This window comes from Amphiprion ocellaris, chromosome 8 (genome assembly GCF_022539595.1).
Source record: "Amphiprion ocellaris isolate individual 3 ecotype Okinawa chromosome 8, ASM2253959v1, whole genome shotgun sequence".
Classification (NCBI taxonomy): Eukaryota; Metazoa; Chordata; class Actinopteri; family Pomacentridae; genus Amphiprion; species Amphiprion ocellaris.
In genome coordinates this window covers 7,380,225-7,439,369 of record NC_072773.1, presented here as the reverse complement: position 1 = coordinate 7,439,369, position 59,145 = coordinate 7,380,225, and the positions used below count along the sequence as shown (strand labels likewise).

General features: G+C 39.4%; 2 protein-coding genes across 5 annotated transcripts; one reads left to right on the top strand and one right to left on the bottom strand.

The window, feature by feature from the left end:
* Positions 1–31,492: 31,492 nt before the first annotated feature.
* dalrd3 (DALR anticodon binding domain containing 3) lies at positions 31,493–48,560 on the bottom strand. Its single transcript, XM_023263336.3, has 13 exons — positions 48,136–48,560; positions 43,740–44,047; positions 42,711–43,021; positions 41,232–41,290; positions 40,423–40,524; positions 40,257–40,321; positions 39,897–39,955; positions 38,155–38,237; positions 37,824–37,950; positions 36,554–36,612; positions 36,281–36,397; positions 36,101–36,169; positions 31,493–34,684 (listed from the first exon to the last, which is right to left on the bottom strand). The coding sequence occupies exons 1-13, from the start codon at positions 48,355–48,357 to the stop codon at positions 34,565–34,567; spliced, it is 1,701 nt and encodes a 566-aa protein (XP_023119104.2). The 5' UTR covers positions 48,358–48,560; the 3' UTR covers positions 31,493–34,564.
* Positions 48,561–48,666: 106 nt separating this feature from the next.
* Positions 48,667–58,625, top strand: LOC111564014 (formin-1-like). 4 transcript variants are annotated; one of them, XM_035944986.2, is made up of 4 exons: positions 48,667–51,086; positions 54,503–55,189; positions 57,588–57,632; positions 57,749–58,625. In XM_035944986.2, exons 2-4 carry the CDS (start codon positions 54,592–54,594, stop codon positions 58,123–58,125), a joined length of 1,020 nt encoding a protein of 339 aa, XP_035800879.2. In that variant the 5' UTR covers positions 48,667–51,086; positions 54,503–54,591; the 3' UTR covers positions 58,126–58,625. The 4 variants fall into 4 exon arrangements, with proteins under 4 accessions (XP_035800879.2, XP_054869033.1, XP_023119105.2 ...); XM_055013058.1 differs by having other exon boundaries at positions 51,174–55,189; XM_023263337.3 differs by having other exon boundaries at positions 48,667–55,189; positions 57,822–58,625.
* The last annotated feature ends 520 nt before the right edge of the window (positions 58,626–59,145 follow it).

Below are 59,145 nucleotides of genomic sequence, written 5' to 3'. Positions count from 1 at the left end.
ATGTTGAGGAGAGAAGAGTAGAGGAGAGGAAAGAAGAGGAGAGGAGAGGAGAGGAGAGGAGAGGAGAGGAGAGGAGAGAAAATAAGAGAAAAAGGGAGTGATTATTATTATTAATAGTAGTAGTAGTTGTAGTAATAGTAGTAGTAGTAGTTTTGTTATTATTATTACTATTATTATTATTATTAAGTTCATTATGAGCTTCCAAAGAGGCAACAGTGACACACACACACACGCGCACGCGCACACACACACACACACACACACACACACACACACACACACATACAAACATGCACACATGCGCACGCACACACACACACACACACACACACACACACACACACACACACACACACACACTCAAAGGTTTGGACACACTTTCTCATTTAATGGTTTTTCTTTATTTTCATGACTGTTTACATTGTAGATTCTCACTGAAGGCATCAAAACTATGAATGAACACATATGGAATTATGTACTAAACAACAAAGCATGTTTTATATTTTGGATTCTTCCAAACAGCCACCCATTGCTTTGATTACTGCTTTGCACACTCTTGTCATTCTCTCAATGAATGAACCTGAAATGGTTCTCCAACAGTCTTGAAGGAGTTTCCAGAGATCTATTATTTTATTTTTTCAGTGGTTTGTTTCATTTTTTGGTTATGTTATTTTTCCAGTTGTTTATTTTTTTCCTGGTTATTTATTTTATTTTTCCAATTATTTGTTTTCCTTGCTGGTTGTTTGTTTCATATTCTAATTGTTTAATTTTGGCAGTTTTGGCAGTTTTCCAATTTGTAGGAGCCAAATTGCGATTTGTGTTGATTTTCACACATTCTTTCTTTTTATTAGTTTAGTGTCCTGGTATTCTGTTACTGTCATTTATTTTGTTGACGTGTATCAAATGCTGTCTGTTTACTGTTTCGCATAATCTCTGAAATTCCAATGTTCTGTGTTGACCCTGAACGCCACAAGTTGTTTTCTGTCATGATTGGGTTAGACAGGTGTCAATCTGACATAGTTTGCCAATGATTGTTATGTTGTGATGGACATGGGGGGTCAATTGAATCGCTGCAGAGGCGGGATGGAGAGTGAAGCGCGCGAAGCGGACGGCGATGCTGAAGGAGAATGGAGGAAAAGTTAGCAGTGGAAAACGAACGAGCTAGCGACCAAGCAACCGACAGCTGCCACTCGCCGAGTGAAGAGGGACAAAGTTAAGGATCGTGGTGAGGTACCGAGGCGGTGAAGACTGTTGAACAGCCTTTGTTTTTTTGGACATTGAAGTTGAACTTTGGGGTTTTTGGAAGCTGAATCCTGACTTTCTATTTTTGGAAGCTGAAGCCAGACTTTCTATTTTTTGTGGACGCTGAAGCGGGACTTTCTATCCCTGTGTGTTTCTTCATGAGCTCCAACTGTGGCCAAAGGCCTGGTACCAGAAGACAGACTAAATCCCGGGTGATTTTGGGTTTGTAATTTCCTGTTGAACTGTTTATCATCATTTGGAGGTGAATAAATGTTACTATGTTTTATGCTAACAGACTAGTCATTGATGTTATCATGTGTTGGTAATGTGTTTAGTGCTAGAGGTAAGTTTAACTCTTTAAATGATATGAAAGTTATGCATGAGAGCTATGCCTACACTCACAGTGTGTATTTAAGAATCCGAAGGTAATTCAGTAGCTCACACTGATTGATCTCCGATGCCAAAGTTTTCTTTATAAAACCAAAGTATATATCAGTAGGAGGGCTACATTAGTATGTTTATGTGAATGGGAGGAATGGAGAGAGAGTGTGTGTGCAGGTGTGCCCTTGAGGAAGCTGTAGGTGGAGCCTAAGGTAAAGGCTTCAAGACCAGCTGCCACAGCATCTGTCTGGGTGTGGCTGAGGAAGGAAAAAGTTTTTTGACCATGCAGCTGCAAGAAGGAACAAGGCCTTCTAAAGACTCTTTCCTTCAAATCTTTGTTAATTGATTTTTCAATTTATCTGTAAATTCATTCAAGCAATAAATGGTCATTGGGAAGAACTGGAGCCACTACTCATCTTTATCTGCACGTGTCAAGACACAAATCCAACTCAGCCATCAGTAAAAGTCAAACAGCAAACCAGAGGGGTTGGCTGAAATTGCTATTACACAATTGTTTATGTCATTTTTCCAGTTGATTATTTTATTTTCTGGTTGTTTATTTTATTTTTCCAGTTGATTATTTTATTTTCTGGTTGTTTATTTTATTTTTTCAGTTGTTTATTTTATTTTCTGGTTGTTTATTTTATTTTCCTGAGTCTTTGTTTCCCCCAGGTGTTTATTTTATTGTTCCGGTTGTTTATTTTATTTTTCCAGTTGTTTATTTTATTTTTCCAGTTGATTATTTTATTTTCTGGTTGTTTATTTCATTTTTTCCAGTTTATTTTATGGTTGTTTATTTTATTTTTGTGAGTCTTTATTTCCCCCAGGTGTTTATTTTATTGTTCCGGTTGTTTATTTTATTTTTCCAGTTGTTATAAGAAAATGTTCCACCCAACAAGCTTAATGTCATCTCCTCTTCCTTCACTGTTCACCAAACTTTCTTGTGCGCTGTCATTACTCAATACATCCTGTGTATCTTCTTCGAGGCTGGCAAGACCCTGATGTGTTTCTATTAACGTCTCCGTGCTTTTATATTGATAGTCTGGCATCCTACAAAGTATTATGGTAACTTCCTCTGACTACCTACGTTTTTTTTTCTTCTTGAAATCTGGCAAACCCCTCCTGTCCCAAGATCCATGTCAAGATGCCACGCGATGGCAGACATCACCTGAAATGTAAATAAAATCATAAATTGCTTTTAAAAGCCAGGATATTACACAAACCCTGGTAATTTCCTTTTTCGTCTGTTTATTTATTTATTTATTTTTTGAGCATACTTCAACGAGCCTTGGTAGCTCCCTCTCACTGCCGGGATTTTTCGTTGGTCATGAAAAAAAATAACTAAGAAAAAATAATAGTCAAGGTTAAAGTAGAGCCTCTTACTAAGCTTCATTACTAGGTGTAGGCTCTTATTTTGAAGGTGAACCCAAACAAACAGATGGTTTGTACATCAATACATGATCGTTCAGAGTCTGATCTTGTTGGAAAAACTTAATTTACTGCTTGTTCAAGATAAATTTGGGCTCCGTATATTTTTTTAATACAGGAGCATATAGATGGAAAATATCATTTAGAAACAAATAATCCGACGGTATAGATCATACATTTAACTTCATATCAACGTCTGTCACGCGCATGCGCGCGTCATCTTAACGCCATGGAAACAACGATGACGCGCAGCCGAACTCCTATAAAAGACCTGCTGCTCTTTCGACTGTCATTCTGCACTTGGATTTGGAGCTGAGCTGTTAGAGAAACTGGGAGCTGGACTCTGGACATTTGAAACGCTGGAAAGCATCTGAAGAATGGACCTTGTTGAAGAACCAACTCAGTGGATTAGTGACAGAAGAAGAAGAAAACCGACCCGCTGGACAAACGGATCAGACAGAAGAGCAGCTGCTGTTTGGAGGCCTGACAGACCTGGAGAGTCAGCACACAGGTAAGAAAATGAAAGTGGTGTTTCTGCTGAGCATGACTCCTAAACTGACCTTCAGAAACACCTTGGACGCCATTTCAGGAGAAATTTTAGAATAAATTGTTGAATTTTAAGTTTATTAAGTAACAGAATGTTTGAGGACCTGTTTGAAAAACTGTTTTGGTGATACAGACGGTTTCTTGGTGTAATTTCCGTATTTATTTTATGTGAAAAGTTGAGGGAAATGTATGGAATGTGCTTTTAATGCTGTAGTCATTTGGGAAAACTGATATTTTGGTTTGAGGACATGGATTTTTCTCGAATTTGGTGTTGAAACTTTTGGAAACAAAATGGCGTCGAGGCCATTTTTCAACAAATGCTCCAAGTGTTTATTTGTGGAATCCATGGAAGGTCAGCAGAAGTGTTCGGAGAGGCTTTATGACCTCACAGCGTCCAGGCTCAGAGATCGTAGCTGAGTTTAGCTGCTTGTTGAAAATGTTGTTGGACGTCGGGTCTTTTTCAGTTCAGAGCTGATCCTGTCTGTGAACGGATGTTACGATGTTGTTTAAAACGCACAGTCAGGTTTGTGTTGTTCTGAACTCAGAGCTGAACTGAACCAGTGTCGGTCTGATGCTCCACCTGTTATTTCATCTCTCCGAGTCAAACCGAGCTGTTCTGCTGTTTTCTTCCATAACCGTGTGAGTAACTGCGTGTTTCCTGCCTCCTGTCCAATGTTTGATTTCCAGTTTCTAAGCTGGAGAATAAGAGGCTGTCACAGTCGCTCCCACTTTTGTGTGCTTATTTCGGATGGGGCCTGTTGCTGACTGCTCATAATGTCAACAAGGTTCAGCGTTATTCTGAGTGGTTTTGTTCACTGCAGCTGATTGACTGTATCAGTGTTTCATAGCTGATGGAGAATGTGGCCTCATAAGCTGATCCTCTCTTCAAACTCTCGGATTCCTAGTTGATTTGTTAAACAGTAATATTCAGATTTCCTAGAATTTAATTGTGGATTTTTCTGAAACATCATTATACCTACAGATAACCTATTTACTGCCTAAAGCTGACTGTGGGTGATATTCTTTCTTTTGACTATTAAATACCTGCAGCTTTATTCAGCATCAGAAACTGTAAGTGCTTCTTCAAACTGATAGTGATGATTGTATTTACACACTTTAACACTGGTCCTGATGGTAAATAATGTTCTTGTTCTGGATGAATCCTGAACTCCATCAGAGATTCCAGGACAGTTTTTATTCAGATAAAGCGTCATTACACTCTAAAGGACTTTTCAGTGTTTTAAATGTCTGACTGCAGCTTTGCTCAGCATCAGAAACGATAAGTGCTTCTTCAAACTGAAAATGACTGCATTGAATGGTCTGGAAAGCCGTGTTTTTCCCGAGACCTTTTCTGGTGGGTTCTTTATTTAACTTTTTGTCCCTGTAGCTGCTCACAGCCATCCAGACTGAAGAATGTTGGCATAATACAAATATGAAAGCACATGGCATCATTTTGGTGAATCAAAACACAGACCTCAAATTCATCAGCTTTGGCTTTGAGTCCTCCAAGCTGCTGAAGCAGAGCTATCATGTAGATATTAGATAAGGGTGGGTTTGAAACATTACAACTCTTTAATGCTATGTCACCAACAACTGTTAACATGTGAAACTGTCCAGGAAGTCATTGTGTTTGACTTTTGTTTTCCACCCTCAGGTCTCCTGATGTGATTGTGGACCTTCCCACCTCTGAGACGACAGATAAGTGGCCTTTGAATGCTGTTCTGTACACATGTTTTATGAAATGCACTATTTTTTTGTTCTTATTCTTTGCCTTGTCTTCTCTTTTATTGTCTTCCTTTTTTCATCATGTTTTCCACCTTCTTCCTCTTCTACTACTCTTCTTCTTGTCTGTTTTCTAATCCTTCTTCTCTTCTTCCTCCCTCTCCTCCTTTTTCTCCCCCTCTTGTCATCTCATCCCTTTCCTTTCATTGTTTTGTCCTCCTCTTTCCCCCTTCCTTCTGCTTCTACTGCCTTCAATTTTTTTTCTCCATTTTCTTCTCCTCTTCTGTCTTTTTCTCCCCTTCCTTTGCCTCCATTCTGCTTTTTTCTTCATGTTCTCTTCCTTTCTCTTAACTACTTTTTCTTCTTCACCTTCTTCTCTCCCTCGTTCCACTCATTATTCTTTCGATTCCTTCTTTACCTCCATCTTCTTTTCCTTCTCCTTCTGTCATCTTCATCATCTCTTCATCCCTCTACTTCTTGTTTTCCTTTATCCTTTTCTCCACCTCCTTCACTTCCTCCTCTCCTTTTTTCTTCTTCTCTTCCCCTTTCTTCTTGAGTTGTCCTCCTCCTTTCTCTCCTAGTACTGCTTCTTTTCCAACTCTTCCCCTCTTTCCTTGTTGTTCTTTCTCCTTCTCTTCCTCATTCTTTCCTTTTGTCTTCTGTTTTTTTCTCCTCCTTTTGGCTTCTTCTTTATTCTCCTTCTGTTTTTCCTTTTTTTTCTCCTCCTACTCCTCTGTCTTCTATTTATTTCTCCTTCTGTCATCTTTTCCTGCTTCCGTCTTCTCATATTTCCTCCCTGTGCTCCCTCATTCTTTTCTTCTTCTCCTTCTTTTGCTTCCTCCCTTTTCTGTCTTCTTTCTCCTTCTTTGTCTTGTTCTTCTTCATGTCCTTCTTTCTACCTCCTTTGTCTTTTTTATCCTTTCTCCTCCTCCTTTCTCTTCTTCTCCTTCTTTCTCATTTTCCTTCTTTGTCTACTCTGCTCTTCCTCATTCCTCTCTCCTTCTCCTTCTGTCTACTTTTAATTATTCTTGTCTTCCTTGAGTTTTCTTTCTCCTTTTTTCTTTTTCTATTCCTGTTTTTCTTAGTCCTCTCGTCTTTGTCCTTCTACATTTTATTTCCTCTGGCCCTTTCTCTCTCCCTCCTGCTTATCCATCTCTTCCTCACTTTACTCCTTCTGATTCTTCCTCCTCATTCTCTTCTCCTTTTCTACCTTCTTTTTTCTGCTCCCCATTCCGTCTTCTCCTTCTTCCTCCTTTTCTCCTCCTGTCCTCTCATTCTTTCTTCTCCTTTTCATTCTTGTTAATGATCTTCCTGTCTTCTTCTCCCTGTTTTTCTCCTTCCTCCTCCCTGTTCCCCCTTTTTCTCTGTTCTCCTTTCTTCTCCTCTTACTCCTTCGTCTACTCCTGTTTTCTACTTTCCTCTTCTACTCATTCTTCTTCATCTCTTCCTCCCTTTACTCATTGTTCCTCTCCTTCCTTCTTCTCCTTCTCTCCCTCATTCTTTTAGTCTTGTCTTCTTCTACTCCTCTCATTCTTTTCTTCTGTCTTGTCATTCTTATCCCATCCTTCTATTTTTTCTCCCTCCTTCTCTTCTTCTGTTTTCTTCCTTTCTATCCCTTTTTTCTTCATCCTCTACTGCTGCTAGTTTTCAAACTCTTAATCCCTTTACTCCTTGTTCATCCTCCTTCTCCTTCACTTTCTGTCCTCTCCATTCTTCTGCTCCTCCTTCTGATTTCTACTTCTTTCTCCTGTCTTCTCCTTCTGCCTACTAGTTTTTCCTCCTTCTGCTCCTTGTTCTGTTCTCTCCCTCATTCTTTTATTCTTCTTCTGCTTCTTCTTTCTTCTCCCTTTCATTCTTTCTCATAGTTCTTCTCTATTCTACTACTCTTACATTTTTCTCCTTCCTTCTCTGTTCTCCTGTTTTCTTCTCTCCCCCCTTTATGTTCTACTCTGTTCTCTCCTACTACATTTCCATCTCTTTTCCCTCTGCTCCTTGTATTTCTTCCTCCTCTTCCTCATTCTTTTCTTCTCCTCCTTCTTTTCTTCATTTTTTCTTTTCCTCTTCCTTCTATCTTCCTCTTCTACTCCATCTCCCAGTTTTTCTTTCCTCTTTCTGTCTTGTACTTTCTCCTCCTCCTTTGTATTTATCTCCTTTGTCCTCCTTCTCTGTGGCCTTTTCCTCGTCTTTTTCATCTCTTGCTTCTCTTCCTCCTTCTTCTTAGTCTTCTCATCTCCCCCTTCTCTTCTTCTTCTCATTCCTGCTCCTCCTTGTCTTTTGTCTTCTTTCTCCTCTTCTTGCTTTCTCCTCTGCTTTTCCTTATTCTTTTCTTCTTCTTCTGTCTTGTCATTTTTATCATCCTCCTTCTGTCTTCTTCTATTCCTCCCCTCCTATTTTTCTTTTCCTTTTCTTTTCCTCTCCCTCCTTTTACCTTCGTGTCCTTCTCTTCTTCGTTCTGCTCATTCTTCTTCCTTTTCTATTCCTATTCTGTCTTTTTCTTTTCCTTCTTTTTCTCGTGTTTTTTCTATGTCTCCTTGCACTACTCCCTCTTCTTGTCTCTTTTTCCATTTTCTCCTTCCATCTTAATTTTCTCCTCTTCCTTCTCCATTTTTGTTCTCCTTCTTCTTCTTCTATAACTAATTTTTCTTCATCTGTTCCTCCCTTGACTCCTTGCTTCTCTTCATCTTCTCCTGCTCTCCGTCATTCTCTCCTTATGCTTTTCATCTTGCCTTTCTCTTCTCCTAATCCTTGTATTCATTCTTTTTTTCTCTTACTCATTCTCACCTTCTGGTTTTCTACCTCATTCTTTTCTATACCCTCCTCCTTTCTCCTACCTTGTCATCTTCTCTTCCTAATCGTCTTTGTCTCCTTACAGTACTCCCTTTTCTCATCCCTTCTTCCCTTTACTCCTTTTTCTTCCGTATTGTTTTTCATTCTTCATCTATCCTTGTCCTTTGTCCTCCTCCTTTTTGTCTACTTCTTTCTCCTTCGTTGTCTTGTCCTTTCTCCATATCCTTCCTTCTACCCTTTCTGTCTCCTTTCTCCTCCTCCTTCTCTGTTGCCTTCTTCCTCTTCTTTTCATCCCTTCCTCCCTGTGCTTCTTGCTCATCTTGCTTCTCTTTTTGCTCTTCCTCTTCCTTCTCCTTTCCTTCAGTCTTGCCATTCTTTTCTCATCCTTTTTCTACTTGTCCCCTCCTATTTTCCTCCTTCCTCTCCTCTTTGTTCTTCTTTATTTCTCCTCTGCGCCTTTTTTCTTTTCCTCTCCTACTATTTCTATTATTTTTCCATCTCTTCCTCCTTTTACTCCTTGTTCATCTTCTTCCTACTCCTCCTCCTCTTCTCCTTTTCCTCTTCCTCATTCTTGTCTTGTCCTTTTCTACCTCATTCTTTTCTCCTCTTCCTTTTTCATGTCCTTCTCCTACTTTGTCCTCCTCTTTTTGCTGTTTCCTTCTCTTCCTCCTTTTTTTGTCTCCTTTTTTCTCCTTCTGTTGTCTTCTTCATCTCTGCATCTCTCTACTCCTTGCTCTTCTTCCTCCTTCCTCATTTTTCTAATTGTCTTTCTTGTAAGAAAAAGGAAAAGATTCTTCTCCGGTCTTCTCCTTCATTCTCCTTTGTCAACTCCTTCCTCTTTCCTTCTCCTCCTTCTCATCTGATTGCTTCTCCTTTATTGTCCTTTTGTCTTTTCTTCCTTCTGTCTCCTCTTTTTTCTTCTTTATTTGATTCTCCTCCTCCTGCATCTTCTCCTTTCTCCTCCTCTGTCTCAAACTCTTTGTTTTTCTTTCTCCTCCTCTTTGTCTCATTTCTCCTCACCCTCCTATCTTCTCCTCCCTCCTCTTCCCTTTTCACCTGTTACTTCATCTTTTCCTTGTTCTTCTTCCTCTCTCCAGCATGCTTTTCTACTCCATCTCTGTCTTTCTGTCCTGTATCTTCTTTTTCCATCTTCTTTCTCCTCCTCCTTGTCTGTGTTCTCCTTTCTCCTCCTATCTTCATTTCATTCTTTCTCTTCTTCTGTATTTGTCTCCTTCTCTGTCGTTGTCTCCACTTTGCCGTTCTTCTCTTCTTCCTTTTTCTCCATCTCCTTTTCTTCTCCATTTACTTCTCCCTTTTCTCATCCCGTCCTCCCTTTCCTCTTTCTTCAACGGATGCCATCTTCTCCTTCTTTTTTCTTAGTTTTTCCTTCTTCTACTCTTCCTGCTTCTCTTGTCCTTCTGTCTTGTTCTCTTCCTGCTTTCTTGTCCTCCTTTCTCTTGCTACTACTACTTTTTCCTCCTGTTCTCCTCCTTCTTCTACGACTCATTCTTCTCCATTCCTTCCTCCCTCTGCTCCTTGTTCCTCTTCCTCATTCTATCCCTCATTCATTTCATCTCTTCCCTCTTTTTCTCATTCTTTTTTTCTCCTCCTGGTCCCTCTCTGTCTTCTTCTTCTTCTCTTTCTTTCTCCTCTTCCTTCTTTATCTTCTCTTCCTCATTCTCCTCCTGTCTCCTCCTTCTACTCCAATTCCAATTTTCTCCTCTCTCTTCTCTTCTTCTCTCCTTTGTTCCTTTCCTGTTTACTTCATGTTGTCCTCCTTCTTCTCCTACTACTTCTGCTACTTTTCCTCCCTTTTACTTTTTCTTCTTCCTTCTCCTCTTTCTCCTTTATTCTTCAGCCATTTTGTTTTTTCCTCTTTATTCTCCTCTTCTCCTCCTTCTCTACCTTTTCTAATCTTCTCCTTCTTCTGTCTTCTCCCTTCTTCTCCTGTCTTTATCGCCTTCTTTCTTCCTTCACCTCCATCTGACATCTCCTTCTTTCTTCTCCTTTGACTCTGTCTCCGACTCCTCCTTCCATCTCCCTCTTCTTCTTTCTCCTCTTCCTTCTCTCTGTCTCCTTCTTTCTCCTCCTCAACTGTCTTATTTGTTTCTTTGTCGTTCTTCTCTTCCTACTTTGTTCTCGTTCTTTTATTCTCTTCTTCTCTTCATTGTCTCCTTACACAACTTCCTTCCTTGTTCTTGCATTTTCTTTGTCCATCTTCAGTCTCCTTCATTCTTTTTTCCTCGTCCTTCTTTTTCTTCTGCTCTTTTTTCTTTGTGTTTTCTTTCCTCTTCTACTTGTTCTTGTTCACCTGTTCCTCTGTTACTCCTTGTTCAACCTCTTTCTACTTCTCCTCACTCTCTCTGTTGTTGTCTCTCTTGTCGTCCTTCATCTCCTGCTTTTCTCATCCCATCCTCATATTTTTACTCCTTCCTCTTCTCCTTTTTCTTCTCCTTTTCCCCTTTTTTCTTCAGTTCTCCTCCTCCTTCCTCTCCTCCCACTGCTTCTTTTCCAACTCTTCCTCTCTTTTCTCCTTATTCTTCCTCCTTCTCCTTCTCTTCCTCGTTCGTTCCTTCTCCTCCTTCTGCTTTTTCTTCTTCTTTCTCCTTCTGTTTTCCTTTGTTTCTCCTCCTCCTCTGTCTTCTATTTCTTTCTCCTGTCATCTTTTCCTGGTTCTGTCTTATTTTTTCCTCGCTCTGCTCCCTCATTCTTTTCTTTTTCTCCTTCTGTCTTCCCCTTGTTTCTCTTCCTCCTCCTTCTGTCTTCTGCTTTTTCTTCTCCTTTTGTCTTCTCCTTTCTCTGTCTGTTTTTCCGTTATTTTCCCTCCTCCTTCTCTGTCCTCCTTTTCTTTCTCCTTCTGTCATCTCTTCCTGATTCTGTCTTCTCATTTTTTCCCTCCCTATACTCCTTGTTCTTTTTTCTCCCTCATTCTTTTCTTCTTCTTCTCCTTCTGGCTTCTCCTTCTTGCTACTCCTCCTTTTTCTGTCTTCTCCTTTCTCCTTCTTTGTCTTATTCTTCTTTCCCTATGTTGTTCCTTCTACCTCTTCTATCCTTTTCTCCTTCCTCTTCTCCTTCTTTCTCATCCTCCTACGTCTTTTCTTTATTTCTCTTTCTCCTCCTTCTTTCTCCAACTCCGACTGTTTCCTCCTTTGTTTTCCTCTCGATCTTTACCTTCATATTTTCCTTCTGCTCTTCGTCATTCTACCAGCCTTCTTCTGTCTTCTGCTCTTTCTCTGTCTCTTTCCTCTTCTTTTTTGTCTTTCCCTCCATTTACTTCTTGCTCCTCTTCCTTCTGCTTCCACTCTCTCATTTTGTCTTCATTTTTCTCTCCCTCATCTTTCTCTCCTCCTCCTCATTCCTTCTCCCTCTCTTCTCCTTCTTTCTCATCTTCCTTCTTTGTCTACTCTGCTCTTCCTCATTCCTCTGTCATTCTCCTTCTGTCTACTTTTAATTGTTCTTCTCTTCCTTCAGTTGTCTTTCTCATTCTTTTCTTTTTCTATTCCTATTTTTCTCCAACCCCTCCTCTTTGTTCTTCTACTTTTTATTTCTTCGCTGGCCCTTTCTCTCTCCCTCCTACTTCTCCATCTCTTCCTACCTTTACTCCTTCTGCTTCCTCCTCCTTCTCATCTCCTCTTCTACCTTTTTCTTTTCTCCTTCCCATTCTGTCTTCTCCTTCCTCCTTTTCTCCTCCTGTCCTCTCATTCTTTCTCCTCCTTTTCATTCTTGTTAATGGTCTTCCTGTCTTCTCCTCCTCTCTGTTGTTCTCCTTCCTCCTCTCTGTTCTCCTTTTTTCTTCTTCTCCTCCCCTTTTTCTTTGTTCTCCTTCTTTCTCTCCCACTATGTTTTCATCTCTTCATCCCTTTGACTCATTGCTCTTTTTCCTCATTCTTCTGTTCTTCTTCCTCTTGTTTTTCATCTCTTGCTCTTCCTTCTCAATCTACTCTCCTTCATTCTTATCTCCCCTTCACTTCTTCTCCTCATTCGTGCTCCTTCTCTTCTCCTCCTTATCTTTGTCTAATTTCTCCTCTTCCTGCTGTCTCCTCTACTCTTCCTCATTCTTTTCTTCTCCTGTCTTGTCATTCTTTTATCATCAGCCTTCTGTCTTCTTCCGTTCCTCCCCTCCTGTTTTTCTTTTTTTTTTTGTCTTGGTGCACATCTCTTCTTCCTTCTAGTCATTCTTCTTCCTGTTCCTTTTCTTTTCCTATTCCTTCTGTCTTTTTCTTTTCCTTCTTTGTCTCCTTACACTACTCCCTCTTCTCATCTCTTCCTTGCTTTTCTCCTTCCATCTTCTCCTTTTTGTCCTTTTTCATTCTCACTCATTCTTCCTTTTTGTCATTCTTGTCTTCTCCTCTTCCTCCTTCATTTTCTACCCTTCTCCATTTTTGTTCTCCTTCTTCTACAACTCATGTTTCTTCATCTGTTCCTCCCTTTACTCCTTGCTCCTCTCCCTCGTCTTCTTCCTCTACTCTCTCTCATTCTCTCATTCTTTACTCATTCTTCATCTTCCCTTTCCCTTCTCCTACTCCTTGTATTCATTCTTTCCTTTTCTTTTCTCTTACTAAGTCTTACCTTCTCCTTTACTACCTCATTCTTCTCTATATCCTCTTCCTTTCTATGTCATCTTCTACTACTCCTCTTTATCATCTTCTCCTCCTTCTTACCCTCTTTGTCTCCTTACACCACTGCCTTTTCTCATCTCTTCCTCCCTTTACTCCTTGTTCTTCTGTATTCTTTTTCATTCTTTTCTCCTCCTCCTTGTTGTTCTTGTCTTCTCCTCTTGCTTATTGGTTTTCTTCTCTTCCTCTTTTTTCTTCTACTCCATTTTTCTTCATGTTCTCCTCCTCTTCCTCTTCTACTACTCATTCTTCATCTCTTTTTAATCTTCCTCATTGTTTTCTTCTTCTCCTTCTTTCTCCTCCTTTTTGTCTACTTCTTTCCACCTCTTTGTCTTGTCCTTCTTTCTCCATATCCTTCCTTCTACCCTTTGTCTTCTACTTTCTCCACCTCCTTCCTCTTCTCTTTCTTTCTCATCCTCATTTTGTCTCAGGGTCTTACTTTTCCTCCTCCTAGTTGTCAGTGTCCATCTCCTTTTGTCTTCATCCTTCTCCTTTTTTCTTTGTGTTCTCCTCTCTTCCTCTTCTGTGACTCATTCTTCTTCGTCTCTTCCTCCCTTTCCTCCTTGTTCCTTCCCCTCCTACTCTTTCTCATCCTTTTCTTCCCTTTCTTTCTCCTCCTGTCTTCTCCTGTTCATTTTTCCTCCCTCTGATTTTTGTCCATCTTTCTCACTTATTCTTTTCTTCATCATCTTCTCCCTCCTTCTCCACTTCCCTCTTTCTCCTCCTTTTCTCTATTCTCCTTTCTTCTCCTTCTCAGACTCCTTTGTCTTCTTCTTCCTTCTCATTCTCTATCCTTTCTTTTGTGTCATTCTTTCAACTCCTCAGTCTTCTCCTTGTTCTCCTCCTGTCGCCTTCTTTTTCACCTCTTCCTTCGTCTACTCCTTGTTTTTTTCCGTTTTCCCTTTCCTATCCTCCTATCTTTTTCTTCCCCTTTCTTTCTTCTCCTTCTGTCTTCTCTTACTCTCTTTGTCTCCTTTCTTCTCCTCCTTCTCTGTTGCCTTCTTCCTCTTCTTTTCATCCCTTCCTCTCCTTTTTCTCCTTCTACTCTTCCTCATTCTTACCCTCATTCATTTTGTCTCTTCCCCCTTCTTCCCGTTCTTATTTTCTCCTGTTCCCTCTTTGTCTTCTTTCTTTCTCCTCTTCCTTCTTTCTTCTCTTCTTCATTCTCCTCCTGTCTCCTTCTTCTACTCCATTTTTTTTCTCATCCCTCTTCTCTCCTTATTGTTCCTCTTTCTTCTACTACTTTTCCTCCCTTTACTCCTTGTTTTTCTTCCTTCTTCTCTTCCTCCTTTCCTTCTTCTCCTCTTCTTTATTCTTCAGCCATTGTGTTATTATTTTCCCTCCTTATTCTTCTCTTTTCCTCCTTCTCTACCTTATTCTCATCTTCTCCTTCTGTCTTCTCCTTTCTCCTGTCTTTATCACTGTCTTTCTTCCTTCGCCTCCTTCTGATATCTCCTTTCTTCTCCTCTGTCTCTGTCTGCATCTCCTGCTTCCTCCTGCTCCTTCTGTCACTTTCTTTTTCATCTCTTCGTTCCTCTTTTCCTTGTTTATCTTTGTCCTTATTCTTTTCTTCTCCTCATTTTCCTTCCCTTTTCTCATCTTTTTGAAGATGCTTCCTTATTTTTCTACTCATCCTTCTACATTTATTTGCCTTTTCCCCAGTCTTTGCTTCTCCTCTTGTCATCTCCATCTTTCTTCTTCTATCTTTTTCTCCTTTCTCCTCCTCTATTCTGTCGTCTTCTACTTTGTCATTCTCTATATTCTTTTGCTTCTTTCTTCTTCAAATCTTTCTCTTTTTATTGGCCTTTTCCTGTCCTCATTCTTTTCTACATTTTCTCCTGTTGTTTCCTTCTTTCTCCTCTACCTTCTCTGTCCTCTTCTTCCTCCTACTTTTCATTTTCTCCTTCTTTTCCTTATTCTTTCCTTCTTTTCTTTGTTCTTTTCCATTGCTTCCTTTTTTCCTTCTTGTTCTCCTCTTCCTTCTACTACATTTCTGTCTCTTCCTCCCTTTTGTCTTTCTTGTCTTCATTCGTTTCTCTTTCTGTCTTCTCCTTTCTTCTTCTCCTCTTCCTTTTTTCTCTACTTTATTATATTCTTCTCATCCTTGTCATTTTTCCTTCCCCTACTCTTTGGTCTTCCTCCCTCATTTTCTCCTGCTGTTGCCCTTTTTCATCTTCTTTTTAATCTCTTCTTCCCTCTGCTCTTTGTTTCTTCCTCCTATTCCTCATTCTTTTTACCCCTTCTGTCTCTTCCTCTTGCTGTCTTTTTCCTCTCTCCTTCCTTCTGTCTTTGTCTCCTTTGTCTTCCTCCTTCAGTCTTCTCTCCTTTTTCTTCTCCTTTCTTGTCTCCTCATTCTACTACTCCCATTTTTCATCTCGTCTTCCCTTTACCACTTGTTCTTCGTCCTCCTCCTATGCTTCCTCAGTCTCTTCCTCTTTCTTTTCTTCTCCTTCTGTCTTGTCTTTCACCTTGTCTGACTTTTTCTTCATTCTTCTTCTTTGTTTTTTCTTAACATCATCTGCTTCTCCTCACTCATTCCTTTCTTTCCTTCTTTGTATTCTCATTCTTTCTCCTCCTGCTTTTCATTTTTTTCTTTTATCCTGCTTCTTATTCTTCTTTTCTGTTCTTGTTCTTTTCCATCTCTTCCCTCATTCACTATTCTTTGTCCTCATTCTTCTCTTCTCCTGTCGCTTGGTCATTCTTTACTCCTCCTTTTTTCTTCTCATCAAATAAATATCGGTGGTGGACTTGCCTGTATTTTCACCTTCATGTTTACTGTATTATACTGATATTTACAATAAAAGAGCATGTACAACAACAAAATATCTGCCTATGTTCATTTGAGCACTACAGTTGGATATGAAAATATTGCCATAAAACCACTTTGAAGCTAAGGAGGAAGCAGCACAACTATGGAGGCAGATCTGAGCAGGAAGAATCAGGATGTGGAGGAGAAGAAGGGGAGGAGCCCTGTTAGCTTGTCTCTCTAAAAACATGTTCCTTATGTTCATCTCAACCAGGCATGTCCAAGGTCCAGCCTGTGGTCAGATTTTACACAGCCGCTGTCATATAATGTATAATTTGTGGCCCGTCAGTGCTGTCAAAGAGAATATGCATATCTCTGAGATACAAAATGCAGTTGTGTGTTGTTGAATGATGGCAGCAATGCTCTGTTGCCTCCCTCTGACTATGTAACTTCTCTGGGACCCTTTCCAGACGATTTCTTAAATGGAAACTGCAGATTTTTTTTTTTTTTTTTTTTTTAAAGAAAGGAAAGACACTACCAGTCAAAACATTCTAGTGCATATGACAAGTTACCCAGGAGCAACTGCACTAAGAAGGTGAAGCAACTGGAAGCGGTCTTTGCTTCACAGCAATGCTTTTTCTATCTTAGGGAGAAAAAAGGACAGCTCCTGGCAAACAAGGGACAATGCATGCCACAACTATCAGATCCTGTACGGCTGGCAGATTTGGCGTTTTTAGTTGACTAAATAAAGCATCTGAATGCGCTGAACATGAGACTTCAAGCATAAGATGCAGCAGTGAGCCAGTTGTCTGCACACATCAAAACCTTTGGAACCAAGCTACAACTTTTCCAAAAACACTTGTCACAAACTGAGCCTGACACTGCACATTTCTCAGCTCTACAGGAAGTAATGAACAGTTTTCCACAGGACAATATTAATACATAAACAATCAGTTTACCAACTCTCAGCTATTGAAAATGAGATGTTGCTTTTTTCTTCTCCTTTCTCTGTGGACCCTGATGATGCTCCTCATCAACTGGAGCTCATTGAGCTGTATGTGAACTGGTTATCTGTTTTGAATTTGATAGTTGACAGACAACATTTCAGTGTCCATACCAAGTCATGTTAAAAATGAACCTATTATGATATTTATAAGCTTCCTGGAGGTTTTTTCTTTATGTAACTGGGCCCTCCCGATATGAGAAGTATTGATTTTAGGACCTGTTTATGTCTGGGTAACTTACGTTTATTTGCATTCCCATGTGAATAAATGAAAATTGTCATCCATAAAACTTATATAAAACAGTGCATTTGCATTTAGGTTTAATGGTTGAAAGAATGTGAGACAGGATGGTTGGTCCTCAGGGCATTATCACATTATCAAATGTGATCCAGATTCAGACTGAGATATACAAGAACGACCCTAGTAGAGGGAGCATTTAAAGTCTATGAAGACTTTGTATTGTGCAAGTCTGGCAAGAACACATGCAGCAGTAAGAGATGTAATGCAAACACGCATTACACTGAATATTGAGTACAGGGTGAACCCTAACTGCATATTCTGCTCAGCGATACAGTGTGTACAGTGTTGCTTGGGACCTCGTGGTTCCCACTTGTGTTTCTTGCGTCCTCTTCCTGTCTCCAGGTGTGTATCAACACGTTTCAGGCTCTGCTGTGGGTAGACATGCCATCAAGATCCTGGCTGGGGAGAGGAGGATGGTGTTTCCTACTGGCTCTGTGTCAACTCCTGGAACACTGACTGGGGTGATAATGGTAAGCAGAGACATGTATTTTACTACTTTCAAGTTGCACAAAATAATCACTTTCATTATAAACAGGAGCTCTTCTACACTCAGACAGTGGGATATTAGAATCACTGCAGTATAACACACCACCTGCAACCTTAAGTGACCACACTGCTGAACCAGCATTTTTCTCACGGTGTCTCAGAAACATAACCTTCATAAAGACTTAGATTGTCTTAGACTGTGACAGGGATTCTCAGGTAAAACCTAAGGTAAGACAACAAACCAGCATGTGATAAGGATGTGAAGTATTTTCCATGAACAAGTCTGTGAATATTGTGTACCTTGAAAGCATAACTCTGCTATTGTGTTGCAGTAATTTCTCTTAACCCAGATTGGCTTGCATCGTATTGGAGCACAAGCCTTGCTGGTCTTAATTGACAGTGAATGAATAAATGCCTTTTTCCCACCCCTGTAGATCTGATTTCAAGTTTTGAGGTGCAGTGTCGTTACATCATCACTAGAGGGGGACACACTCCTCTTGTCTGTCATAGAACTGTGACCGCAATTTACTGCTTTTAGTCCCTTTAGAGCCGACTGATGGCTTTGCTGTTAAAAGAAAGCCCCATGTTATGTGTGCAAACGTAAAAAGTCAAGCAGCTCTATATTAAAGTTGCTCTATTTTAACTAAAGTTGCTCTACAATAGTTAAAGTTGCTCTATAATTGTTAATGTTGCTCTATATTAAAGTTGCTCTATATGAACTAAAGTCGCTCTACAATAGTTAATGTTGCTCTATATTAAAGTTGCTCTATATTAAATAAACTCGCTCTACAATAGTTAAAGTTGCTCTATATTAGTTACAGTTGCTCTATATTAGTTAAAGTTGCTCTGTATTAGCTAAAGTTGCTCTATATTAAAGTTGCTCTATATTAGCTAAAGTTGCTCTGTATTAGTTACAGTTGCTCTATATTATTTAAAGTTGCTCTATATTAGCGAAAGTTGCTCTATATTAAAGTTGGTCTACATTAGTTAAAGTTGCTCTATATTAGCTAAAGTTTCTCTATATGAGCTAAAGTTGTATTACAATAGTTAATGTTGCTCTATATTAGCTAAAGTTGCTTTACATTATTTAAAGTTGTTCTGTATTAAATAACTTGCTCTATATTAGCTAATGTTGCTCTATATTAGCTAAAGTTGCTCTACAATAGTTAATGTAGAATTTTGATGGATTCTAGAATGTTGGATTCTGGAATGTTCCCTTAAGCCAAGAATCCCAGAATGTTGATGAATTCTAGAATGTTGATGGATTCTAGAATGTTGATGTATTCTGGAATGTTGATGGATTCTAGAATGTTGATCGATTCCGGAACGTTGTCATCAGCCAAGGATACCAGAATGTTGATGGATTCTAAAATTTTGGCTTCTGGAATGTTGTCTTCAGCCAAGAATTCTAGAATGTTGATGTTTTCTAGAACGTTGATGGATTCCGAAATTTAGATGGATTCTAGAATGTTGACGGATTCTGGAATGTTGATGGAGTCTAGAATGCTGATGGATTCTGGAGTGTTGCCTTCAGCCAAGTATCCCAGAATGTTGATGGATTCTAGACTGTTGATCAATTCTAGACTGTTGATGTATTCTGGAATGTTGATGGATTCTAGAATGTTGATCGATTCCAGAACGTTGTCATCAGCCAAGGATTACAGAATGTTGATGGATACAAGAATGTTGATGGATTCTAGTATGTTGATGGATTCCGGAATGTTGATGGATTCTAGAATGTTGAAGGATTCTGGAATGTTGTTTGATTGTAGAATGTTGATGGAAATGTGAAATGTAGATGGATTCTAGGATGTTCATGGATTCTAGAATTTTGATGGATTCTGGAATGTTGATGGATTCTAGAATGTTGTTGGATTCTGGAATTTTGCCTTCAGCCAAGAATCCCAGAATGTTGATGGATTCTGGAATGTTGATGGATTCTAGACTGTTAATGGATTCTGGAATCTTGATGGATTCTAGAATGTCGATCGATTCAGGAACGTTGTCATCAGCCAAGGATACCAGAATGTTGATGGATTCTAGAATGTTGAAGGATTTTGAAATTTTGATGGATTCTAGAATGTTAAAGGATTCTGAAATGTTGATGGAGTCTAGAATGTTGATGGATTCTGGAATGTTGTTTGATTGTAGAATGTTGATGGATTCTGGAATGTTGATGGATTCTCGGATGTTGATGGATTCTAGGATGTTGATCCATTCTACAATTTTGACGGGGTCTGGAATGTTGATGGATTCTGGAATTTTGATGGCTTGTGCAACCTTGCCTGCAGCCTAGAATCCCAGAATGCTGATGCATTCTAGAATGTTGATTCAATTCAATTCAATTCAATTCAATTCAATTTTATTTATATAGCGCCAATTACAGTCAAATTGTCTCGAGACGCTTTACAGAACCCATATGCCTGACCCCCAGAGCAAGCCAAAAGGCGACAGTGGCAAGGAAAACACCCTTTTAACAGGGAAAAAAACCTCGAGCAGAACCCGGCTCTAATGTGGGGGGAACCATCTGCCTGCTGGCCGGGCGGGTTGAGAGGGACAGAAGAAGTAGAGAGGTAGAGATAGAGGGGTAGAGGTAGAGATAGAGGGATACAGATAGAGGGGGAGAGATAGAGAGGTGGGGGGGTGGGACACAAGGACCATAAAACACAGCCACACATCTGAAGCATCCAGCATCCAGCTCTGGGACCAGGGACACTCGGAGAAAGGACACAGAAAGAAACAGAGTGAATGTAATGCAATAATGGTATATATAGTAAATACATAGGTAGTTAGAGAAGGGCTCAGTGCATCCAGAGAGGTTCCCCAGCAGCCTAGGCCTATAGCAGCATAACTAGGGGCAAACTAAAGGGACGTCAAGAGGGGAAGTCAGTTGTGCAAATGAAAACACCAGCTCACCCCGTCAGGGTCCCCCAGTCAGCCCTAACTATAAGCTTTGTCAAAAAGGAAGGTTTTAAGCCTGGTCTTAAAAATAGAGAGGGTGTCCGCCTCCCGAACCCAAACTGGGAGCTGGTTCCACAGGAGAGGTGCCTGATAACTGAAGGCTCTGCCTCCCATTCTACTTTTAGAGATTCTAGGAACAACAAGTAAGCCTGCAGTCTGAGAGCGAAGAGTTCTGCTAGGGTAATATGGTACTATCAGGTCTTTAAGATATGATGGAGATTGATTGTTAAGAGCTTTATATGTCAGAAGAAGGATTTTGAATTCTATTCTAGATTTAACAGGGAGCCAATGAAGAGAAACCAATATAGGAGAAATATGATCTCTCTTGCTAACTCCCGTCAGTACTCTGGCTGCAGCGTTTTGGATCAGCTGTAGATGTTTCAGAGAGCTATTGGGACAACCTGATAATAAGGAATTACAGTAGTCAAGCCTAGAAGTAACAAATGCATGGACTAGTTTTTCTGCATCACTCTGAGACAGGATGTTCCTGATTTTCACAATATTTCTCAGGTGGAAAAAGGAAGTCCTACAGATTTGTTTTATGTGCGAGTTAAAGGACATGTCCTGGTCAAAGATAACACCGAGGTTCCTCACAGTAGTACTGGAGGCCAATGTAATGCCATCCAGAGTAACTATATGCTTTGAAAGCAATTCTCTAAGATGTTTGGGGCCAAATACAATGACTTCAGTCTTGTCTGAATTTAGTAGTAAGAAATTATAGGTCATCCAGGTCTTTATGTCCTTAAGACAATCTTGCAGTCTAGCTAGCTGATTAGTTTCATTTGGCTTCATAGATAAATACAATTGAGTGTCGTCAGCATAACAATGGAAATTAATACAGTGCTTCCTAATAATGTTGCCTAAGGGAAGCATGTATAATGTGAACAGTATTGGTCCTAAGACAGAACCCTGAGGAACTCCATGATTAACCCTAGTATGCTCAGAAGAGTCATTGTTGACATGCACAAACTGGAACCTGTCTGATAAGTAGGATTTAAACCAGTCCAGTGCTGTCCCTTTAATGCCAATAGAATGTTCTAGTCGCTGTAATAAAAGTTTGTGGTCGATTGTATCGAATGCTGCACTAAGGTCCAATAAAATGAGTATAGAGACCAGTCCATTATCTGACGCTATGAGAAGGTCATTAGTAACTTTCACCAGAGCTGTTTCTGTGCTATGATGCACTCTGAAGCCTGACTGAAACTCTTCAAACAGGCTATTCCTTTGTAAATGTTCATATAATTGATTTGCAACTGTTCTTTCCAGAATTTTAGAGAGAAATGGGAGGTTGGAAATTGGTCTATAGTTGGCTAAAACATCTGGATCTAGAGTGGGCTTTTTAAGTAAAGGTTTGATTACAGCAACCTTAAAAGCCTGTGGTACATAACCTGTTACTAGAGAGAGATTAATCAGATCTAACATTGAGGAATTAATTAAAGGTAAAGCCTCCTTGAACAGTCTAGTTGGGATAGGATCTAAAAGACATGATGGTTTGGATGTAGAAACTATTGAAATGAGTTCACAGAGATGTATGGAGGTGAAAAATTCTAAATATCCATCTGGTCTTACAGCCAATTCTAAAGTATCTGTACTCGATGATACATCTGTGACATTTGCAGGAAGGGCCAGATTAATTTTTTCTCTAATCGTAATAATTTTATTTGTAAAGAAGCTCATGAAGTTGTTACTGCTCAAAGCTAAAGGAATACAAGTTTCAACAGAGCTCTGACTCTTTGTCAGCCTGGCTACAGTGCTGAAGAGAAACCTGGGGTTGTTCTTGTTTTCCTCTATTAAAGATGAATAATATGTTGTCCTGGCATTACGAAGAGCTTTTTTATAAATTACTAGACTTTTTTCCAAGCTACATAAACTTCCTCTAAATTAGTGGAGTACCACTTCCTTTCCAGCTTTCGGGATGCCTGCTTTGATGTATTCTAGAATGTTGATGGATTCCGGAATGTTGATGGATTCTAGAATATGGATGGATTCTGGAATGTTTTTTGATTGTAGAATGTTCGTGGATTCTCGAATGTTGATTAATTCTAGGATGTTGATCGATTCTAGAATGTTGAGGGATTCTAGAATGTTGATGTATTCTAGAATGTTTATGGATTCTGGAATGTTGATGGATTCTAGAATGTTGATGGGTTCTGAAATTTTGATGGATTCTAAAATGTTGACGGATTCTGGAATGTTGATGGAGTCTAGAATGTTGATGGATTCTGGAATGTTGTTTGATTGTAGATCATTGATGGATTCTGGAATGTTGATGGATTCTAGGATGTTGATCCATTCTAGAATTTTGACAGGGTCTGGAATGTTGATGCATTCTAGAATGTTGATGGATTCCAGAATGTTGATGGATTCTAGAATGTTGATGGATTCTGAAATGTTGTTTGATTGTAGAATGTTCATGGATTCTAGAATGTTGATGGATTCTAGAATGTTGATTGGTTCTAGAATGTTGATGGATTCTAGAATGTTGATCGATTTCAGAACGTTGTCATCAGCCAAGGATTCCAGAATGTTGATGGATACTAGAATGTTGTTGGATTCTGGAATGTTGCCTTCAGCCAAGAATCCCAGAATGTTGATGGATTCTGAAATGTTGATGGATTGTAGACTGTTAATGGATTCTGGAATCTTGATGGATTCTAGAATGTTGATTGATTCGGAATGTTGTCATCAGCCAAGGATACCAGAATGTTGATAGAGTCTAGAATGTTGATGGATTCTGGAATGTTGTTTGATTGTAGAATGTTGATGGATTCTGGAATGTTGATGGATTCCAGGATGTTGATCCATTCTAGAATTTTGACGGGGTCTGGAATGTTGGTGGATTCTGGAATGTTGATGGATTGTGCAACCTTGCCTGCAGCCTAGAATCCCAGAATGTTGATGCATTCTAGAATGTTGATGGATTCTAGAATGTTGATGGATTCCGGAATGTTGATGGATTCTAGAATATGGATGGATTCTGGAATTAGAGGCCAGAGGACCCCTTCCTCTGTTTGATTTTATCCTGTTAGAAACAATTGGAAATAGCTAGAAAAAGTTTGCATGTCATTCATTTATTAATTCATTCATTTATTCATGTGTTTGTTTATTTGTTTTTTGTTTGTTTGTTTGTTTGTTTATTCATGGCAACAGTGCAACAGCTGCACTTTTGCCATAAAACAGCGCAGCTTTTGTACGGCAAAAGTGCACCTGTGTGGAGCAGCCACTTTCTCTAGGCAGGTGTTTTTATTTAAGCAATGGGATGTAACCTGCACAACAATGGGATGGAACCTGCTCAACATTCTAAAGGCTGCAATCTAAAGCTGGCTAAACATAATCGTCGGCCAGGCCAGGCCTGGGTGGTGCATGAGAAGGTGCATGATCACTGAGTCTTGTGTGCAGCTTCTTTGGGACAAGGCTCACAGTGCCCATGCCCCTTTTCTCCTCCCACCCACCACAGGTCAGGCCTGGGTCAGGCCCGTGGCTCGACCCGGCTCTCCCTTGGAGCCTGCTCACCCACAATTAAGCCCCCCCACCCACCATCACCCCCCACCCACTCCCACTGGTAGTAGTCTAGTTCTCAATTCTGTGTTTCCCTAGAGTAGTACCGGTTGTAGTTTTCGGGCTCCGACTTGTAGTTCTGTTACCATTTTCTGTAAATAGATTTCTTTATATTGCATTTGCCAGTCTGCTCATTTCCTGTGCTTGAGCTCCTCTGCAAATCGTAACAGAATAACCAAAAAACAGGTCTGAATGAATGATAAGCTCCTGGAACACAGCTGTCATTGTCCACAGTGTTTTACATCAACGTGAGCCGAGAGGCTCCATGAAGAAGGAAGTTCTTCTTCTTCCACTGAAGTTTGCTGCTGATCACATGGACAAAGAAAAGACCTTCTGGGGGAAAGTTCTGTGGTCGGATGGAACAAAAATGGAACTATTTGGCCACAGTCACCATAAATATGTTTGGAGAAGAGAAGGTGAGGACTTAAACCTCAAGAACACCAAACATCCCATCAAGCATGGTGGTGGCAGTATTATCCTCTGGGACTGTTTTGTTGTCAGTGGAACTGGTGCCTTACATATCATGTTTCATAAACTCATAAATAAATATAGACATTTCCAAGATTGCCTTTAACCCCAAGAACTCCAAACCTATTTGGTGTTCTTGGGGTTAAGGGTCAACACCAACAAGCATGGTGGTGGCAGTATTATGCTCTGGGGGTATTCTACAGCCAGTAGTGCTTTACACAAAATTATTGGAATAATGAAGAAGGAGGATTACCTTCACATTCTTCAGAAAAACTTAAAATCATCAGCTAGGAAGGTTGATCTTAGACACGGGTTGGGTGTTCCAACAAGATAATTACCCTAAATACACATCAAAAAGAAATGGTTAAATCAGGCAAGAATTAAGGGTTTAGACTAGTCTCCCCAAAGTCCTGACTTAAACCCCATCAAGAACCTGTGGACTGTGATGAAGAAAGTCTGTGTCAGAAAGACGACAAATTTAACTTAACTGCACCAATTCTATCAAGAGGAGTCAAACATACAACCAGAAGCTTGAGGATGGAAAACAATAGGCCCTAATTAAGTGAACATGACCAAAGGATATTTAATTAAATATTAGTATTGCTGTGTGCATATTTTTGATCCAACACATTCTGCCATTTTTCCAGGAGATCAGTAATAAGTCTATGAAAGAACCAAAATGTTTGTTGTTGTGACAAAGACATGTTTTTATGATTGTGTCACAGAAAATTAGGACTTACAGAAGACATTGGAAACTCAAGCCTGCCAGGATATACATGGTCTGTACAAGTGTATGAAACTTTTGTTCGCAACTGTGTATATATGCAAGAGACTAAAAAATTCAAGGAAAGGACAAGTTAAGAAACACACAGCATTTGGCATTTACTTTTATGTTGATGCTCATTAAAAATGATTTAGGAATAGCTCCACTACAGCATAATCATCCCCACTATTATTTTAAGTTGCTCATAATAATCTTTTGGCGCATAATTAGAATTTTAATCCATTTGTTCCTAAACTGACCCTAATTGGTAATCAACTGTACAACAGGATTATTGTAGACATTAACTAATGACGCTCAGTTACCATCTTCTCTCCACATAAACTCCAGTAATTGGCTGTGTGGTCTTCTGTCCGAGCTAAATGCTAATTGCACAAATGATCTTTCACCATGGTGAAATTCTCCACTAATAGCATTATTATTGTTTTTTTTTTAATGTATTATATTAACTGTAAACTAATTTTCCTGTCCTTCTCAGTTAGTTAAAAACAAAACCAGTTTTTCCAATCATCACCTCATCACACAGCTAATTGTTGACCAACTTCTGCCCTGGTTTGACTCCACCACCGTGTAAATAAACCAGGATATAATAGATGAACAAAATTAACAGATTGGTGTCATCAGTGATAATTTATTGATCACCTTGGACAGAACAGATTTTATTCGAGAGGGGAACTGATGAAAGAACTGCAGAACAGTTTTTTGAGGTTCTTCAACTGACACTAAAATTCAAGTCTAGGAAAAGGGACATCGGTAGAACATCAACTTAACTTATGTTTATTGGTACATCCCTGGCCTGTGAACATGTGATCTGTTCAAACAGAGCATTAGATATGAACAGTGATGGAGCGGAAATGCAGGACTTTCTGAAATGTTTCTAAGCCCACATTTGCTATTTGGTTCATTATCATTCGGTCAGTTCTCTACCTTCCGACTGATTCAATAAGTCTGGGAGAAAGAAGCTTTTGTTTCCTTCTTATTGACTGAATAGAATTAGAGGACAATGCAGGAACAAGCAAGAGAAAATTACTGGGGAATCGTGAGGACAGCGGGGAAATAGACGGAAACGAAACAAAGAAATTAACCGAGGAACAAAGAATGGAAGAAACTGGAAGGACTACCATAAGGAAGAAGATGAAATTAGAGGAATCTCTGTAGGACATGTGCCATAAATACAGTATATATCATGTTTCGTAAACAGATAAATAAATACAGAGATTTCCAAGATTGCCTTAAACCCCAAGAACTTCAAACCTACTTGGTGTTCTTGGGCTTAAGGGTCAACACCAACAAGCATGGTGGTGGCAGTGTTATGTTATGGGGCTGTTCTACTGCCAGTGGTGCTTTACACTGTGGAATCCTAGAGCCAGTAACCTCCTAAATCAATCAAATTAATTAATTAACTATCAGAGAATTACTGGACCAGCTCTCCATCTAACGGGTCCGGTTCCCGTAGCCCATATGATACAACCCAGATGGGATCTGAGGAACGTTTTTAAGCTGGTAAGCGAGAAAATTCGCCTAGCTTCTAACTGCCTCCATCCAGACGCCTATCCTGCTTCCTCTGATAACTAACTCAACTGAGTAGCCACTTTCGAATGGTCAAATTAATTACCAGTCACGTCTGTTAACGGCAGCTTTTCTCTCATCGGATTCTGCACTTGGTAAGTTGCTAGGTTTAAATTTAGAAGTTAAGGAATGGATAACCCCAAGGATAAGTTTAGAAAAGGCCACCCTCGGCCCCAACGACTAGGTAACCTGACAGAACCAGTTTTAGATGTAATGCACACAGTAACCTGACTTTTTACAAACTGAGAAGATATATGTGGTTAATTCATCATCATGATAAAAATAAATAGAATTTCCAATCTGTTAACTTTAATTGCAGGATAAATGCTTTATTATAAAATTTCAGCAGGAAAATAGCAATAGCTCATACATCATCAGGCAACCAATTAAACATTAATTTCTATAACAATCCTCTAATATGACCCCTAACTGGAACTATGCTTTTATCTAAGAAGAGCAATAATCACCCAAACTATGTAATTTGGAGGGGGAGAGCAGACGGTGTGGCCTCACCTGGCTGCTCACCTGAAGACCGACGCCCCGCTGGGGCTCTGCTCCATGGAGGAGGTGGAGAGAGAGTTCAGTCCCAATTTAGATCTGCTTGTATCCTTTATGTTGTTTGGCCCAATAAAAACTTTGTTATAATCCACTCTGGTGTTAATCCTTTTGGAAATAATAGAGTTCAGTAATATTCCTTCAGTCAGCGTTATTTTTAGAACACAGTCTTTTGTAATCCTCCAACAGTGCAGAAGGAGCAGTCCTTAAATCCATAATTCCCGTGGAAAAGTTATTCCTTTACAGATCATGTTGAATTCTCTTCCAAGTTATGTGGTAAAATCCCTCATGCTCAGAACATTGCTGCCTGGCTTGCATCCAGCGACTACCTCGTAACTCTCCCAACAACTCTTTCCAACAGGTGCATTTTATAGCAAAACTTCTCTCTCCAGAATTTACATATGCGATGTCAGCATCCAGTTTGCATACGTGACGACAGTACACTTTTAATTTACATACGTGATGACAGCATTCATCCCCCTCCTCACTCGTGCACTGCTCCCATCCACCGACCTCATGACCTCTGCATGCTCTGGAAGAACCAAAACCTTGGACTGTTCGGCCCTTTCACCCAGTCTCAACTTTCTATTACTGTATTTGTTCCATCCACAGCTAAGAGCAGACCTCCGGTCGGGGAACAGGAGTAGCTGATGTCAGCACCTAATAATCACTGACACCACACTGTACATCTCTGCACAGTGCGCACAGACTTACGCTAATACCCCCAAAATATATAAAATATATACAGGTCATTAACTTGTGCGGTGACCCAAGTTTGTCTCGTCTTCTCGCTTCACCTCCAAGTCAACAACCTCCCAATTTCACAGGGTGATCAAACTCTTCTGTAAACATCTCTATTTCGTAGTAATCAAAACCTTAAAAGCATTTCCATTTTCACAGTAATAAAAACCCTTAACACATCATTTCTCTTGGCAACCCTAGACCTCACTTCCTACAGTGAGTTGCTGCCCCCATGTGGTTACTCCCTATACCAACATTATAAAAGACAAGTATTAAAATAATCAACTCCCCACTCCTCTGATTTTCAACCCATTCAAAACAAAGATTGCATAAAAAAGACATATTCAAAAATAATCAACTCACCACCTTTCACAGTGAGATACGCTTCTGATTTCTACACTGTTTCAAATAAAGATTGTATAAAAAAGACATTCAAAAAATAATCAACTCATCACCTTTCACAGTGAGATACTCTTCTGATTTCTATGCTGTTTCAAATAAAGATTGTATATATTTAACAAATATAGGCATTTGGTTAGTTTACACACATTTATTATGTTAGAGCATGAATTAATGGTAAATCACAGGTTATAATATCATACTGTGCCCCCTCATTTGTCTGTTATTCTGCCAGAAGCCCGCACCTATGGCTGACTCGGGGATCTCATACCTCTATGATCTTTGACACACAAAATAAATTGAGTAATGGAGCATGATGATTACCTCCACATTCTTCAGGAGAACCTAAAATCAGCCAGATTGTTGGGTCTTGGATGCAGTTAGGTGTTCCAACAAGACACTGACTCCAAACGCATGCCAATAGTGGTAAAGAAATGGCTAAATCAGGCTAGAATTAAGGTTTTAGACTGGTCTCCCTAAAGTCCTGATTTAAATCAAATCAAGACACGTGGGCTGTGATGAAGAAACGAGTCTGTGTCAGGAAGCTACCAAATTTAGTTGAACTGCACCAATTATGTCAAGAGGAATCAAAGACAATGGTTAAAAAAAGTGGTAAAGAAATGGCTAAATCAGGTTAGCATACAACAGTTTTTAAACTGTTTTACTCACTAAAACTGGGATGACAGAAGAGTAGCATTACAATATGTGTAATTTACAGGTAAATATATTGACAGTGCTGATATACGAGGTGAAAGAGGGAAACAGCAGCATGGAATGTCTACAAACTACATTGGTCAGCAGATGTGGGCATTTACAGAGTCAGCAGAAGCCTTCATTTATAAAATGTCATCTAAACGTTCTCTCATTTACCCCGGAGCACCATACAGTATATAACTATTTCATGAGTTAAATGTGGTGCAGCCTGAAGAATTTAAGACTAAACTCAAGTTTTCCAGAAACAAATCTCTGGCTCACAGATGAGCTGCAGTGAATCAATGCCTTCATTTTATAAATGAGGGTCAGAAGAGGAAATGACAAACAGCAGAAAGGAAGGGAAACAAACCATGCAAGAGAGAGAATAGGGATGTAAACAGGAAAAGGGCAACAATGAATTGCTCATCACATTAGCAGGGTTGTATCTTTAGAGATGGATCACCGATAGGAGCATCTAATGTGCATCAAAGCAGTGTGTGGGCTATTGTTAGATCTGTGTGGCCTGAGGTCAGTGTGCAGCAGTGGAGCATGAAGCGGTTTATCTATAGAGAAACAGCATCTGAACATCTATCCATCTGATGTGGAAGCTACAGAAACACACTGATATAGTTATTTTCAATTAGCAGAAGGGGGAAAAAAAAGCAGAAACTATAGGCGGACAGATGTGTGTAGGCAGAATTATTTACATTGAGATGGACGAAGGGTCAGAGATTTACTATACAGAGAGATTTTCATTAGGAAAGAATCAAGGTGAAGCTCAGCGACTAAACTTACTTACATTTGGCTTCTTTTTCAGAATTTTTTGCAGTTTTAACAATTGAAAACCAAAGAAATCAATTTGAAGATGTCTTTCACAAGGCTGTATTAGACACAATTAATTCTTTCTTTAAAAACTCTATTGTTCCTGCAATTTTGGTTTAACTGTTATTAAAATCGCTTTAGAAAACTCCTAAATGAACGTGAATGTAATCGTGTGCCTATTGTGAAGAACAGCATAGAATAAAAAAACAGACCAGGATGGTTTTTATACAGGAAGACTGGAGAAACATATAAATAAAGGGCAAAGAAGGGTTAATGTAGAGGCCTGAGGGGTGAAAACATGGCAACAAGAGGAAAAATACTGCAGTTGTAAGTGAACGTACCACGTTTTATATGCATTTCACAGCAGGATACACTCATTGGCCACTATATTAGGTACACCTTGCTAGTAAAAGGTTGGACTCGATTTGCTTTCACAACTCCCTTAATTCTTTGTGGCATACTTTAAACAAAATGCTGGAAACATTCCTCAGAGACTTTGGTCCAGATTGACATGATAGCATCAGGCAGTTGCTGTCGGCTGCACATCCATGATGCCAATCTCCCGTTCACATCCCAGAGGTCCTATTGGATTGAAATCTGGTGGCTGTGGAGTTCATTGGAGTACAGTGAACTCATTGTCATGTTCAAGAAACCAGTTTGAGATGGTGCATTATCCTGCTGAAAGTAGCCATCAGAAGATGGGTATCTTTGGTCATACAGGGATGGACAGTTAGCAACAATACTCAGGTAGGCTGTGAAGTTTAAACTATGCTCAGTTGGTACTAAGGGGCCCAAAGTGTGGCAAGAAAATATCCCCTACCATTGATACAAGGCAGGATGGATCCATGTTTCATGGTGTTTACGCCAAATTCGGACCCTACATCTGAATGTCACAGGTGAAATGGAGACTCATCAGACCAGGCAAGGTTTTCCAATGTTTTATTGTCCAATTTTGAGAGCCTGTGTCATTTGTAGCCTCGGTTTCCTGTTCTTAGCTGACAGGAGAGGCACCCGGTGTGGTCTTCTGCTGCTGTAGTCCATCTTCTTCAAGGTTGTTGTGCATTCACAGATGGTATTCTGCATTCTCTGGTACCAGTGGTTATTTGAGTTACTGTCGCCTTTCTATCATCTCCAACCAGTCTGCCCATTCTCCTCTGACCTCTCACAACAATGCGGCATTTTGGTCCACACAACTCACTGGATATTTTCTCTTTTCTCGACTATTCTCTGTGAAGAGATGGTTGTGTGTGAAAATCCCAGTAGATAAGCAGTTTCTGAAATACCGAGACCAACCCATCTGGCACCAACAACCAAAGTCACTTAAATCCCCTTTCTTCCCCATTCTGATGCTTCGTCTTAACCATGTCCACATGTCTAATTGCATTGAGTTGTGGCCATATGATTGGCTGATTAGCTATTTGTGTTAACAAGCAACTGAACAGGTGTACCTAATGGTGGTCGGTGAGTGTATAGTGTAGTACTGTGGAGTGCAGTAGGAAAAAAGTCAAATTCCCTTTTTTCTTTGCATCCACTGCTTTAATACTGTGGTGATTGCAAGACAGTTACAGTGAATAAATCTGCATATTGAAAACATCTCCTTCCCTGCTTTTTTTTAAAAATAGGAAATAAAATGTAAAAAACAAAGAAGAAATTCATTCAATGATTCAAACATTTACAGGTGTCCAAGAACAATTCATGCAGTGAAAAGTGAGGTTGTTGATATTTGCTGTTCCATTGTGAGATTTTCACATTAAAAAAAAATCGTATAAATTAACGTACAGCAGAACATAAAACAAGCTATGGCACATTTTAACAGATGGTAGGTCACATTTCAGACATGATTAAGGATCATCTCAAAATATATAAATAAATTGTTTTGGCATAAAACACGTGTATATATTATTTTCATGCCATTTCATGCATTTCCTAACATTATGGCACAACGGCCTAAATACTGCTAATGTACTATTTTTGTCAATAAACAGCTGTTGTACTAACATCTGTGATTTGTCAAGCAGGATAACTAATTGTAAAGGTTCGGAATATTCATAAGAACACAGCAATTAAGACTCAGATGCAGAATATATATTCTGTACAGATTCTTTTTTAAGAAAAAAAAACTGACAATAAATATTTGTATGGCATTGATAAATAGAAGGTGGTTAACATACATGGCATGGGGTTGAACAAGGCTCATAAAAAGTGAGATTTCCGTTGCTTTATGCAGTGACTAAGACACTTACATAGGTTTTAAAGACTTCAGTGACATTAAGTAGTGGTGTGGTGACATAATAAGGCCATTCATTTAAAACGGTGATTAAGTTTCACTACAGCTGGGGGATTTATGCTATTTTGGCACCAAAATCATATTAAAACTATCTGGAATCTAAGCTAGCTTTGTGGATTGTTGGATTAACCCTCTGAACCCCAAACAGTTTCTGTGCGATACTTGCTCCTGTTGCATTTTTACTCACTGCTACTCAATATAAAGTCCTGCACCTCTATGGAAAGAGCACAATGGCCAGTACCCTGGAGGTAAAACCCAAGAAGAAATGAACGCAAAGCCTCAAAATCAAGCCCGCCAGCCCCATTTGTAACCTATAACTGAAATGTGACCCCTTCCCCAAACCCACCTCCGCAACCCTTGAAAAAAAAAGTCCCTTTTTTCTCTCTCCATCCCTTCCTCTACCTGGGCTGATCTCACTTGTGTCCTGCCTGAGGACTTGATGCTCCACTGCATTGAATATTGACAGCCATCTGAAACACTCTCTTGACCACATAAACAAATGAATGATCAAACACATTTTTCCATGTCACAAATTCCTTTCCACCTACGTGTGCTTAGGCTTTGGCATGACAAAATTTCACTCTTTGATAGTGATGGTAAATCATTTAAAAGGTGAATTCTTTTTCATGATCAATCTAAGTAGTTTCAGTAACGTTAATTCTGAGCAACATAAAGAGCTTGATTGCATCTTGTGCTTGATGGCTGGAAGTAGAGAAAATTCAAAATGTCGTCTGTATAGCATGAAAGTTATAATGCCATAAACAAAATTTGATTTCTTTATTTGTTTGCTTGTTTCTTTATTTATTTATTGTTTTTGCAAAAATTGAAAAAGCTTGAAACAAATTTGGTTATTTTTCATAACAGTACTGGAGAAAAGAAAGACATCTTACTACATACGTTACCGTTCAAAAGTTTGGGGTCACCAAGGCAATTTCATGTTTCCCGTGAAAGCTCACACTTTTATTCATGTGCTAACATAAGTGCACAAGTGTTTTCTAATCATGAATTAGCCTTTCATCACCATTAGCTAACACAATGTAGCATTAGAACACAGGAGTGATGGTTGCTGGAAATGTTCCTCTGTACCTCTATGGAGATATTCCATTAAAAATCAGCTGTTTCCAGCTAGAACAGTCATTTACCACATTAACAATGTCTAGGCTGTATTGCTGATTAATGTAATGTTACCTTCATTGAAAGAAACTGCTTTTCTTTCAAAAATAAGGACATTTCTAAGTGATCCCAAACTCTTGAACGGTAGTGTACATTTTTAATAAGTTGTCATACGTGTCTCCTCTGTGCTCAGTGTAAACACAGCCTGCAGTTCAGCCTAGTTTGAGTTGAGAAGTCCATGAATTATAGTGAGGTGACTGTTTGTTGCAACCGAGTCACTAATAGCTTTTCAGTTGCACCAATGAATGCAGAATTTTTGTTTCTTTACAGACGCTAGATAGAGCAAATATTTTATTGTTTTCATTTTTTTAGGGAAGACATGTAGAATAAAAAGATTTTAATGGAATATCACCATTTTCAGCTAGATTTGGTTATTTTTAATGATGGAACTACATGCCACACGATACCTTTTGGTTTTTGAATGTTTTTGATTTGTTTCTGAGTCTGATTTAAAGAGTAATTTGGGTGATGCTTTTAAAAACAAACGTGCCTTTCAAACTTGCTGGCAGGTTTTGGGGTTCAGAGGGCTAAAGGATATACAAGTCTAATATAGGATCACATTATAAAAGCAGGGATTCAACAGGAAAAGGCTTCCAAACTTCATTAACTCAGATGTTGCCCATTTGCCTGTTAAAACTCTAATGCCTTGCATGCGTTGTAGAAGAAACCGTCACCAGCATGTCTGGCCCAAACTTGCTTTCTCACTGAAAGTTAGAGGACAGGATTGATACCACCAGTACATTCTGTGAGTCTTGAGGCAACTCCAGAGTCCAACCCTCTAAAAACATAGAATTTTAATTTATAGACTTTGTTCAGAAGCAAACAAGATAAATATTTCAATTAATAGGCGTTACAGGGTGCAGGTGTGCGGATTGTGTCACCCAGATACAGAGCCACATCCCATTTTCAGCCTTTATCCTAAGCTAAGTAGACTAGCTGCTCATGGTAGCTTCATATTCACTGTACAGTCATCTGAGTGGTGTCTAACTTCTCATCTAACTATTTGCAGGAAAGCAAGTTTTAGGCATACAAACAGCTCAAATTTTCCAGGAAGGTCACTCATTACACTACAGCATCAATGGGTAATGACATTTTTTAAAAATATTTAAACACTCATAGTATGTCCAGTTACAGCGACAAGGAAATACAGAAGCAGCACAGTGGGCAGGTGAAATGTCAGCATTAGCTGTAACGCTGACAGAAAGTTGTGTCAGCTGGATTCACAACATTTATGTTTGTGTGTTGGTGGGTGAATGGGGAGGTGGGCTGACAGTGTGGGATGGGCAAAGTGTGTTGAAGCTATAGCTGCCTGATGGGGGGAAGGTTGAGGGTGTCCAGAGCGCTGTGGTAGAGCTCTCTCAACGCTCTCAGCAGGTACAGACGACAAAACATCTGGTTGAAGAGGTGAGGCAGTGGCTCCTGGAAAGAAAAAAGAAAGAAGGACACGGTAAGGGCATGAGTGGGAGTTGATCATACAAAGAGGAAGAAAATGAACAATATGAATGTATATTATTTAGCTTTGTGAACTTTATTTTTTTGTTGGTTCTTCTATTGGAGTGCATTTCCTCATTTTGTTCAATTTAAATTTCTTTTGGTTCTTCGGTTTCTTTACTTTCTATCATTGCCGTATATTACTTGCTTTTTATCTGTCTCTTAAGCCCTGATGGTTTCATGTCCATATGTTTTATTTTACTGCCTTGTGACGCATTTTGTAACTTGGATTTTGAACAGTGCTCTATAAATAAAGATTATTATGAAGTGTGCCAGTGCATAAGCATTGAAGCACTCTTACTGTTATTTCTCTGGCTTATTTTTATTCCAGATTCTTCCGACATGACTTTTGGCACTTAACTTGGCTTTGAGAAAACGTGCTGCTAGATTTTTTAAGTTTAAGTTTTTAAGAAATTTGCAACAAACCGCATTAAAAATCTGCACTGAAATGAAAGGGAAATTGGTTGAACAGCTGCCAAAACCATTCTACTTTGCAACTCTGTAGCTCTTTCATACTTTACAACAGAAATTTCATATTAAGTTTAAAAGTGAAACAAAGCTTTAAACTTTATTCCCCTAAATCCGTGTTTTGATGTCTTTTACGGTTTTTACACAGTTGCAGCTAAAGTTTTATGAATTTTTTGAAAATCCAAAAGTTTCTAGAGTGGGTGACATCTAATGTTTGACCGAATAAATTTTTCAAACAAAAGTGCACTTAAATTTGTCTCCTTTTTTACAATTTCTTCTTTACATGAGCAATTTCTGTATAAAATAGAGGCAATTCTTTGCTCTTTCACCCTGTATGACTCTCATTACCACAGGACTTGTGCTTTTTTCATAACTCACGTCAGAGCACAGAGTGCGCTGACCAAACCTCTCATTGCCTGCCATTATATCCCAGCTCTAAAATTTGGGGTGAAAATCAGTTTTTCATCCCTAAAAAAATTCATGTGTCTAGCTCCTGTGCTTCTAAAGTTATGAGGGCTGAAAAGTGCTAGAAAAAAAATATTTAAAAAGCACAAATTTTTAAAAAGTCTACCATTTGTTTTTTGAAGGCCTGTGATGTGCAGCAGATTTGTTTTTCAGCAAATGACCTAAATATTTTTACAGGCATTTACACACAAAAACAAGACAGTTAAAGACTTTTAGTAACCATTAACATCTCCTGAGTTCTATTTAAATTTCAGGGAATTAAGGAGCACATGACCTACTTTTTTATGAGTACAGTATGTTAGTGTGTATATATATATATATATATATATGTGTGTGTGTGTGTGTCATCATCCACATAGTTACCAATGTAAACATGTATATACATATATTAATAGAGTAATTCATGCTCACCCCCAGCACATGGACTCTGTTGTAATACGAACTGAAGTCTTTACTGAGAGACACGAGAAATTTACAGATCTGAAAAATACAAACACATTTATTACATAAATAATACCCATCTGCATCAACAAAGTTTGGGTTTTAAGCAGAGCTAATTACTAATCTGTTCATCTACAACCACACTGTTACCTGTTCAGTCTTTATGTTGACTCTGGCTCCTCCCCCTTCACAATCCAGCGCCTGTCCTGATTGATCCAGCAGTTCAGAGAAAGGAACGAGGTAATTGAACAGGAGAAGCCACTCACCCTGTCGGTGCAAACACAGGAACATATTTACAGGATCAACACTGCAACGCTAGATTTATAAAGTCGACAGTTTAGAGTGTAACAAAAGAAAGACAGTAAATGAAAGAGGGAGAGATAAGAGGACAAAATATCACAGCAGCAAAGAATAAAGTGGCACCTCTTCTTTCAGAGAGGAAAAGTCCAGCTGGGAGCCTTCAGGGATTTCTGGGTATAAACCTGCAGATAAATGTTGAGAAAAACGACATGAACATATTGAATGTACTGATCCACAGATTTCAGCTTGTTGAAGATTGTAGACACATTAAGGTTTGACCCCAGAGTCGCCGTATCCCTCAGACATTTACTCCCTGAAAGAAAGCTGGAGTTTCCTTTTTATGACCCAAAAAATATAAATCCAGCTTGCAATATTTTGTAGAATTGTCACACCCTCCACCTGAGCAACCAGGTAGTGGCAGATTCTCCTTCCCTTGCCCCATCTCTGTTTGGATTCCTGCCTGGATCTCCCTGTATGACCACGGGCTTCAGTCAACCACTACGGCATCGGCCAACACACCAACCTCTGTTCGTCCTCATGCCAACCTCTGCAGCATCTGTCCGGACTTCGATCATCACCAGACCACATGCTACCTCACCCACTCTGTCCTCCCATCACCATTTCTCAACCTCAGACAGTTTAGTTTCCTGCCCGCTCAATGAGCCAGTTCAGTTTTGGTTATTCCTGTTCTTTGAGAGCCTAGTTAGTTTCTGTGTTTCCAGAGTTCCTGGCAGTTTTGCTCTGTGCCAAATTATCAGTAGTCATGATTATCTTGTACCTGTTCTTTAGCTCACTTTCCTACCTTGGTGATACCAAGTTTGGGTCAGTTTTGCTAATCTGTTACTCTTGTGTATTGAGCCTGGTTTAGAATTACCCTCCAGTCCTTCAGGGGACTGTTCTGTTCTAGTGCTCAGTATTTTAAATTTTACCATGCTGTTTTGGTGACCTCTCCTATGTCACATCCTGTTGTAGTTTTTGTGTGTTCTGTCATAAATAAGTGTTTACTCCAAACGCCAGCCTGTTGCGTCTCTGATGCCCTTCTGACTTCAGCATCGTAACAATAATTCGAAACATTGGGCTTTAGGAAACACTGACATTTGTCATTTTCTGACAACTAATCAAAAAAAAAAACTGGTAAAATACTAATGAACATGTTAAAAAAATTTCATAAAAACTTCAGAAACATGAGAACAGTCGACTAAAGCTGCAGCTCATCAGTACATCCATCTCCTGCTGGACTTTTCAGATGTAAGTAGGTTGCTTTAGCTTTAAATAAGTTTCTCTTGGTGTTCCATCTCACTGCGGCTGCAGGAATGTTGCTGAGTTTTTGTGTTTTTTTGGAAAGTCATGATCTGAGAAATGAAACGTTAATATTCTGTGAAGCCCAACTCACCCTTATCCACCCCTCTCTCATAGCTGTCAAACAGAGTGTGTAGTCTGGCGCAGTTGTACATCACAAACACTCCTCCTCGCGGCCCTTTGGTCGACACGCCTCCTTCCCTCTGGACGTCCAGTGTCACCTGAACAGACGGCTGTCAGTCATTCTGACTCCACTGATTCGAACACAGCTGGTTACAGGGAGGCGTTCAGAACTGACAGGCTTGTCAGAGACACACTTTCTTAACTAATCAATGTGGGCATTTGGGAAAACACACATTATTTTAGCAGATGTGCAGCACATCAGCACTTAAAAAATGCAAACAAGAGTAGTGATGATGACTCACAGGACTCGTGTGGACTGTTGACAGCAGCTCAAATCTGACTGTGGCAGAAGTCATCACTTTGATAATGTCGTCCCACGTTTGACCTACAAGAGGAGGAAGCATTTCACTTCAATTAATCCACAATATCAAAAGTTAATGGCATGTTCTATTACTCAGGTCACTTTCATAATCTTAGATGGCTTGAGCATGTACAGCCTCTATATAAAGTTTTTATTCTCCTTGAAAGTTTTCCACCTTTTTATGTTTTTCGATGTTGAATCATCGTCAATAAAATTTGGCTTTTTCAACAAGAATTTACATGGAAAAAATATTTCATGTCAAAGTGAAAGCAGACCTCTACAAAATAAAATCATGATATTCATGAAGAATATAAAACGTAAATTAAGTGACTGCATAAGTGTTCATCCCCTTAAAAGTGCCACTGGTGCAGCCAATTTGTCCTAGAAGTCACACAGTTTGTGAAAATGAGATCATCTGACCCCAGTGAATGAGTCTCAGTGACTGTAGCATAAAGCTATCCTTATGTGGAAGGTCCAGTCACTGGTCAGTCAGTGCTCCAGGATATAACTACACTGTGAAGACAAATGAAGACTTCAGACACCTCTGTGAAAGGGTTATTCAAAACCATAAGTCAGGGGATAGATAAAAGAAAAATTCCAAGTCATTGAATATCCCTTAGAGTACACTTAACCTCGATTAAGAAATGGAAAGAATACGGTGCATGTGTAAATCTCTGAAAAACTGAGTGACTGTGCAAGAAATAGACTAGAGAGGGAGGCCACCAAGACACCTATGATTCATCTGAAGGAGTTACAAGCTTCAGCAGCTGAAAGGGGAGAACTATTTGTTGCCTGTTTTTCACTACTCAAAGCCACTATTTTAAAAAAAAGCATATATTAAACCTGGACCAAAGTGTTCCATAAGACATGCAAGAGACTACAAAGTCAATTGGAAGAAGGTTCTTTGGTCTGATGACTCCAAAACTGCGCCATCAGACTAAATGTTTGGCTGACAACAAACACTGTATATCATCACAAACGCACCATCCCCAGCATGAAGCACAGTGGTGGCAGCATCATGATGTGGGGATGCTTCTCGGCAGCAGATCCTCAAAGGCTTTTAAAGGTAGAGGATAAATGAATGCAACAAAGTAGAGGTAAATCCTGGAGGATAACCTGATACAGTCTGTAAGAGAACTGCATCTTTAAAGTTTTTTTTAAAGCAAGACAACAACCAGACGAATACAGCCAAAGCTGCATAGAAATTGTGTAAACACAACAAGGTGAATGTTCTCTGGGGTCAGAGCTCAGACTTCAATCCAAATAGAATTTATGACTGAACTTGAAAAGAGCTCATGATCCCTGTGCAACCTGACAGAGCTTGAGCAGTTTTGCAAAGAAGAAGGGGATAAAATTGCAGCGTCCAGATGTTTAAAACTGATCAAGACCTACACAGACTTAATGCTGTAGTTGCAGCCAAAGGTGCATTTATTAAACACTAATACTTCCGTTGTATATTTTTAAATAAATGGCATAACTTTGTAGAAGTCTGGTAGAGACTTCTACAAAGTTATGACAGGAAAGAGTGTCATTTTTTTTGTAAATTCTTGTCAAAAAAGCCAAATTATATTGACTATGATGCAATGTCTAAAAGTAATAAATGGGGAGAACTGGGGGTGAATACTTTTCATATAGGTACTGTGCATAAACGTGCAAACACATTGATGTCATGCGCACACAAACCTTCTACTTGATCTCCATATTTCATCTCTGAGGCCTCCTTCATCTGACCTCTTCTCAGCCTGGAGGAGAGGCGAAAAAAAAACAGACAGCCAGGCTAAAAATACACTGCAATAACACAGAGCTGAAGAAAAGCGCCATCACCGCCCACTAGTGTTCTTTTAATTTAGTTTCATTTGAACTGCAATTTTACAGAGAGCAGAAGACCCCGGCGAGACTTTGATTTGTGATAATAAACATCTGTCTGGTGGAGAGCGTGGAGGCGGAGAAGAGATAGAAAACCCAGACACAGCCACAGAAATGGTGCAATAAGGTGAGAAAAGAGTGGAGAAAACAAGAAATAAGACAAAGAAAGTGTCTTACTGCAGGTACTGTGCAGCAGTGAGGTGAGAACCAGGAGTCTTCACAGGCCCACACACTAGATGTCTCTGCAAACACAAAAAGGAGAAGAGGGAAAAATAGGAACGCAACGTCGCTGCGTGTGCGCTAGTGTGTGCGCTAGTGTGTGCGCTAGTGTGTGTGTTTTTACCTGTGTGTGTTTTGCCCCGCTCGCTCTCCACAGCATCGCTATCTGCTGCTGGCGAAACTCATCCTGACACGAAGTCACATGCAACGCCGTTACTATGGCGACCTGCAAAAAGAGGCAGCAAGGACACGCAACATCAACGCTTTGCAGATTATTTTTAGGAATATGAAAAGAAATTGGCAAAGAGAGTGCAGGGTTTCTGCAGAAATCAGCCAGTCAGATTTAATGCTTTTTAATGCCATTTTAATGCTATGCTGTAAAAATTTTAATGCCGTGACCGTGAACTCAACAAATTACATGGGTTTGTTTTTTTGTAAAAGATGATTTTTATATGAAAACTGTCCCTACATTTCACTGTATCTGAATCTGGAAACCACCCCTGACCACCCACGGGCTGCAGTCATTCTTTGAATTCCATGTTTTCTAGCCAATTTTTGCTGGAATTTGCATTTCCCCATTTCCCAGCTCTCCTCCAGCTGGTCCAGCCTCCCGGCCACTTTACAAACATCCAGTTTTTGGCAATAGTACCCAACCAGCCGGAACAATTATTGCAATGCTTCGGCATGTTTACGCAGATGCACATATCTGACGAATCACAGTCTATAATTACATATGATTATATCATTATTATCAATTTTTTTTTTGAAAACTGCAGAAAGAATTTTTAATGCCACTGAGAATCAAATTTAATGATTTTTAATGCAATTTAGGCCTTAATTTTCACAAAATCTATTTAATGACTATGAATGCTTTTTAATGCCCTGCAGAAACCCTGGAGTGTTTGTACGCTGCATACTTGTGGTTTCTCTTACCTTGCAGTCTGATGTGGAGAGGTCCAGCTGTGCCAGGTGGGAAACGCTGTCTCTGTGAACTGAAATGAACACACAAATAATCTCTTAGCAGCTACTACACACCACAAAATGTCTAATAACCAACCTAAAGCTGTGCTAACACTTGAAATATTGGCAGTTCAGCAATGACAGTCCTTTAAGGCTGGAAACAGTTAGTATTAGTAGCGGGAAAACAGGCAACCTGATTCTGTCAAAAGGTTAAAAGTGTCACCCTTTTAAGTTCACTAATTCGCACACGAACAGAAATATCAAAGCAACAGTTTGTAGTGTTATGTACAATCAGATATCACAACTGTTTTTTGGTCTGTGTTTGGTTTCCTGGCAACCTCAATGCAAAGACAAGGCTTCAAGAAGTCATCAGCCCAATTAAGAAGCTGTTGTGGAACTTAATTACAAATTAAACTGGTTGTTATAACAAATCTGTAGGACTTCTTTTTTCCACCTGAGAAATATTGTAAAAATCAGGAACATCCTGTCTTAGAGTGATGCAGAAAAACTAGTCCATGCATTTGTTACTACAATAACCCCCCCCCCCCCCCCCCCCCCCCCCCCCGGCGGTGGGATGACCATCACGGCGGGCGGCCATCACAAGCCTCGGCTCGCGACGCGTCGGCCGGCCGGCCGCTTGCCTACCCCCCTACAATTTTCTCAACGGATTTACACGATTCACAAAAACTATACTTTCGGCGGAAAAAAACTCGGAATTCCGCGGATCCGCGGAAAATTCTCATCCCTGGTGGCCTCTTTCAGCAGGATAATGCTTCCTGCCACACAGCAAACACTGGTCAGGAACGATTTGAAAGAACAGGAGTTTGGCTTGACCTCCAAATTTCCCAGATCTTAATCCGATTAAGCATCTGGAAGTCCAATTTATGGAGGCTACAACTCTCAACTTCCTGAACTTATAGGATCTGCTGCAAACATCTTAGTGCCTGAACCCACAGAACACCTTCAGAGGTCTGTGGAGTGTAGGCCTCCATTGTCCAGAGCTGTTTCGGTGGCATCAAGGGGGGCTTCCGATATCAGGTTTAATATTGTGGTTGATCAGGATATGTTTGCCTCTGATTTGGGTAACCTGAATTTAACATAAGTATGAAAAGAAACAATGAACAAAACCAAAAAATGCAGCTTAACTTAGTTTGTTGAATTTTTGTCTATAACCATTAGCAGACCTAGTGTATTGTCAGTTGATTATATGTTGCTTTGTCGGGACAAAATTTGAATCTCAAGGAACCTTAATCTGCATTTCTAAGGGGCAGTTTTCTTAAATTACCACCCATATTTGAAAAGTAGCTTATGTTGAGTTTATACAAATATTTTAAATAAAAGTGCTGTTATTTCCTGAGAAAAAATGCAAAACTAAACAAATCCGTGACACAAGGACATACTCTCACAACAAATCCATCAACAACTGAAGTGAACACGCCCACTCAGCCTCACCTGTGCAGGTACCGAGGCTGGGGTCATATCCCAGCAGCCCTTCTTCTTGGAAAGCCCGTTTCAGGTTGACCCTCAGCACTCCCTCGTCCTCGCCCTCCTCGGCACTCCTCACTCCTCCTTCACTGGTCCTCCTGCCTCTCTCCATTTCCTTCTCTCTGTATGGCGAGCTCTCCAGCGCCTCCTGGATCTTCTCCTCCCGTTCCTCATTGGTCCAGTTGGCCGGAGCCGTTGGCCAGTCGACGCCCAGAGCTCGGAGGAAGGCGCTGATGTCACTGTCTTTGGGAAGCGTGGGGCAGAAGAAAACTGTAAATCTAAGAAGAGGAAGATGATTCACATCGTCAGCCAATTATTTTCATTTTGAATTAGTTCATTAGTAATTAAAATATGCTTAGTCTGTCTTGGAAATCAGTCACTACACATTATATAGTGCACTTATGTAGTTTGTTTGCCATTTTGTAGTTTTGTCTGAATGTTAAGTTACAGTTATTACACCCTATTTAGTGCACTCAAAGTATCCCACAATGCACAGTAAAAAAAAAATGAACAGTTGATGTACCATCATGCATTACATCGAAGGAGAGCAGCAGACAGACGAGAGAGCAAACTAAGAATTAGTGGCATTTCTACAGATTTCTGGTGCTATTTTATAGAGTTAAGGCCTATTATCTACATGTGTAGCTTGCTGAAATGTCAACAGGAACGATACAAATCCAGGATATGTTGTAACACAAAAATAATAAAGGAATAATTTGTATTGATATGTTTAATGAAAGCAGAGAGATGTATCACAACACAAAGAAGAACGTTATTTTCATTTATTAATTTTGGAAAATAGGCTTGGTATAGTATGAATTTACTACAAAAATAGCGGTTGGTTCACTAAAATAACCGGCATCAATCTGATACATTATGAATATCAGAGGTATGGAAATATTCGCACAGTTATACTTTTGTTGAGGAGCTGCCAACATTACTTCCGACAACTCGATTCACAAACTCCTTCTGCCTGTATTTAACCCACAGACTCACCCCTGTCTTCTCAGCAGCGCCCCCATGTGGTCAGCCAGCAGCACCGTCCTCAGCTGGCCCAGACCCAGGGTATCCGGTGTGGGTGTGTTGGGTCTTGGGTGCAGCGCCGGACAGTTGAGCACCACGCAGCCCTGCCTCTGACTGGACGGCTTCAGGTATTCAGTCGCTCCATCCGCCAGGACAGTCCTGAAAGCTGCTGCCCGGTCCACCCTCACCCTCAGACCCTCACCCATCACCTCCCCACCAGCTACAGGGAGGACACCACTGCCATGAAGGGACAGGACTCTGGACATCACCACTGGAGGGACCTGGATGGATACATCAAATAAAGCATATGTGAGTGTGTGCCGAGAAAAAAAAACAAGAGGGGAGAACACTGAATTTCAAGTATAAATGCTTATTGCAAGTATTATGAGCTTGTGTGATGCTAAAGCTGCAATAATCAACCAATAAATTGTCAGCAATAGCTATTTTGCAAATCACTTGGTCATTTAGGAATCCACATAAAGCATCTGTTTCTCATTTGCAACTTGCATCTACTAGTATATACTGAATCTACACGTTTACATACAGCTGCACCTTATACATACTTTTTGCACTACTTTAAGTTATTATATTTTCATACATGTTCAGTAATGTGCAGTATCTAGAAGTGCAACATCAGTTACACTACTGTTTTTGTAGTTCTTGTTACACTAAATAAGCTATATCACTGTTTTCATAAACACACTTGTGCCTGGATTGTGGACATTTGATAGCATTATCTTGGGCTTTGTGAAGCAGTGACTGACATTTTTCACCATTACATGACCTTTTTATTGACCAAACAACTAATTGAAAAACTAGTCTAATATACAGAGCAATTGACAACAGAAATACTGGTAGTTGCAGCCGTATATGATACAAGATACTGATATGCAACTGATATTGTAAGATAGAGTGGTCCCTTGCCATAGTGCAGTTCACTTTTCACGGTCTCACTATATCACAGATTTCTAAGTCGCATTTGGTATCACAGATTTTTCACTGTATCACAGGATTTTGCAGTATATAGGCATTTCTATATGTTCATTATTGTAGTTACCTGCATTGAAGTACTATGCTCCAATAAGAATATCTGCCTTTTACACACTGCACCTCTCAGATGCTTTTATTTTGGCAAATACAGAAAACAACACATGAAAAAATGTGGCAGGAAGTCATCAGACACACTACACTTCACACTCACGGTCCTGACAACATACCACTTAACCAAACTAACTAGGCTGACTAAACCACAAAAACACAATAAAACACAAACACTAATAACACTGTAACACTAACATAAACCACAATAATGACAATTAAACCCCCCAAAACCCCAAACTCCCATAGTGCATTGCAGTACAACAGTTTAGTCGTAGCGACCAGCTCTGCGATGGCTATATTTTCACTATTTTGCGGAAAAATAAGCATATTCTAGGCTAAAAAAAAATGCAAAACAATATAAAAAATTAAAATAATTAAAGTAATAATTAAAGCATATTAAAAGAATATTTAATCAAAATATAATGCACAGCGTACAGTGCTGGGCGCTGATTGGCTCAGTGACCACAGTCTCCTCTGTCTCCTGTGTGTCCAGCACTCAGCATCTCTCCTTGTCCATTTCACATAGGCATCTGATTGCTGCATATAGTGTTGTTCTGCGGTGTTGTGTGGTGTGTGGGGAGGGTTTGTAAAGCCTTAAAATATATCCAAATAATAAAATAAATATGGTCGCTACTTCCTGGATTTTCGTCTATCGGGGCGGGGGGGTCTGGAACGTAACCCCCATGACAGACGAGGACCACTGTATTTCCTTACTGGGGAAGTCTTCTCATGTAGTATGTCAATTACTACTTTCGAATCTGATCTACGGTAAACATGCATGTTTGATGTTTGTATTGTTTTTATCTCTTGTCCTTACATTTGCATGTGTGTAAAACTTACACATTTCTGTTGATACCCTTGAAAAAAAAGCATATTACTGTCAGTTAGATGAAGTGGAAAAATATCAGATAGTGGTGTCTGTTTCATAAACCCATATCAATGCATTAAGCATGTTCATAGTGCCCCCTACTATACTGAACAGTAAAGTATTTGTTGTTGAAACACACAGCATCTCTACAGCAGAATTGATGTCATGAAACAACTAAGTGCACAATATACTGGAATGATAATGGGAAGATTAAGGCAACGTCGAAGTGTCCGTACTTTCACATCATATAGTACATCAGGAAAAGATTTAGCCCGAAATAATATGTCACATGTAGTATGCCAAAAATATCCACATGTCCTACTACTTTATAGTTGTAAAGTCTGCAAGCCAGCATGCTTTTCTGGACATTGTGACCCACAATCTTTTGCACAGTTACGTCACTGTGTCATGCAAGAGCTTGAGGTCACAACAGTGCACAAACAGATGACAGCTCATTTCGCATTACAGACTGCAACGGGCAAGTTTAAAGTGTATTATGATGACAAAGTAGTATGTCCTAGTAGTAAGCATACCGTACAAAACAGTACGTACTTTGTAAGGGGAGCTTTAATATATACTTCAAGTAAAAAGAAAAAGTATGCGAGTTGAGACAAAGCCTTAGCGTGGGATCATAGAGCATAAATCTGATGTCAAACATCTGCAACACTTAGAGTAAATGAAGTTGTTGATGAGGCTTGTGGGACTTTCCTGAAGTACTTGGTGAAGTAGGGAAAGGATCATGTGGCAGATTGTCTGTTTCACCAGGCTAATTTCTCAGATGACATATTGTGGACATTTAAATGCTCGACTAAGGCCCTAACTGACATGCAGTATCCATCATAACAGAAGTCTATTCTCTTCTTTCTCTTGTCATCTACGACATTGTGTCATTTGAATAAAGCTGCATTTAGAATTAGAATTAGAATCAGAATGGCTTTATTGTCATCATACATGGCATGACGAAAATATAAATAGCTTCCACTTGACGGTGCATAACAACAAGCAATAAGTAATAAAATATCAACATTAAATAATAAAATCAAATGTACATATATAACAAAACAATATTAAAAATGCCAATATGTGCAACGGAGGCCAGATATTTAAAATATGGGAGGTAGATGAAATGGAAGAAGAACCAGTAGTACTAAGGTGGTCTTTCATAAGATAAGATAGACTTTATTGATCTTGATTGGGGAAATTCACGTCACATCAGCTAGATACAAATAATATATGGAAGAAGCAAGACAAGAAATAGAAAAGTAATATAAGGCTAAAAATAAAGATATAATAAAGTCTGTGTACAACTAGTGACACCGTCAGATCATTGTCTTTTAAAGCCACACCTTTCAACTTATACGAGAATATGTGCTATTTGTTATTTTTCTGCTTGTGAAAAAACTGTGGTATACAGATAAACATCTGTGCAATACTACTGATATGTGCAATACTGTTATTTCTAAAACTAGTACATATGTATACTTTGGTTTGTTTTTCATAAATGTTTGCACTATCTTTGCTGTTATATGAATGCAAATCTCCCCCACTGTTGGATTAAATAAAGGCTTATTGTATCGTATATTTTCTTTTTGTGCACAACGGGCTAAATTTAACCCTTGTCTAACCAAAAACTATAGAAATTAGAATTTTAACTTGTTCTCTAAGACAGAAAAGAAGACCATTTGCAGGCTGTGTTTACAGGTTACAGAACGTGCAAAAGCATTAGCATCCTCCTATACAAGGATGCATAAACACGCACACTACAGTGGAGGTTGAAAGATGCACTTCATGAAAACATTTTTTACTGACTGATAAGAAGACCTTCATGGGTTTGTGGAACCTCAGTTTGCAGCTGTGCATGTCTGTCTGACCCACATTGCGTGTTCCACTCATGGGTTAATAATTAGTGCTGCAGGCTGTCAGTCTGGTCGATCGGGATGGAACAGAGTCAGCGGGATTCTGAGCACAACTGTCTCAGTACCATTTAAATGGATTCACGGTTTGGGTTATATCTGTAATTATTCACATCTGGCGGGATTTAAAATCAGCTTTGAACTGGAATCAGCTGATGAAGCAGGCAGCTCTGCTCCCATTGCTCGAGTCACGCTTCTTTTGACACCTCCAGTCCACTTAACGTCACTGTGCCTAATCAGAACCACCTGCGCTGGCCAAGGAACTACATTGTTTAGCGGAAGAATATCATGTAGAGTTTCTGTTGGCATAACAGCTTTAATGCTACCATTAAATGACAGAACCGGTTCTGTTTTAAGGAAAGGGACGTTCAGCTAATAACGGAGCAGTTAGCTAGTGTTAGTTTAAGCTAAAATTAGCTTAAGCTACATTATTAGCATTTAGAAGCTAAAAATGGTAATAAACCCAACAGGTACGAGTCCGACCCACCTGTCCGTCCGCATACAGCGTGTTGAGCATCGTGGTCGGCGACAAGAAGTCTCTGTTCCGGAGGTTTTTCGCGCTGCTCTCCTTGAACCAGAGCTTCTCCGGTTCGGGGAACACCCTGTCGCCGTTCCCCCGGTCGGAGTCTCGCTTCCCCCGCAGCGCAGAGCTCAGCGCCCGGACGGTCGGTGTGATCCGGAGCGGCGACGGATCCTCGATGTTCTCCATCAGCAGCGGCAGCAACACGAACAGGTGAACTCGGTACCAGGCGGTCAGCACACCCACACCCTGCTCATGTCTCCCGGGTCAGACGCGCTGGACGTGTCGGTGCAGGCCGGTTGAAGCCCCGATGTTCCAGCGGAGAAGTTGATCACTGGTCGATGTCAGATATTGGCTGTAAAGCAGGACTGCATTGGCTGTTTTCCCCCTTTACGGAACAACTGAAGCGCAGTCGGTGTTTCTTCCGGGAGACATTTTAGTGTCGGACCGGTGTAGCGCCATCCGATAGTGTGGCAGAGGAACTGCAGTCTGAAGTTCACTGCAGGAGAGGAGGCTGGAGGTCCAGGACTGAACTTGTAGGACCTTGGGTAGTCAGAACAGCGTCACCTGCCAAACTGGATGAATATTACAGTGCAGGACTTGAAGATTTAGAAATTAATTCTACCCAAAATACTACTTTCTAACAAATTAGTTATATTAGAGAAGATTTATTCAACCCAAAATGCTACTTCCTGTACAAGTACTTTATAGTTTCAAAGGTTTATTCCAGTCAAAATCGTACTAACAAATTAGTTTTTTTAAGGTTCATTCTACCCAAAATACGACTTATAGTCTTGTTTTATTCAAGCAAAATGTTACTTTCTACCAAGTTACAGTTTTGAAGGTTTATTTCACCTGAATTGTACTTTTTTCCCCTTTAAACAAGCTGTAGCGACTTAAACCAACAAGAGTCGCTGAGAGACTGATACTGGGCCTGTTTGTCTGACGCGCTAAACAAAAGAATCCACTGAGATCTCTAAATAATAAATTTGACCTTTTATTCAAGAAAAAAGATAACCAGCTCATGATAACGTGCACAAAGTTATAAAGAAAAATACCGAAAATAGCGGTCAACAAAAAATACGGCGACCCAGCCCACCCCCTCTCAAACAAAGAAAAAAGTCAAGACAGGTGAACAGGTGAATATAGTTGCTTGATTATCCCTGCCCATATGCGGGTACTGTTATCAGGCTAGTGCAAGAAGAAGCCTTTGCTGAAGACATCAGAAAACTCAAGCTTCACAATGGAAACACCTTAAAAAGACAAAATAAACTGAGACAGTTGAACGCTTTCCTGGACAACAACAATGTCCTGAGGGTGGGATGACGACTGTCTCAGTCAGCTTTACACTACAATATAAAGCACCCAGCAATACTTCCAAAGAAGTCTCATGTGTCAGCCCTGCTAGTTAAACATCATCATGAGCGAGTATATCACCAAGGAAGAGGCATGACCATGAACGAGTTACGAGCAAATGGAATATGGATCATTGGATGTGGAAGCGTTGTGTCCTCACACATCTACAAGTGCCTAAAATGTAGGAGATACAGAAGAACCACTGAGGTTCAACGAATGGCAGATTTGCCAGAAGTAAGGACTGAAACATCACCTCCCTTTTCCTATTGTGGAATCGACTGCTTCGGCCCCTTCATCGTAGAGGAAGGGAGAAAGGATGTGAAAAGATATGGACTTTTGTTCACATGCTTATGCTCAAGAGCAGTGCACATAGAAACACTGGACGATCTCACAACCGATGCCTTCATGAACGCTCTTTGCAAATTCGTCGCCATCAGAGGACCTGTGCGCCAACTGAGGTGCGATCAGGGGGCAAATTTCATGGGCGCGAGGAAAGTGTTTTCTGAACTGCTTAAAGGATTGGACCAAGAACGTCAAAGTGCAATCGGATGTGAATTCATTATGAATGTACCAACAGCGAGCCATATGGGTGGAGTTTGGGAGCGCCAAATCTGAACAATAAGAAGTATTTTAACAGTTATGCTTGATAAGTCAGCGAATAGGCTTGATAGCACACCTTTGAGAACGTTTCTTTACGAGACAATGGCAATCATCAACAGTCGGCCTCTAAGTGTTGAACATCTCCAAGACCCAACTGGCCCAGTACCCCTTACACCCAACCACATTGTAACCATGAAATCATCGATTCTTCTTCCACCTCCAGGAAAGTTCTGCAAGGAAGACTTGTACCTCTGCAAGAGATGGAAAAGAGTGCAGTTTCTAGCAGATGAATTTTGGCAAAGATGGAAATGAAAATACTTGCTTAATCTTCAACAAAGACAGAAATGGCAAGGAACATCAAGAAACTCGCAAGTAGGAGACATTGACAGCTCACCAAGAAATGAATGGAAACTCGCCAAGGTCGTGGAAGCTTACTCAAGTTCAGATGGCATGGTGAGAAAGGTGAAGCTGCTCATCGCTGAAAACATACATGACAAAGGAAAAACACACACAAGATCAACCTTCTTAGAAAGACCCATTCACAAGATAGTCACCTTACTAGAGGCAGACTAAACCACAGAACACAGTCTCACATTCCCAGTTTTTATTTTTCTTTATTCTGTAAGAAAATCACATTTCTGTTAAATGAGTGATTTTGGTGGAAGTGTAAATGTTGTAATTTAAGGTTTGAGTTTACATAATAAATAAGTTCATGTGGTATTAAATTTGATGTTATAAATAATATTTCATAGCTTGTAATTTGATTAATTATATTAGTTAAAACAGTAAAGGGGTTCAACGTTCCACGTAGGAACTAAAGTTGCACGTTTGGTTCCGCCACGGACGGAGAAAGAGACAGCATAATCGGAAGACAGGTTCATGAGCCGATCTGGATGCATTTAAGTGACTTTCATGGACTGCAAAGACTTTAAGGACACTCTCATGACTGGCAGTGCAACGAGGTATTGTTTGTATTTGTTTGTGAATGTCTGGACAGTGATTGTTATTGAGAATTCTGTTTAAAGTGCTTCTATTGTGCACAATTGCAGTTCTCACGGCGTTAGCCTGGAGTTAGCTTGGCGTGAACCTGGCGTGTGAAGATGAAATCGCTCCAAAGACTGTCATAAATAAACAAACTACCTGCGTCTGTCATGAAGAGAGTTACAGGGAGTGTGTATTGTAACAGCATGATCAATGTTATTGACTTTCCCTGTTGGCGGTTTTAATGTTGTTGGTGCTGTATTTATGCATTAATATAAAAATAACAAGCAGCCATAAGTCCTTTAGCTCACTACTATTACTACTGCATCTGATAACTTTTGATAACAGCTTTTGATGTAGTGCATTAATCTGCAGCAATTTTGATTACATTTTTGGGTTACCTAATATTTTATGACAGTGAAATGAATACCTTTTAGGCTTTGGACTGTTTGTGGGACAAAACAAACTGTTCCAACATGCTAAAATGGCTATAGGAAATTGCAATGACTTTTTTCAATTTTCTTTCCCCCGTTACTGCTTTCTGATATTTTATGGATACAATGAGAGTAGTTGTTTGCAATCCTAGCAGTGTTTGCTGATTTCTACCTCATGGATGTTTGGACTCTATAGGGCAGAGTGACGTATGTGTAGAATTTGACACTAGAAGGCAGTTTTCACAGTTGCTGAATAGGTTCTCTGCTCACAGTAAGTCTGGTTTAAAGTGTGTATGTACAGTTTCCAAGCCAGTTACAGTACATTATGCAGCTTGTAGGCTGAGAGAACCTGATACCTGTAATGCACATCCGCTGAAAATCAAGTAGGAGACATTTTGTGTCCAACAGTTAATACTGTATGATCTTCTCGTATTAAATAACATTTTATTTATGACAGTATTTTATAATGTACTACAATGCACTAATTTAATACTATTATGTTTTATAAGAGCTTTACTTTAAAAGACATTTTTAAAAGCAGGGGTTTACAAATTTCTGTAACATACAAATTAAAAGCAGGCTACCCAGAGAGCAACGTAACAACAACTTAAGTTAATAAGTCAAAGCAAAAAGACTAGAGCCACAAACACTGGACAGATTAATGAGATCAATAGCTGCAGATCAAAGCTGTGCAGCTAGAAAGTCTAGAAAATGGACTTTAAAAAGTGATTTAAATGAAGTCAGGGTGTCTGGTTACCGAACATGACTTCTCAAATCACTGAAGTAACAGAACACGTAAGTTGCTATAGTTTGATAACTTATCACACATGGACAGAATTTACAGTACTGAAAAAATAAACTCTATACTATAGGTGAACCCTTTTCCCTTGAATAAATCACAGCATCTCTTCACCTGGGTTATGAACTGTGGTCAACAAACTAGCCATAATGTTAACTGTACCAGTATCCGTCTCTATACAATAGATAATTAGTGACAATAACTGTAAAATAAGGAACAGCAGATTATCGGTATACAATTTCCTAAATCTCAAACTGACAAAGTTTATATTTAGCCTCTATACAACCACAGTATAATAGAATTAGATGAATGACATATAGAATATATCACTTGCAATCTTACATTTGTGAATAGTTTGTGAAATATCAGTTTCAGTATCATGTGTAATAAAATTTTCATGTGCAATATTTTGATTACTTCTGCAATATTTATGGAACATTGTCAAATTCACATGCAATGTTTTATTATCATGTGATATAACTTCTTACTGCATTACTTTCTACTTACCAATTTTAGCTCACTTATTTCATTTTCAGAAATGGACCGTGCTTATATCGTATTGCTTTTTAGCCAGGCACCGCATTATTATTATTTTTTTTTTAGTTAAGTCATTTGGTTTTTTTCTGAGTAATATCTGGCACAAGAATTTTGACATTTATACAATTTCAATTAGCAGACACTTTTATACGAAGTGACGCACATCTGAGAGTAGATACAACACAAGCAAGGATCTAGTCAGGAGAAAACAACCTGGATAAGTGCCATAAAAGAAGTTCAAGTGTGACAAAACAAGAATTTACTAATAATGAATGATAATGATAATAATAAACCTTTTAGTACAGTTTATTTTAATTACAGAAATCTAGCTATGTCTTTTAATGTTTTGATATGCCACTCAAAAAGATTTTTAGTGGCCTCATTTTGCCAACACTAATGAATGAATGAATAATTGCCACTGATGATGTTTTCTTATTAAAACCTTTAAAAAGCACATCTGCTGCAGTTTTAACAGATCGGAGGTGACAAATGACTTTTGGTTTGTTCCGGTAAGGAGAGAGTCCCACTAGAACATACATGGAAAATTATTTTAGGTGATAAATAATAATTCAGTAAATACAAATGTAATAAAATTTAAAATAAATGGTGTATTGTAAAAATCAACAGCATAAAGCAGAGAGGAATACTATCAAAATTTGATTTTCTTTTCCGCGACTGAACGAGTGATCCGCAATGGATTTTTTTTTGTTTAAAGCTAAATTTAATTTAGACTGCTCATATAAACAGCATTTTATGGTAATCAAAGCTATTCCAGTGGCTTTGATAAATTTGATCAAAGGAATATCACAGTATTCATCTGTAACTCCTGATTCTAATACGCTGTTTATTGACAGCCATACATTTTTAGACATTAAATGTAATAACATTTTGAGATTATTAGAAACAAAAGAATGTTTTCCTCTTTCCGATAAAAGAAAAGTTTATCTCCAACATTTTCAAAGACTGACACTTTGAAAGTTAGAACCAGATATTTGTCATTTCCTTTATTACCTAAATGAAAGAAGTTCATTTCAAAACAATTTATGATGTTTATCCATGTAGAGAATTTTTAAGAATGAGATTTTATCTGGATAATAGCACATGCACGTCAAGAAGAAACTGAAACTGAAGAACATCTTTTCTACACCTGTACTATTGTGAGGAGGTTTTGGTACAGAATGCATGAATGGTTGCTAACAAAGAATGTTATACCTGTCTTTGAATACAATTCTATTAAGTTTGCAAAACAAAGATTTGGAATTTATGTGTAATAATATAACAGTAATTGGTAAATTTTATATACACAAATGTTGATTTTTTTAAGGTTGCTTCTAATTTTATTGGTTTTAAAAATTATTTGAAACTTTTCTTTTACTCCTTAGGAAAATTGGAAAATAGAAGTGCCTTAAGACTAAGATTCTCAATTTATATATTGATTAGCTCATGTGAAGTTAATTTATTTTAAATTATCTTATTTTATAAATTAATTTTATTCCTTTCCTTTCTTGTTCTTGCTGCTTGGATTAGTTGAATTGTATGACACAATTGGTGCCTATTTGTTGTATATTTGTGATTAAGCAATACTTTAAAAAAAAAAAAAGATTGTTTTTGTCGTCTTCCGGCGCAGGAGTGTGACGTATGCGGCGCAAATATACAAGGGAGGTGTTTATAATAAGTTGAGACGCTTCGGCTGCACAATTTGTCACAAAAGAGACGATGCACAACTGGCAGGAGAACGAAATCAAAGAACTTCTGATCATCCGGGCCTCGGAGGCGGTCCGCAACCAGATCACCGGCACCGTGAAGGACTCGGCAGTTTACAACCGGATGACCAAACTGCTTGCGGAGAAAGGGGTGTTCAGGTCACACATGCAGGTGATCAGCAAGCTCAAGGCGCTCAGGAAGCAGTACAGCAAGTATCACCAGCAGAAGACCCGCTGCGGGGGGGACCGCGTCGACTGGCCCTTCTACGAGCTGTGTCACCAGGCGTTCGCCAACGCCCCCGTGGGGAACCCGGTGAGGCGTCACCGGAGCCCCACGTCGTCTCCTCCTCCTCCTCCTCCTCCTCCGCCGCAGCCCCCAAACGCCGCCACGACGCTGCCGCTTGCATCCTCCCCTTCACCTCCGACGCCTCTCCCCCCGCCCGCTCCGCCGCCGCCCCCCACCGCCAGCAGCGAGGAGCACCCAGAGGTGGTGGTGAGTCTCTGGGACGAGGTGGACGTCCGGGACATCAACAAGCACCTGGGTCCGGTGGAGGCGGAGGACGAGGAGGAGCCGTACAGCCCGGCGGAGCAGCTCCACACCATGAACACTAGTAGGTGTTTGTGTGCTGTTTTGATGTCTAATGATGCTTTGTGACCTGCAGGGTGAAGGGAATCTAGTGTCTCCCAACAGAAATGATGTATGCACAATAGATGATTTATGCAGATACTGAGATTAACCCAGTTTCTCAAATTTAACACCACATTAAAGGTCAATCCATCACCCTGAATCACGTCTTGCAGAGTTCAACATCACCTGCTTTCCTCGTTTTACCCTCATGCATTTGTCTAACATTGCAGCCATCTGTGCACAGTTAAATTCAGATCCATGTGCCTAAAATAATAAATCATAAAAATGCAAGCTTTGGTTGTTGCACTAGTGTCTGTATTTTAGGCCTAAAGCTGCATGATATTTGAGGGGAAAGCTGATGAAACTGCACTATTAAAAGTACAGGAGTTTTCCCCAGATGACGTAAACTGCTGACTTTGTGGTGCTGATTTAAATTATTAAATTAACTGTGTTGTCTCCTGTAGTGGCAACAGTTGCAAGATTCTGCAGACACAGTTACTATCCCCTCTGTTTCTGCAAGATTTCCATACAACTGAAGTTGCGTTTCCGTTTTACAACCAGCAAACACCCTCTTGTTTTTATTTTATTATTTATTACACTTTATTTCACCAGAAGTTCCACTGAGATTAAGAACTGTTATTTCAAGGGAGTCCTGGCAGCAAATACAACACAGTCACAAACTTACAGTTAAAACACTAGCAAAAAACTAATAAAGATTACATTTACAGGCACATTATGTAAAACCTTTTCAAGAATGAGAAAGGCACTAAAATCCATTCATTTCTTTATTTATTTGGACGGAAGAGTGCATATTAATGAATATACAAATCTCGTAAGTTTACACAAGCTTGCAGTAAATAAGCCAGATTTAGCACAAGGTTAATTTCCATCCGTTGCCCCAAACCTATAAGAAAAACATACAGGGTTACAGACATATAAAAGCAATATAGTACAGCAAACCAATGATGAAGCGAAAGACAATGATTGAAACTGTTAAAACAAACGCAGAGTAGACACTGAACAGACAGAAGGGACATGCTGCCATCTTGGGTTCTTTTGCTCTTAAAATAACATCCTAAGTCTTTTAATTTTTTTTAGGTTTTTCAGAAAATACCAAAAACTGAAACCTACCACACTGAACCTCGACCTAGGCCATTATACTAGAAGGGTAGACTCGCTTGATCTGTTCAACTGAGCATATAGACGACTTTACCAGAGGCAGCCAGAATCAGGACGAGATGATTTAGGCAATAAAAGGGTCAAAAAATGACTTGGGCCATTATTTTAGGTAGGTGATGATGTAGAGCGTGCAAATGAACAAACTCAGTGTTTAGTGAATAAATACAAGAAACATGTTCTATCAGAAAGTTTTCCTTTTATAGTTTAGTCATGCAAAATGAGAACCATGCAAGTTTATCTTTTTATTTGAAAAAACCTTAATTTAATTTGTCTTGCTTCTACGTTACATTGTGCCGTTCATGTCAGTGCTGCAGATAAGATTAACCTTTAATAATCCCACGGTTACAGCAGCAAAGGGGAAAGTGCAAAAACATGGGGAACATCCTTAGAGAATAAAAATAAACAAAATATAGATAAACACTGATCCCCAGAGGTGGATATTCAGATATTGCACAGATTCTTGTAGGTGTGGAAAATGACAATTTGCACTGATTCTTTCATGAGTAGAGATACTGATATTGTGCAGACTTTATCTGAAGTGATAAATTGTGCAACCCTAATGGATTCATACAAATTCTTCCTGGGAAGCTGCATGCTGTCAGTTAAATAGGACACAAATGGATGCATCAGTACTTCCTGAAAGTTTACAAAACTGCCTTATTAACTCTTCTTGTGAAGTCTGACAGATGGCATGTACTTTATTTTCTGGAGCAACTGTACAAACCACAGTTCCAATGAAGTTGGGATGTTGTGTTAAACGTAAATAAAATGGGAATTCAATGATTTGGAAGTCTTGCAAAAAAAAACTATATAAAGTTTAGCAGTTTGAGCATTAAATATCTTGTCTTTGTAGTGTATTCCATTGAATATAGGTTGAAAAAGATGTGCAAATCATCGTATTTTGTTTTTTATTTGTTTTACACAACGTCCCAACTTCATTGGAATTGGGGTTTGCATATAAACTGTATCTCTTATCTGTAAATAGCCTGCAGTTCAGCTGTAAAGTCCCAGAATTTTTGTCATGTGACTATTGATTGCAGCTAAATCATGCAGAATTTTAAATTTTATTTCACGCAATCAAATTTGATTATGTTTTTAGCAGATGAGTAGTTTAAGGACTGTTGGAAAGTGGAAAATCTGATGATTTGGACTCTGATAAATGATGTAATATTGACCTTTTTTTCCCCTCTTTTCTTTTAAAGATAACGTGGCTTTCAAACCTGAAAGTGGGCTGTGGAGTTCAGAGGGTAAATATGCTTTACATTATTGTACTGGTTGTTATAAAAGTGTCACATGCGATGTCTCTGAACATCCTGTCAGCTGAAGCAGCACTTTAAGTTTGTAAATCATTGTTTTACTGAAGTTACAGTGTGTCGAAGCACAATAAAGACCTATGTCTGTGTCCTGTTGGTGATGGAGTCTGTCTGGGTTTCCAGCGTACACGGTTCCAACAAAGAAAAAGAAAACCACCGTGATGGAGCAAGTTTCTACTCTGGTGTCGGCGACCATCGCCCAGCTCAGAGAAATGGACGCCGCCATGCAGGTGCAGGAGGATGCCCGGCTGCAGAGGTTAATGGACCACGAGAGGGAAATGCAGAACAATCTAATGAGTCAGCTCATCGCTATGCACGAACGGATCAGTCGAGAAAACCACGAGAGACACCTGGAACTGGTGGACAGACTATTGTCCAGGTTCCCTTCACAGTCGGGACCTTCAGACCACTGATGGACTCTTCCTGAGTGGGTGATGAAGTTTGGAGTGCTTTAGACTCTCCTCCACCAGCTGACTAGTGCCTAAGCCCCTTTTGTTTTTACTGTGTTTCTCAACGTGAGGAAAATAACTGACTCTTGCCTTTTAACCTCAACTCTGCTCAACTGTAGCTGCGACCGATTCAGGATGGAAACCAGCTCACGGTCACACTGCAGCTGTTCTGCTCGGGTTTTCTGCTTGTTTCATTTTATTTTCACCTGTTTAGCGATTAAACCCCTAAAACTTCATCTCTGCTGATGAAAATAACATGTTAAGATCTTCTCTTTTTTTCCCACTGAAAACACTGTAAAACTATTCTAAACTACCTATGATGGAGTAATTTAGCCACAAATCAGAAATGGATTTTGAAGATTAATAATTACGCAGAAAGCACCACTTTGGAAATTGCCAGAATTTGTGTATTAGGTTTGTTATGTATGAAGCTCTGGAAGTCTGTTTTTTTTTTTTTTTTTTTTTTTAAAGCATGCCATCAGTACACTGCATTTTTAATGGTGCTGGCTGCTTTTCAGTCATGATACATCGTCTAACTTATTAAGCTCAGTGTAGCTACATGTTAGCCCTTTGATCACCCAATTACTTTCTGCTCCTGTTAGATTTTTACTAATTTTCAGTACAATATACACCACAGGCATGACTAGAAGGAGAGAAGCTGTCTTTTCTGTGGACATTTAAGATATAATTCATAAAAAGGACAAAACAAACATTGAATTTCTTTTATTTTACAAAAATTGAAAACCTTGAATCATGTACAATATTTTTCAGAATAGACACTGTTGATACTTTACTACCTACATTTTTTTAAAAAATATTTCTAAATATATTTCTATCTGCTCTGTGTAAACGCTGCCTGCAGTTCAGTTGACAATTCCCTGATTTATTTATTTTTTCACTTGGCTGTTGGCTGCAGGTAACAAAGGCTTCCCAGTTTGTTTATTTTTTTTATTTAATTTTTTTTTTTTTTTATTAAATCTGGGTCAAGTAAATGCTAT

Bases quoted from the DNA above. Each gene is read 5' to 3' on its own strand.
- dalrd3 (XM_023263336.3), bottom strand. From the start codon at position 48,357: ATGGAGAACATCGAGGATCCGTCGCCGCTCCGGATCACACCGACCGTC. The intron at 38,238-39,896 runs GTTTGTGTGCGC...CTCCTCTTGTAG, and splicing joins ATATGGAGATCAAGTAGAAG to GTCAAACGTGGGACGACATT. The intron at 37,951-38,154 runs GTGAGTCATCAT...CCGTCTGTTCAG, and splicing joins CAACAGTCCACACGAGTCCT to GTGACACTGGACGTCCAGAG.
- LOC111564014 (XM_035944986.2), top strand. From the start codon at position 54,592: ATGCACAACTGGCAGGAGAACGAAATCAAAGAACTTCTGATCATCCGG. The intron at 55,190-57,587 runs GTAGGTGTTTGT...TTTCTTTTAAAG, and splicing joins GCTCCACACCATGAACACTA to ATAACGTGGCTTTCAAACCT. The intron at 57,633-57,748 runs GTAAATATGCTT...GTTTTACTGAAG, and splicing joins TGGGCTGTGGAGTTCAGAGG to TTACAGTGTGTCGAAGCACA.